Source organism: Drosophila tropicalis, unplaced genomic scaffold, assembly GCF_018151085.1.
Source record: "Drosophila tropicalis isolate 14030-0801.00 unplaced genomic scaffold, ASM1815108v1 contig_952, whole genome shotgun sequence".
Classification (NCBI taxonomy): domain Eukaryota; kingdom Metazoa; phylum Arthropoda; class Insecta; order Diptera; family Drosophilidae; genus Drosophila; species Drosophila tropicalis.
This window is the reverse complement of record NW_027173453.1, coordinates 707,064-762,360: the sequence shown is the minus strand read 5'-3', so window position 1 is coordinate 762,360 and position 55,297 is coordinate 707,064. Positions and strand designations below refer to the sequence as shown.

General features: G+C 40.7%; 5 protein-coding genes and 1 long non-coding RNA gene across 13 annotated transcripts; 3 read left to right on the top strand and 3 right to left on the bottom strand.

Moving 5' to 3' along the window:
• Window positions 1-1,453: 1,453 nt before the first annotated feature.
• LOC137586216 (protein pygopus-like) lies at window positions 1,454-10,928 on the bottom strand. 8 transcript variants are annotated; one of them, XM_068302211.1, is made up of 8 exons: window positions 10,783-10,928; window positions 5,401-5,482; window positions 4,951-5,331; window positions 4,328-4,899; window positions 4,171-4,260; window positions 3,964-4,108; window positions 3,389-3,903; window positions 3,216-3,324 (listed from the first exon to the last, which is right to left on the bottom strand). In XM_068302211.1, the coding sequence occupies exons 2-7, from the start codon at window positions 5,474-5,476 to the stop codon at window positions 3,518-3,520; spliced, it is 1,650 nt and encodes a 549-aa protein (XP_068158312.1). In that variant the 5' UTR covers window positions 5,477-5,482; window positions 10,783-10,928; the 3' UTR covers window positions 3,216-3,324; window positions 3,389-3,517. The 8 variants fall into 8 exon arrangements, with proteins under 8 accessions (XP_068158320.1, XP_068158319.1, XP_068158312.1 ...); XM_068302212.1 differs by having other exon boundaries at window positions 3,389-3,900; XM_068302215.1 differs by having other exon boundaries at window positions 3,976-4,108.
• A 19,996-nt stretch (window positions 10,929-30,924) lies between these two features.
• On the top strand, window positions 30,925-33,068 carry LOC137586215 (calnexin-like). Its single transcript, XM_068302210.1, has 2 exons — window positions 30,925-31,494; window positions 31,558-33,068. Exons 1-2 carry the CDS (start codon window positions 31,024-31,026, stop codon window positions 32,830-32,832), a joined length of 1,746 nt encoding a protein of 581 aa, XP_068158311.1. The 5' UTR covers window positions 30,925-31,023; the 3' UTR covers window positions 32,833-33,068.
• Window positions 33,069-33,140: 72 nt separating this feature from the next.
• LOC137586269 (uncharacterized) lies at window positions 33,141-34,235 on the bottom strand. Its single transcript, XM_068302285.1, has one exon. It carries the CDS (start codon window positions 34,233-34,235, stop codon window positions 33,141-33,143), a length of 1,095 nt encoding a protein of 364 aa, XP_068158386.1.
• Window positions 34,236-40,841: 6,606 nt separating this feature from the next.
• On the top strand, window positions 40,842-41,888 carry LOC137586268 (uncharacterized). Its single transcript, XM_068302284.1, has one exon. It carries the CDS (start codon window positions 40,842-40,844, stop codon window positions 41,886-41,888), a length of 1,047 nt encoding a protein of 348 aa, XP_068158385.1.
• A 6,961-nt stretch (window positions 41,889-48,849) lies between these two features.
• Window positions 48,850-51,258, bottom strand: LOC137586267 (uncharacterized). Its single transcript, XM_068302283.1, has 3 exons — window positions 49,879-51,258; window positions 48,955-49,797; window positions 48,850-48,900 (listed from the first exon to the last, which is right to left on the bottom strand). The coding sequence occupies exons 1-2, from the start codon at window positions 51,256-51,258 to the stop codon at window positions 49,696-49,698; spliced, it is 1,482 nt and encodes a 493-aa protein (XP_068158384.1). The 3' UTR covers window positions 48,850-48,900; window positions 48,955-49,695.
• Window positions 51,259-52,308: 1,050 nt separating this feature from the next.
• LOC137586258 (uncharacterized) lies at window positions 52,309-52,781 on the top strand. The gene is made up of 2 exons (XR_011033735.1): window positions 52,309-52,415; window positions 52,466-52,781. It is a non-coding gene; the product is annotated as an uncharacterized lncRNA (long non-coding RNA).
• The last annotated feature ends 2,516 nt before the right edge of the window (window positions 52,782-55,297 follow it).

The window sequence follows — 55,297 nt, the reverse complement described above, 5'->3', positions numbered from 1 at the left end:
CTTAAATTTACTATAAATTTAATGCAAATTTGTAGAATCAAATAACAGACCTGATTGAAATCACTATTCACTGATAGATCTAACTTACAATTAGATTCCCCTTTAAAACATAGAACAAACCAAAATCTAACAAAAACATTTGAATATTTCCGATTGTAAATAGTTTTGCAATTTTAATGTATTGTTTTTTTGTGTTTCGAATCGTGGGAACGGCAAGGAATGTTAATAACAATTTAAATTGCAACAAGAACAAATGCAATAGGACATAAATTTATATACGATAATTTATAAAGCGAAAACAAAACGAATATTTTGTCTATGCTCCTGTAGGGAAGCGCCAGATAAGAGTAATTAACGCCTATTTGAAAACTGTCCGAAATCAGGGGTGGGTGGGGTCCGAGGTTTGGGCTTAGCGGAGGGCAAGTGATGTTGGATGGACGACAATAATTATTATTGACTTATTGGCCATAATGGCATTTCGCCTGCATTTGGGGAGAAATCAAGGGTGTGTGTGAGAGAGAGAGAGAGGGAGAATGTCGGCGGTGAGAGAAAGAGTGGAAAAAATGGTGAACGTAAACGTATTTTGCATAAAATTTGCATTGACAACAGTTGAAAGCAATTGAAACAATAATTTCGTCATTAAATCCTCCATCCAACCGGGGCCAGCTTGGCCCAGGCGACCATCGAATGGCCACCTGCTGTGCGCGAATTGAAAACGTGCTTATCGTCCTGGCATCAGCAAAGGATACGCGGGCCAACGACGACTGTTGCGGAAGCGAGCAGGGGGAATTGGGATTGCATTTTTCATTGCCATTTGCCATTGCAATTGTTTAATGCGTTTAATTACATTTGTTCGGCACTGGCACTTAATGTTTTTATAATTAATAGAATCAATATTGATATTGGCCTGACAGAGCTGCCGAGGACCTCCAGGACCCCAGCAGGATGCACCACGACCAATAATGCGTAACTCGCCGCAGTTGTGGTTAATTGTAGATTAAAAATGTAGCCAAATGCGGTTAGCACAATCCGGATGCAGCGAGGCGTTAAATTTCTGGTAAAACTACAAATGAAAAATAAATAAACCAGGAACAAAAGGACAACAAAACAAACAGCAACTCCCCACCAACATATTCTGGCCAGTATTCCTAGCTCTTGAGGCTCTCTCCGTTCATGGGGTATGATAGAGATTTTGTGATTCGGCCCACATAATTTCATTCGCTAGATTAGAAATGGTTTCGAAAGTTATGTCCCAATTCAATCACATAAAATTTCTAAACATTTCGGCTTTAACTAGAACATTTAAGTGGAGTAGAGGACTTTTAACACATCCACAATGAGGTATACTGAAAAGTTTGCATAATTCGTAAATTTTATGCATGTGCATTTTAAATTTGTCTGCCTTGTAAATACAGTTTTGTTTGTTTTATTTTTTTGCTCCCGTTTGTATTTTTCCTTTTTTTTCATATTTGCATTTTACTTTAGGTTGCATTTTAATTACATTTGTAGAAAATGCAACTGGCACACATGGGAGCAAGCAAGCGTAAGCATGCATGAGAAATGTACCAAGACCCCGGACCCGCCCACACTTCACCCATCTTCACCGTGTGCACCCCGAGCCAAAAAGGGTCCTTTAAAATGCAAGCAGCGTAAAAGATTAGCCCGATTAGTTCAGCTTGAAGGCTTTTAACTTTTGCGCATTGCCAGAGTTCAAAGGGTTCACCGCTGTCCTTCTCTCTCCCCCGTCCACCGAATGCTTGTACCACTTGAGAATTCCAAGGCCCAACTGCGCGAAAGTGTAGCATACTTTTAACGGCGTTTCCTCGCTTCGCGCTGAGAATAACGAAATTGCTAATCAAAAGCCGAAACAACAAGAAAATAAGAATTGTTTTTTGTGATAGCTTCACGGGAGCCGTGTCCATGTTTAATTGAGAGTACAAGATGCCATTTCAAACCAGTGTGCAGGTGATTAAAATTATTTTGCACGCTTTCCAATGTGTTCGTGCTAAGATTGTGTGTCCGGTATTTCTGTACATGTTAGGCATTGTGAAAGGTACATGTGATTACCTTTTGGAATACAATTTGAATGAATCATTGGGTTCAATTGTTAAATCAGTTGAGTCTTGCTTGGTTCTCAGTGTTCCTGGAAGGTATTCTTGGTACTTGCTTTTCCAAATTGTTTTTGTTGTAAAATTATTTCCGTAAAATACTTATAGAAATTTTCCAATCGCAAGCAGCTTGCCTTCTACTTAAGCATTGAGGCGTACGACGGTTTAGGGTTTAATAAGGGAGAATCTTTCGATTCGAAGACATTAGCTTGAATAGGACCCTCTGAGGCAGTTGGCGGTGTTCTTAAGGGATGGCAATCCGGAATATACACATTCGAAAAGCCCCTGTCATTGCCATTGGGATTGACTGTGAGCGTACAGACGCTTTGTGGACCCTGGGGCAAGTTTTGTGGATTAGGATTAGGCATCATTTGGGGCATGCCTACGAAGTGGTTGGTCGTGCGATGTTGAGCTGGCAGAGATGATGGAGCCGACGCTTCCTGAGAGTTCACGTTGAAGATAATGGGCGGCAATGGTGACCGTTCGTGCAAAATTGGCATCATGGGGCCGGTGGGACGCGTGAATATATTGAAAGCTTCTGCATTGTTGGTAGCCTGTGGTTGATGCGGCGGCAAGGGATGTGACAGTAGTGGATGTGAAGCCTGAGCAGCTAGTTCCTGTGGTGGACCAAACTCTGACATGCTCTGACCACCCGACAATGGGATGGCAGGATTCACCATGCCTTCGAATGATGGATATGGAGCCTCCATGCTCATAGGGTTCTGCTGCTGCTGCATACGGACATAATCTAAATGGACAGTATGGGATCATTGGGAATTCTTCTTCGCCTGCTTCAAGTACTTACCGGGATCCAATGGAAAATGTTGCATCTGGAAGTAAGGATTTGCACTTGGCACTACACAGGCCACCACATGATCAAGCATTTCCGGATTACTAGCCTCGAAGGGGACATGGCGAGGTCTATAGTGTCCACGCATATCTGGCTCCTGGTCATCGATTGCTTCCGCCTCGTGAATGTCTTTTAAATCCTCACTGCTGCACTCGGTTGTGACGCTGCGACGGCGACGGTGACGACGCGGCATGGACACTTTGTGAATGGGGAAGCAACTGCCCGAACTTGAACTGCTGTTGTTGCTCGATGAGCTGTAAGCATTACCACCTGTAGCAGGAGCAGCACCACCACGTGACTGATCCGTTGTAAAACCGATACTCATATCGGTGTCCTCGCCATTGGTAGCAAGAAATGCCGCACCTTCTGCCATCGAAGATGCAGCTGCCATTATATGCTGTCTAAGATTACGAAAGCCACCCATACTCACCTCCATTAGGATGTCCATAGAGATTGTTGCTGTTGCTGCCGTTGCTGAAGTTGTCGGGGGCTTGGCTATGCTTCGCTTGTCGTCCGTGTGCGAATTGGCTATAACGATATGGCATCGGACTATAGTGGCCTACTCGAAAGCCATAGCGTGGGCCTCCCCCGCGACTACTTGGCTTCCAGATAAGTGACCAGTCATTGGACGTGGCAATTGTTGACGTGGCATTTGTTGACGTGGCGTTTGTTGACGTGGCATTTGTTGACGTTGCATGTGATGTGGCGGCATCTGTTGTGGCAGTTGATACGGCATTTGATGTGGCCCTTGATGGCGATGTCCGTTTGGATGTCCATGTGGATGAGAATACCCTTGATGATGCGGATTCCTAAGCCGTTGCGGATGTCCATGCGGATGCCCATGCGGATGCCCATGCGGATGCCCATGCGGATGCCCATGCGGATGCCCATGCGGATGCCCATGCGGATGCCCATGCGGATGCCCATGTGGATGCATGGGAACTGCTAGAAAGAAAAAGGTTTTTTTCTTTGAAATATGCAAATTTCGACTGAGTTTTAACTTGCCTATTGGCCTACCCCAAAAGCCAAATTGTGGCGGCGGTGGCGGGCATTGGCCTGCGACTTTACCGGAATCTCCAGGCATCATCCACGGTCCATTGAATGGATAAAATTCTGTTTGGGTTTCTGCATTCACAAGCTTGGGACGCAGCTGCATCATAGTGCGAGAATAATAGGCAATTAGAAGGATACTACAAACTAGCACAAACTTACATTTATCTTGGCCAAATCCTGAGGCGTCAGACTGTGCGGATGGCAAGGCGGCAAGTTCCCGCCATTGCTAGATGAAAAACGAGGGGCATCCTGCAAGAGATTAGAAGAAAAACATTAGTGTCCAGCCAATGTTCCATGTATTCCATGCATCACTTACAGCCGGCATAAACAAACTCGGATGCAGAGGCGGTGTCTGGAGTATGGCTGTCGTATAGGTAGCCATTTGGACTGGCGTCATCCGGGCGAAAGGCCCTCGCAATAGTGGAAGCATCATTTCGTTGGCCCGTATCATGAGGTTCCTCAATGTGCCCATAAACTCATTGCGCGAGACGCCACAGTCATCCAATTGTTTGGCAAACTCATCGAACGATGGAAAATCCGCCGAATCTGGACACGCACTGGAGTTGGAAGCGACTCGAGTATATGGATTAGAACTCAAACTCGGACTTAGATTATTATTGATAGCAGAGAAGCTGGGACCGTGCGGCGTTGCGAAAAGACGAGGCGTCGAAGAGCTTTTGGTTGACAATACTGGCTTGGTGGCATATGAGTAGGGTGACCATTCAGCGGTCGATGATGGTGTCGCTCCAGCTGTACGCGGTGGTACAACTACTTCTATTCTCGATGCTTCGATTTCTGGTACCGGCTCAGATCCTTGTGCCCAATTTTCAAAGTCTCGCCAATTTGGTGGGCTTGCCTGATACTGAGATGGGCCTTTGTTGGAACCTGCTGAAATGTATGGACTAGAGAATCATCAGAATCACTGAAGAAAACTCTTACCACGGTCTTTGCTCCCTGTGCCCGGCGTCTTCATGCACAATCCAAACGTATTACAATTTTCCTCCATTGATTCATTATCCGTTTCTTCTCCCTCGCATAGATATGCAGCATTTAGATGCTGCTGCGCTTTCGAAAGGTCATACCATGCTGCGGTGTCGGATCTGTGTCCTTCAAGATTATTCGGTACCTCTGAGTTTGTCTGTGCATCTGTGGAACTCGATTGAGCTGCCTGCTTTGAACTCATGGGATAAAACACCGGCGCAAATGGGGACATCCGTTGTCCACTGCTATTTCCATTCGAGCCCGAAAAGTTCAAGGATCTGTCAGTGGACAAATCCACGCCTGTTTCCATATTACTACCGTCTTCGCCCGAATCACAAGCTGAGAGGGAGAAACAGAGATAAAGGATTGGGGATGCAACTCAGGATGCTGATCCCGGGGCAAACTCACATGTACTTGGTGTAGGTCCAGCCGAGATTAAACAAGCCCAGTGCGGTGAGGAGGAACCAATCGCAGGATCATTCATTACTACCTACAATAAATATTGTTACGATTTTCACGCAAGGAAATGAAACTCAAAATCTTTCCGACTTTCCAAAACACGCCTCTTTTAATAGAAAGTTCAAATACATGAAATTCAAAATGTTCAACACTAAAATTGTTTTTGGTGACCCCGACGAGATGTTCGTATTGAAGACTTGTATTGCAAACCCCCCTCCTCATCCTCTTTCATCACCGGCAATCGTCTACATCTGCTGTATTCAGGTGTAAGATGTAGAAAGAAGTTTTGGCTTACATTTTTTTTTTTTTTTTGCTAACCATTTTAATGGGCAAAGTTTTTTTTTCGTTTTCTCATTCTGCGGCTGTGGCTGGGTGCATAAAGAGTGAAGTGAAGAAAGGCGTTTTATGTACGTGAATTGTGGAGTAACTTCAGGAAAGACTTCACTCACGTAGAAACTGCCGAGTTTTTGGCGAGGCTGTTAAAATGATTAATGATGTGTGTGTGGCATGTACGTTAACGCCCCAACACACCACACCACACACACACACGCACATACAGAGTTACCTCGACAGATGTTGTCATAAATAAAAAACAAAAGTAACTGAGTAACCCACACACAAAGTAGGAAAAATGAAGATGCTCAAATGTTGATGTAAGCAAACACAGAAACTGGCGAAAGTTATTTATGCGGATCTATGTACTATGTAATAAGGATGTGCGGTAGGTGGGGTTGTGGGGTGGTGGGGTGTGTATCAAGACACATTAATGTCAAATCAGCCGCATAAATTGCGTAAAACGCTCAATTTATTAAACGAAGCGTGGCAAGCGCTCGCTCCTTGATTTGAGGGGGTTAATAAATGTCGCAATCACTGCGGGAGAAGATCCTTCAACGCCTACCACTACCACTACTGGCTCTGCCTGTCTATCGCCCACTGTATGCAACATATTCATGGCATATTTAAGTGTTGATGCCAAATCCAGAATTGTGAATCCTTTCTCCTCGCCTCGGTGGTTTATTATGCGCCATGTACGGTATGGAGAGAGCAGCAATTGTTCGAAAAATGGCCAAATGGGATTGCCAATTGCCATCAATCGATTTGGATTTTGTGTGTGTGTGGGTGTTGTGCACACTGGGGCCTAACCTTTTTGTATTCTACCAATTTCCGTTGCAGGGAAACTTTAATCAAATTAAGTAAGTCTAAATATTTTGATATTCCCTTTAAAACCAAATATCTAATCCGCCTTAGCCAGGTAGACAGCATATTGGGACAAGTCTCTCGAATGTACAAATCACAATTATCGTACATTGATCCCAGTGTGCGCTGTCGCATAGTGACAAAAGCAATCACAACTCAGTGCAGAGATTGAGAACGAGGACGCAGAATTGTGGGGAGTGTGGGGGGTGGGGGTGTGGGGCCAGGCGGCTGTGGCGAAGGCTCATAAAAATTGTAAAACATTCAAGTCGTTCTTTACATCTTTTCACAAACCGAATTTCCACATTCTCTTACACAAGGAGTTAAACCATCTAATTGTAAGTGGTTTTCCAGTGTTGGAAAATGGAATCGAATCGATGGACTGTCGTCCCTTAGAGACAAGCACACTGCTCGTCTAGCGGTTGCTGAAGGGATCTCTTTTGCTCGACTTCATCGGGATTTGGTCATGAAAACTTGAGACCTATTTTGACGTGGCTCACTCTCTCTCTCTCTCTCTCCCCTCTTCTAGGCAGGGTATTAGCCATTCGCTCTGACCAAGCCCCAGTTGAACTCCAACACACATACACACGCATCCTGATATTCATACTTTGCTTATTTCGCGTTTTGTTTTGCAATTGCACAGTAGACGACGTGCAGGGCTGACTTTCTCCCAGCAAATGTGTGGGTGTGAATATGTGTGTATGCAAGGTGTCAAGGGTGCTGTCTGTCCTGTACCAGGCAATCTTGTCTCCCTCCCCCCACACACACACACACACAGACACACTCACATCTATTCTCAACCAGAGCCAGAGTTTTTCGTGCTCACACGAACATGAGCGCTCGTTAAACGGATGAGTTAAAAGTCAAAAGCCCTAAAGGATTTTATTTGAATTGCGGTCTGCGCCATCGTTCGACGTTTGCCCTTGTCCTCCGCGCCGCCTCCACCTCCGCTACCCTTTCCCCCCACTGCTGAACCCTTCTCTTCACTGTACCATGTTTTATTTAAAGTTTATCTTTGGCTGCCCTTTTTTGTTTTTTTTGCTGCCTTCACTTCTTCACGCTAATTTCGCGCCAAGGCTGAGACGCAAAGGCAGCAGCAGAAGGGAAAAAGGGAAAATGAAACGAAACGAAAGGAAAGCAAAATATGCGCAAAATAAAATGTGGAAAAATATTTTGGCTTAGGATGGAAAACAAAAGGGTTTCCTCCTTTGCTTTTCCTTCTTGTCGCATTTGGTTTGGTTTTTTTTTTTTTTGTTAGCCCGACGCGTCGTCGGCACGTTCCAATTTCAAAGCCGTGTTGAAAAATATTTGAAATAATTGTAAAAATGTTTTCACAGCAGCAGCAAAAGATAAAGGCTAAAGGCTTTTTTTCTGTCTTGGCACCAAAAAATATGAAATTTACCAACGTATCCCGAAGAGGACGGGGCGTATGTACATTCGAGATGGATATCAGGGAAAGTCCTTCACAATGCTGTGCACGTTCACACACACGCACACACAGACACACTCACTGCACTTACACACACGTCCATGAAGACTCTCTAGAAAGCAGAGCAAAACCCAATTAGGCAGAAAACCCAAGTACAAAATGTTACTACTATAATTCTAAAGTTGAATTGCCCTAATCAATTGCAAAAGAAATATTTTGGACAGGATTTCCAATGCGTTGAAATAAAAGTAATTTTAGTTAAATGAAATGATTAAATAAAACAAATATTAATCTAATTGTAAGTATAAAACAAATAAAACAAATTGAAGTAGGAAAAGGCAAGCGATGCGACTTTAGTTTATTCTTCATGAATTCTCACACCTCTCTCCACAGAAAGCCCCCTAATGTATGCTGCAAATATTTTGTTTTAAGTTCATTCGTATAATATTCCCAGTTGCCAATCAAAGTCAAAGAGTTGCGAAAAACATTTGCCCAGAGAAGAAGAGACAACAACAATAATTCACATGTGGCAAGCTAATAAATTTTCCAAATAAATGAAACTCCGACCAAGCGCATCAAAGGATAACTTTTGCGCTCTACTTAATAGACATACGTATCAGGAAATGTGAGGGTGGAGCGGGGGGGTATGACATTAACCTGGCCAAATAATCACGTCTACACGAGAAACAAGCGACATAAACTTTAACAAACAATTTTCGGGATATAGCTGAGGTACGGGGATGATACACAGAGCTAAAGAGGAGCAATATGAGTGAGGGATTGGGGGGGGATAGAAACAGAAAGAGATACCACAGAGAAATATTTGGGAAAATCTCTAGGATATTTGCTGGTCATGAAATGATGATGTTGAAGCTGTTGTTGATGCTGATGATGCTGTTGATGGTGATGATGATGATGACGAGGCTTATGATAAGAAACCAACAAATAGAAATGAATGTCAATGGATAATCAAAATAAATGCCTGTGGGCAAACCAAGAGATTGGTCAGCACAAGATTACGGCAAGGAGAGAAGAGATAGAAGGCATGACAAATGCTTAAGCTTTGCAGGCAGCATGACAATGTGAACATGGATTGGCTGGCCGACGAAAACATTTTTGAGTAAATTGAAATTTATCCAAGCTACAGCGACAAACTGGTGACCCCGACGGTCAAAGAAGAAGCTCCTCAAATCGATTGATTTCGTTTTTGTCCATCGGACAATCGATAAACAAGCAATTAGCGAGTTGTAATGCGAATGTTTGGTATCCTTTTTTTTGTAACTTTAAAAGGTGACTTTTTTTGGCTTGCTCAACAATTCCCCAGTTGGTCTGACTTTGCATCGTTTACGGATCCCTTCCCTACTCTCCCATGAGTGTGGCCCTCAACGAAAATCTCATCTTGTTTGTGGTGGTTGCTGGGCCATAAATTCATTTAACATCGCTTGCACATGCAAATGTCCAGAAATGTCCTAATGAGAAAGGACAAAGAGCAATATAGGAGGTAGAGGGTGACTGGCGTTGGGCATTGGGCGTCGGGCGTCGGGCATCGGGCGTAGAGAGCAAAATGAGTCCTTAAAGATTAATTAATCTTTTGGTGCCACATGCGGCACCGCACAACAGTTGGCCCTCGGCCGTTCAGGACACGCATTCGGGCTAACCGGCTGGCCGGGCGGAAGCGCGGGGAGAGCGGGCTGACCAGTGGCCTGCATCCTTTTTGGGTGGCCAAGCTAATGACACAAAACGCCAAAAAGGATGCGTGGTTGCGAGAATGCGGGGCTTATCTTTTGCTTTTGAAGAAATAATTAATGACCTCGTTTTTGCCACTGCGACCAGGACATGGCCGCCAGGACACGGTCAGTCCAGTGTCCTCCTTGCCGTGGCCATTAAAAATCGTTTATTTCGATTTGATTTAATCCAAAATAGATTGCCCCTTGTCCAGAGCCAATTTATGCACTCAAATTGCACAGGCAGTACGCAAAAACAGGAAGCAACCGGAACGAACGAAGCGACGAACGAAAGCTGGCCATTTATAAATTTCCATTGGTTAATCCTTATTTTCGCATTAAGCGTATCCTGGGACTCAACATAGCTCGACTCGACTCGACTCGCCTCGACTCGACCCGACCCGACCATGCAAATGTTGCATTGTCCTGTTGCAGCCAGGATACCATGACGCCTCACACCGATGTCGATTCCATTGCCAATGCCGACGCACTCCCCCTTGAGGCAATTAAACTAATCGCACGCAGGGCTTAAAACGCGATTTGTGGCGTCGATTGCCAACCGAATTTATTTTCAAACCCATCCCCTGACCATTTTTGTGATTTTAGCGGTTTTTGCGGCTATTCGGGCCGCCAAATGCCAGAGCCACTTCTAATGCAAATGTTTAGTTACAGCGGTTTTAGGATTCCAGACAGACAGACAACCGAGCACAGAGGGACACGCGGGAATCCTCGGAATCACCTGATTGGTATTGCACATTTGGGGATGATTTCTGCAATTGTGTTTTCCCCCTTTTTTTCGCTCTTTAATTTCAATAAAATAGATAAGATATCAAATGAGCCAAAGAAGTAAGGAAACGCTTCGATATGTTTTCAATATTTTACCACAACCCAAATGGGTTATTCGAATATATTTCCGATATTTATAGGACATACATATGTATGTACCTATTTGATACTATTATCAAGAGGCTTGTATTAACTCACCGGGATCCTTTTACGTACTTCAAGGGAAATTTTTACTGCTTACAGGAATTTCAAAAGAAAAAAAGATTGTAAAAACTATAAATTATTTTGTATGAACTATATATGTAGTATTGTTTCAAAGCTGTACCGAATCTAAAATGAAAACTAATCTGAAAATATTGCTTCAACTAAACTACTAAACTTGACAGCCAAAAGCAATGTTGACTATGTTTCCAAAAATACATTATAACGATTCCTTTCGAACAATATACCAGCTTACTCTGATTTGTAGTGTTTTTGGAGCACTTGAGTCAAATTTCAATAGTTTTTAATAGCGCGATTCATTTTGAGGCCGATTTACCGACAAGGCATCAAATCTCATATAATTTTTGAATGAAAAACGTTATTGGTATTAACTAAGATGAAATTGACTGAGTCGGGCTTTGTATAAAAGTCCCAATACCCACAAATAGAGACATGTTTTTACAACTTAACCTTTTAGCACAAAACCTCATTGAACAAATGTTACAATGAGTTTCTTTTTAACACGTCAACTGGATCACATTTTAGCTTGCTCTCCCTTCACATTCAAGAAGTTAAACACTTACAATGTTCGCCATCTTAATAGGTGCACCTAAAAAACTAGAAACTTGAAGCAATAGTAGCAAAACATGAAATTGGACTTGGAAATCGGACTATATACTTACATACATATATGGGCAAATCCAATGTTGCGAATGTCACCTTATAAGGTTTGTTTATGTAGCCTTCGAGTCAGAGTCTTCTTTCGGATGAAACTTCACGCTTTGCCTAAATAAATATACGCTATGTAGACGTCTATAAAAAAGAAAAAGGACGTCAATTTGAGGTAAACATGTACATATTTCCTTAAATGTTTAGCTACTCCAACATTGTATTTATCCCGCAGTACTTGCCATAATGATGGTGGCTACGGTCGTTACGATATGCAGCGAAAAGTGGTTCGACTTCTCACCTGGTGCATTTTCAACATGAGCTAGTTTTGAGATATTTTTATATGCATCCACACGGTAAAAGTAGAGGAAGCTTTATAAAATATAATATACAAAAATTTTGTCTTTGGTTTAAAGTTTCTCGGATATGGCCATATGACCGTTGACCTACCTAGACATCTGTAAGTAACATCTGTAAGCGAATGAACGGCCTACAATCTTAGCATAGCGAATAACGAAAGTATTGATCAAAGTCACCGATTGTTCCTATGGGAGCTATATGGTATAGTCACCCAATCTTGATCAAATTTGCCACTGTCGTCTCTAGATACTTTCTTCTATGCTTTACACACTTTTAACCAAAATGAATATACCCTTTTTGCAAGGGTATAATAAACAAATAGTGAGAAATTAAAACTTAAACCGAGTCCACATAGCAAAGATGAGACTCCACAAACAAATTCAATTTGCCCGTTCGGTGTTATAAGGTCGGTGATGCTATATGAGCTTAAATATCCCAATTTGATAGGGTATCGAAATTCAACTAGTCCATAGCGTGTATTATCCTTAAGCTTTTAAAAGTTATAATCTGTTAGGATCTACAATAGTTTGTTTTACTTCCAAGTAGACTCCACTCCATACAACGTTTGGGTTAAGGGACATTTTATCGGTAAACTTGTTTATTTTTATTTCTATCAGATTATCTTCTGACTTCGAAATATCTACCGCAGTAAATTCTATAATTTAAACATGAATTCTGTGGATATATAAATTGATGCAAAGATTAAGAGTATTTTTTTTATTGTAGCACATTTGTTTTGTTTTTTGAAAAGTCAACAAAGTTAAAAGGAAATGCACAGAGAATGAAACAAAAATAAAATATTTTTTCAAGTGATTAATGACTGGTAACAAAGTCCTGCGGCCTCTTCAATCCAATGAATGGAGCCAATTCCCGGGATGCTCTTTATGCTTGAGAGTCAAAGGAAGATTCAAACGAATCCGTCAAATTTAATTGCGCACGTGACGCCGCCAAGAGGACAAAGGACAGGAGGCCTCCTCCTGTGAAGGCCGGCACGGGGACCCCTTCCCAGCCGCAGGGTGGGCAAGATGCTGCTCTGTGGATGCTCCGGAGAGTCACGTGACACATTTGACAGCCGGCGAATGAAGAAAATCCGTAACAATTGCGTTTTGCGGCTAATAACTTCAAAACTTGGACGGCAGTACAAGGATATTTCGCTCTAGCCAGGATTTTTGATTTGATTTTTCGCAAATTTCATTAAGTAAGATAAATGGTGAACGATTAACAACAAGAATAACAGCGAAGAAACAACAAAGTATTTATGCAAAAATTCGTTATGCCATTTGGTTGGCTAGGTAGAGACAACACGAAAAGGTTTCGGAATTATGAATACCCTTCAAATCAGCTAGGCCTACATCGTTTTGTGGTGCGTTTGCTCCATTGAAGATATGTATTTCAGATCAGATCAGATCAGAGAGTCTCGTAAAGTGAACGGCATCTCCAGAAATTCGGAACTTCCCTTTTAGATTGTATCAGATGAATATTATTTCAACAGAAGCTCGAATATTTGACCTCCTTGACCTGATGAACTGATGATGCTTTACTGGTTAATTGGCTCCATGTTATCCGAGTTTCGCATTACCTCGAATAAACGAGGATTTCAATTGTAATGAATGAATGAAATTATTGAACTTAAGTATCTGTTCATACACTTCAGAGGGACCATTCCTTTTGTATCGATTTCAAAGATATTTCAAATACTTGCAGAGTATTCATTCGTCCATCATACTCCGTGTAACACCCCTGGGAGTCGCTGCCTTCTCTCCCATGTCTTCTGGCGCTTCGTTCATTCATTGCTCATGATAAATTGCCTGAAATTATTTCTCAACTGTGCCTCCGACTCTCCCTTCCAAAAGTCATATATCTCGGGCTGCGATATCTTGCGGTATCTGATAAAATGGGCATACTTAAAAGTTAATTGTGGCGCGCACGAAAAAAAATTTAAAATAAAAACAGAAAAGAAAAGCGAAGATGAAAAGTTTCTCAAACGAATTCAAAATTTATTCAAATTTCGTACAAAATAGCGACATGTTGTAATTCTCTTAGCTTTAGATTCTTGTTCGGTTACTTGTTGTTTATCTTTTAGAATGATGGATAAACGAGGAAGTGGGGAAAGCGAGGAGGATGGCGGATGACGGGCGGAGAAGCTGGGGGTGAAAATGGTTGGCTATTTTTTTGCATTAACTTTAAGACTTATCTGTCGACTCGTGATGAATTTTTGCCAGTGAGCCCAAATCCGTAACGCGAATTGCGACAGCTGTTCCACGATGTTGATGTCCTGGCAAATTGGTCATTAACTGCACAGTGGAGAGAAGGAGAAGGATGTGGAGTGCAGAGTGCAGAGTGCAGAGTGACGGCTGAAGAGTGCCGACATGCAGTAGTCAGAGGACATTTTAATTTGGTCTGTCAACGACAGGCAAACACACAGTCAGCCAGACGGCAGCCAAAATCGTGGTCAGAGTGGGCAAAACTGAGTTGCCCTAAAAGTGACACCTGAAACTCTTCTCCTATGTCCCAATAGCAATCCTTCTTCTCCATCTCCCCGTGCCGCCGATGCTTTCGTTGCTACATCTCTTGGTGGTCATCATTGGTCGCTCTCTCTCTCTCTCTCTCTCTCTCTGTCCCACTCTCTATGTCCTGGCATGTGGCAGGGACATGTTGCTGATTTCTAATTTCACGGTGCCGTTGTGTGAAAATAAACACCGTCACATGAGCTGGAATCAAAATCAAATGGAAAATCGAAAGCCCGCAGAAAAACGCAGCTAATGAAGCCGAAGCGCTTAGCGAAGGGGAATCCCCCTTTCATCGGACAGTCGATATTCAACTCTTAAAACCCTAATGGAAGCTTATGTTGGACTTTGCATAGAAATTCGTACCTATACATACATACATATGTATGTGTTCTCCAGCTAACTGCTTAAAACTGTAAACTAAGAAGAATATTGTGACCCATTTCAAAATTTATCACTAATTTTTATGTATTTATCTAAGAAAATTATTAAATTTACTGCATATAAGGACTATGGGCATATGGGAATTTCAAGTCGACAGGATTTTGCATGGAACTTGTAAAGAATCAGTCCTGTGGGCAACATGGAATAGGCTCCTCATTAATTTATAAAAGTGCTCAGTGTAGATATTCATTTTAGAAGATTATGAATAAGTACACCATTCGGACTTAACCTAACATTTTTGTTCATTTCCCCCATGTGCCGTTTGTCGATTTGTCTCGATGGGCAAACAACTTCATTCAAGCCTTTTCCCACAATGCCCACAAATTACCGCTAAGCAAACAAACCGCAAACTACCGTTATGGGTCCTCATTGAAACGGAATGAGAAAGTCAATTCGAGTTAAGGAAATGCTGAAATGAGAGAGAGACCAATAGAGGGAGAAAGAGGAGCGGGGTGCCAGTTTGTCAGGTGGCGAAATTAGCGTCAAGCAAAAATATACACAAAACGAGCAGCACAGCGAGAGAAACTACAAGAAAGAGCAGGTAGAGAGAGGGAGAGAGTGAGTGATAAGAAGGGAGATGGCAGCTCGAAGATGCCCAGCAACTTGCTAAATCACCAAAAATCCGCATCTTTTAGCATCTTAACGGCCAATTTAGCGCATAAGAACAAAGGCGAAACGCACAAGGCAAGAAGACAAAAGGCAGGAGACAAGAGAAGACAATAATAAGAGATAATAAAACAAACGTAAAGTAGAAGGACCAAAGTATTTTCGCTAGCCAAGAGCTAAATAAAAACACTTTTGGGAACAATAGACAACATCGCATTCCTCTTCCTCCCCCTGCCAGTCCTCCTAGTTACCCCAAGCAGCAGCCCATCAAGACGCCACTGGCTCAAACTTTTTGGTTTGCCACCTTCCAGGAGCTTGATGGGGGAAAAATAGAGAGCGAGACAGAGAGAGCGGGGAGGGATGGAACACAGAGGAAACGAAAAGATAGGCGTGGCCGTTGCTTGGTAGGCGTTTGTCATTCTTTTGTAATTTAGACCCAGACCCTCAAGCTATCTCTCGCTTCATTATCCTAGCCCACAGAGAACCAACTCCAACGACCACATCGCCGCCCCCACAGAACCCCCTCCCCATAAGGAAGTGGTGCCCAAGTCTCCTTGTTTGATTTCGCGTACCGCAACGCACAATTACACCAGGAAAAACTGTTTTCCAAATACTTAAACCCAAGCAGCTGTCGAAATTTTCCATCCAATGTTTTACTCGACAGGATATGTATCATCACTTTATATTTTATAGAATCCAAATAAAAACTGACAAAGATATAGCGCTTCAACTGATCGGTTCGGTTCTGACGAACGGCATTTTTTATTTCTTTGCTCAGATGATCTTGCAAACAAGCATCGTGCTCACCTCAAACCCATTTTTTTCATATAACCTATGCAGATGAACTGCCACGGATTCAAAATTCTACCAAGTGACCCATTTTGTTAAAGACACAAAGCAAATATTATTATATCTAAATGAGAACACTTACTTTAGACGAAAATGTCAACGAACGTGAGAGATGCCCGAATGATACAAAAATCCATTTCAGTTAACAACATTCAAGACCAAATGAATTAATTTGAATGACTTTGGAAAACGACTTAAAAGTGAATGAGTGTGCTGACATAGAACTCACAATCAGTCGCACAACATTCAAACGAAACAAAACGAATTGATTTGAATCCCAATTCTGATTTTAGTATTTAGTATTTAATTGTATTGTATATCTTTGAACTATTTGTGATTACTATATGCTTAAAATAGTGTGGTCGGTGGCTCAGTGGGGACATACTCATTTTCAGACTACAATATTGTTTTTTATTTTTCCAACAAATGAAGTAATATCAAAGGGTAGATCCATCGTCTATATGATAGATTAGCCTTATTTATGTTTTCTCAGTTCGGACCAATTAGGAAATCCTTGCGAATTAGATTTTCCAAGATTTGTCCCAAAATGTGCAAAATGTGTTTTGGTGTAGAGTTCTACTTGTCTAAACCACATTTATGTAAACTACATTTATGTAAAGTCATCAAAAATTAAAAAAAAAAAGGCAAATTAAAACACCTTTTAAAGGGGGGGGAGAAAATTTACTAAGCCGACTTATACTCCAAGCGGGGGGTTGAAACAAGGACTTGTTGATCTCAGGCAGAACCTCCATCCATTGGAGCACCGAGCTACGATTTCATATACATATGTATATGTAAGTCACCAAAGCTATAATTTGAAACGCGATTTCAAAGAAATATATTCAATAGTGCTCCGAAAAATTTTACCCTGCCTCAAACGACGGCGTATTTTACAATATATCCGAAATTCATGAAAATCGGTGATTCGCATTCCTGAACATCCCTAGGTAAGTGAGGAACACTTATATTCCGATCTCACGAATCCGTCCGATTTCACTTTTATTTAATTTGTGTGTATATCTGTAAATAAGTTTCTTATTTTTGGGTATTCTATGCGTCTTTGCATATCGATTCGAATCAAAAGCATTGTACAAATTAGAATTACAAATTTTTGAAAACTTAAAAAATGTAAACTGTTAACAGGGCTCGTAAATTCAACTTTGTTTTTGTTATTGTTACAGACTGGAAGACGTCAGAAACTATAAGGCAGCCAAATATAATTAATGTCGAAACGTTTATTAGGAACGCGGTATGAGGGACTTAGCAAGTTTTACAAGAAATAATTTAGTGTCGCCACAACGAGTATTGTAAAGCGCCCTCTGTACCTCGAGTTTTTTTATTTACCATTGAACCAGACTGGCGCCTCTGATGAGCGTCTTGACTAAATGACTGATAGATGGCGCCATCTAGTCTCACTCCTAAGGGTGCGAGTAATAGTTCTAAGGGTGCGAGTAATAGTCCTAAGGGTGCGAGTAATAGTCCTAAGGGTGCGAGTAATAGTGCTAAGGGTGCGAGTAATAATGCTAAGGGTGCGAGTAATAATGCTAAGGGTGCGAGTAAACAGTCCTAAGGGTGCGAGTAATAGTCCTAAGGGTGCGAGTAATAGTCCTAAGGGTGCAAGTAAATTTAAATAAATAATTTTAATCTGTATCAGTTAATGTTTCTTTTTGCTTCATTTCATTTACAATTAGATTTGTCAGTGGAATCCCAATTGAATGCTAAGTCTTTACGATTTTTTTTTAGTTCATTCATAAATATATAGTTTTTGAAAAGCAGATCGAGTATCCATAAAGTGTTTTTTTTTTTTTTTTTTATGTTTATTCTACTACTGTAAAGAAGAAAATGATTTTATTTGATTATTTCTATATCTCTTTAACTAATTTATTAAAAACCTAAAAAAAAATACAAATTATATTCCAGATAACAAAAAAATGTTATTATGACTCGCTGTCATTTGAACTCTACATTCTTGCTTACGACGCAAATGCTCTAGCCATTGAACCACATGGCACGGCGAGGCCGCGGCTGGTGAATGAGCATTTTGTAAGCGCAGCAAGCAAAGTTTATGTTGTGTGTTTCGAAGTGTTTGGCTGAGGGGTATGCTGTGGCGCAACGCGTTGAGCGATCCGTTATAATTGGGGTATCATGGGGGAGCCCAGAGAGAGAGTTTCGAATCCTCTCACTGCCGCCCACACGGATCCAAGCGTCTCCTCCTCTTTCTGTGTTCTCTATATTTCCTTTCCTGTTTGTTCTGTGTGTAGGAAAAAGACAAAAGACCCCTAAACCGCCACGCGCCGTTTGTTCATTCGATAGCAAATGAGTGTGCCATATATACAAACTATATGTACGTTCAGGGGAGATAAATTAGTCTTGGGATAGGAAGCTGAGTCAATCGACTGAATTAAATATTCTAGATGCTCAGTGCCAATTCCTTGAAGGCACAATATTTTACTTCATTTTTTAACCCTCTTTTTTACAAAAATATTATGTAGGATGGAGAGAATGCCCACAAATTTGTTGGCCAAATACTTTTTTATTCAAGAAATTTTATTTTTTTTATTAAAATTTATATGTAAGTAAAATATGTATGTACAAGCCAAAGCGATGTGAGAAAGTGTTTTTAAGGATGTATCCTTTTCATATTTTTTTATTTAGCGATAAACAATAAACAGTTAGATTTAGAATCACATTATGGCCAAATTTTCTTGTTGGTAAATTTAAAAGGACCTCCAGTTCATTACAGCTCGATTTCGAGGCGAACAATTTAATTTAATTTGCATTAATGAATTAGTTGTTTTTATTAACCAACATGAAAGAAGTCAATAGTGTTAGTTGTTTAATTTCTAAAATGCTTTTTGAAAGATGAGAACAAAAAATGATCCTTATAATAAATCCAAAAAGATCGCGTTTACAGTTTTTTGATATCTTGAATAGTTTAAAGCTAAAACGGGTTCAAATATTTTTAATACTTCTGCATGGAATGGAGCTGTAGCTCAAATACCAAATTTCATCACGATAGCTCTTAAGATGGCGGCGTGAAGTTGATTTGCACAGACGGACGGACGGACAGGCGGACATGGCTATATCGACTCAGCTTCTCATGGTGATCAAGAATATATATACTTTATGGGGTCGGAAACGTCTCCTTCTGTGCGTTACAAACATCTGACCAGTTTTATAATACCCTCTGCAAGGGTCTAAATATTACGTAGATTTAAAAAATAAATCTTAATCAATAATCAACCTGACATTTTTTTCCATCGTACATTTTTTTTATTTCATATTTGATAAAATTAAATATAAACAGGTCAATTATAAATTATAATAAATGATTTTGAAGAAGGTATTTATTTTTTAAACTAATTTGTGTTTCTACGTAAAGGAGTATTATTTTATTCTTGTCTTTGCAAAACAAATCTCTTTTGCTTTGCACAAATACTTAATTTTAAGCTAAAAATTTTAAAGAAGCTAACTTCAGATGATAAATGATACGATATAGTAAGCGATATACGAAAAATCGGCGTAGTTGGTAAGTTGGAGTACTTCCGTAAAGAAGTAAGAAGAAAATACTTGTTAAGCTTCGGATATAAGTACGAACATTTCAGAGGCCACTCACACGACTCGTAGACTCCGTCCCGTACTTAGAATTTTGAATATTTTTTGCCTAAATCAGAAATATCAAGCTTTGTGTGGGGACTTATGATATTTTTCCATTTTGGCCTTGTTAAGCCTATAAAAGGTGCAAAGTTCGTTCAAATTTCCTTAATTTATTTTCCTTCATTATAGTTTTACCCAAAAAATTAAATTTTTACACTTTTAGGTAATTTGAATGAAAACCCAGCAACATTTTGGTTGTTCTTTTGGTGGATCCCGTGGTTGACATTTCTGCGAAAACGGCCACACATAGAAATCAAAGTCCCCTTTTGGTCTTGAATGTGTTTTTTTTAATCCGACAACTTGAAACCGAAATTTCCTGAATAAATAAACAGATATCCTTTTATTTTTGGCATTTGAATTGGAACGAGGAAAGTTGCTATTTGCATAGAATGGAAGCAAAACCACAGACAGTTGTTCATTGAGGCAAAAACACGATTCGTTCAAGGCAAACAAAAGGATACGCCGGGAAGGACATTCGCCAAAAACCGCTGTGAGGCGCCTGCTCCTGCGCCTGTGCGCTGCGAACAAGAATCGAGGAATGTGAATTGCGAATGAGAAGGAGAAAAAAAAAAAACAATAAGCAAAACAATAAATCAAAATATGAAATAATAATAGTGGCCCAAGAAACTTGGAACAGATCCTTTGGAACAGCTGTAAGTCAACAAGAGGCGGCGAATGAAATTCGAGAGGCAGCAGCAACGGCAGAAACGGCAGAAACGGCAGCATCTTGCGGTCTCACATTTTGGCAAACGGTTTTCCTTACTCTCTATCTCCGGATCCTTCCTCGCTCCCTCCCTCTCTTCCCGTTCTCAGCCTCTTTCTCCCTCTCTCACCTTCCTGACTATAAATCTTAATACGTCATAATTCGTTATAATTTCCAAAAAAAAAAAAAGTAAAACCACAAGTAGTTCGCGCCAGGAGTCTTGCAGGAGAACCCGCTGCGATCAACGGAAATGCAGAGAGGTGAAAGGAAAGGAACATGATGTTGGTCTAGAAATGCAACGTCTCGGGTGTACCCTGTGCTCTGCGAATGACTGAGCACAAGGATATTGGGTCCTGTACTCCAAGAAACTTTATTTGACTGCAACTTTCAAATTGCATCCAAAAGGGGAGTGGCGAGGTGGGTTCGCTTGCTTTCTCTCTTCTTCTCAGCCCCTTTTGTTCGCGGTCTCGGCGAGTCGCTTAATCCCACAAATTATTACCCTAATAGCCTCATATTGTCGCGGCTTAGCAGCATCGTTTGTCATTTTCCTCTGTCGCTTTTCACTTTCCACCTTCGAATCGTGCGAGCATTGAAAACAAAACCAAAAAAAATTATCGAAAAGTAAACACAAAATATGAATTTTACGTTTTTTGTGTGCTCTATTTGTTTAATTTATTAAGGCTTTTGTTTGCTTTCCGAAAAACGAAAATGAAATACGAGAGGAAAAAAAGTCAGCTGCGTGCTTTGTGGTGGCAAAGATGACCTTTGACCTCGCGCCTTTGCGGTCAGCAGCTTAGGCTAAACGGAGGTCCAGCAGCTAAGCGATTTGGCGGTCGGCTGTTGGCGGTTGGCGGTTTCGATGCTTTGTGGTGGTTGTCGACAGCAGCTTTTGGTCGTCCTTGTGGTTGTGGTCGCGGTCCTTCCTTTATTTACTTAGGTTACATGGCGAGTAGCCGACCTCACTTTTTATACTCTCTGAATAAATAATAAAATACAAAATAGAATTGCATCAAACAAAGTGTCACAGCGAGCTAACTCTTCAGAGGGTGAGGCACGTGTCCATCGTAATGCGTGGATGATGCATTTGGAACTGAAGCATGCGACACCTCCATTCATTTGAAAACGAACTTCAATTTAAATTAAGCGAAATAAAAATGTACTTTTAGAAAGAAACATTAGAAAAGACCTTAATGAAACCGTTAAATCAAATGATTGGCTTTATTCAAAATCATATTTACCTCTGCTCAGACCCTCCTAATGTGATGCCTGCTTATTAAGTACAATTCTTAAAGTACTTGTTATGTAAAATAAATCTTTGCGGAAGTAATTAAACTAGTGCAACTATCAACACTGTGCAACAAACTCTAGATCGTTGAAATCAAACCGCACCTAAAGTAACCCAATTTGGGTTTTTTAAAGTTAGCTCGTATTTTCTTTTTTATGGCGAGTTGAAATTCTTCATTTTGAAGTTATTTTCCAGTTTGTCATGTGAGCTAAATACATATAATAAATCCACTTCGTGAACGTTCTATAACCCAAAATATTACTTTTATACCGTTTCTTGTAATGGTTTTGAAAATATTTTTCGTTTTGCAACTATTTCATTGGGAATTATAATATAGATCCACAGCCTTTTGGCGGCAAGAGTCTCATAAATCTCCCAATTTCTCTGAAAAACAAAAATAGAATTTACAAAAATCAATTCAAATTCACATTGTCTTTAAAGTGTTAGAAATTAATGCTTTAAAATGAAAATATGTATGATCACAATTTCTTTTTTTCAGGTAATTATCAGGTAACTAGACAAGTGAAATAACCATTTGCTGCTTAGTAAGCATATGCTATCTCGCTCACTCCTACAAGCATGTGTGCACTTTAGCGCCGCCACCGAACAACGGCCAAGTTGGGCCTTTTGGTTGACATGGCGCTAAGATGATTTTCGTCCGATTAACATCGATTATAGTTAAAAAATTAAAATATAATTCAGGAGGCAGGCGAAAGTAGGCGTGGCAAAAGTTTTAAATTATTTCGGCACATGCTAAACAAATCTGCATACGAAAATAAATGTCTTGAGCCATTCTATTTTATCACAAAATCTGCTTTGTAAGAACTGCGACGGCGACTGGGGGCGTGGCACAAACTTGATCTCTTGGTGTTCATACAAACTGGCATGGCTAGACCGAATCAGGTCCTGGTATGTCCAGTGACAAATAGACAAAAGTCAGAAATTGAAATCTTCCAGTTATTAGAACCAATTTCAGAACGATTTTTATAGTCTTTGACGTCACGCAGACGAATTTCGAGGAATGGAGAAAGAAGTGTTAAGATAAGTTAAGCTAAAATTTAGCATCGTGTGCCCTGATTCAAATGTATTCAAATCAAGTGACAAACTCCTTCAAGTAGCATTGAGTCGATCACATCCTTTTTGAACAAAAAGAAAAAGTATTCGGTTGATTAATTATGATTTTTGTCTGAGTTTAGTTAGTAATCTGAAAATACAAATAAATATTGGAGTAAAACACATGCAAGGGTCCGCCCATTTGGTTTAAAACGTCCTCTAAGAAGGATATTTATGCATTTAACGTAAGCCCTTGAACTGAACTACATATCAGACGTAATCTGATCCCTAAGCAACTCTTCTTTAGAGTGGGATAGGACCTTTATGGCGAGGTAGCAAATATATGTACATACATATGTAAGTAAATGAACATTTACGAAAATTCTTTAAATTTACATTTACAAAATGCTTTTCAATGCACTTTTTGGCAACTTCAGATCAGATATAAGATTTCGTTAATTTTGAAAGATCTGGGGCTAATTGCAACAGAAAGAAAAAGGAAATGAACAAAATGATTGTGATATACAATTGCCATTTTGTCTAAATCGTATTTAAGGTAGTTAACTTTATATTGAAATTTGATTTGAATATGAAAAGGACCAAGGACTGATTCATATTCATAATCATATTAATAATTTCACTAAGCTGAACCCTTAACCTTTGGGCACAACCGTCAACCAACCTCCACCCCCCATACCCCTTGAGCGTATAGCCTAGAAGAGAGTTGGATTATAATTTGATATTTTGTAGAGGAAAGTATTAGCATTTAAATTGCCTCATTAGCTATGTACAGTAAGAGACAGGGAGAGAGAGAGAGAGAGAGAGAGAGAATGAAAGAGCAGAGCCATGGGTTTTCCCTTTTTTTGACGGTTGGAAGCTTCTATTCTCAGTCAGTCTATAATTTTGTTAATCAAAACAAAAACAGCAACACATTATGAAAGGTGTACCTACATATGAACCAGGCAACCGATCCCCCAGACGTCATCCGTCGTCGTCGATGTTACGCCCATCCGGACACGTCAGAGTCGATAATTTAGAAATTAAATGTAGCTCACAGGGAAATGCCACAAGAAGAAAAACACAAATCAAATCTAATCAAGCACAAGAAAGACGCCAGCAGAGAGAAAGCGGTGAAAGAAAGTGAGGCAGACTAGCAAAGGACTTTCCCAAGGCAACCCCTTGCCGCCGAGAGTTCACCCCTCGACACAAAAAAATAAAGTAAAAAAAACCAAGGTCCTAGTCTAGTTTTTTTTCCTTGTCATTGTTGTTGTTGTTGCAAACTGCAATTACATTTAATTTTTTTCTTTTTTTCATTTTTTACGTATTTCGCTTTCATTTCTGTTGTGGACCTTTTTGCTCACGCCATCGGACATGTTTTTGGGGTGTCCTTTGGCTCTGGCTGCTCTGGGTGTCAAGGATCTGTCCATTGTTGGTCTTGTTGTCGTTGTTCTGTCGGTATGTCGAAGAGCCTTGTAATTATTTAGTTTAGGCTTTCTCTCACTCACTTTCATTCTGTCTTTCTCCCTCACTCTCTCTCTCTCGCTCGCTGCTGCTTCAATGGATTGGAAACTTTCGATTTTCATGGTTTCTTTTTTTGTTTGGCAAATTAAAGAAAAATAATTGAGGAACAGATCCTTTTTCGTTTAGATTCCCGATTTGATCAGCTTCTAATCCTTGCAAGGCAACAACTGAGGCAATCCACAGAGGCTCTCAACCAACCGATAGGTCGAGTCAGGCCAACATCCTTGCCGAATTAACGCGGGAAAATCGAACCAACTAAAGAGACTAACTGAAACAAAGACCCGAGACTTCCAGGAAGTGAATTGAACTTCATAATTGGAGACGTGTCTACAGTAACCAGAAGTCGGCGAACCAAATGCTTCATCATGTGAAAAATGTGAAATGGGAGAAATAGAGATCAATCCTTTTTCGACTAAAATTGTCAATTATGGTTTACTATATCATGTTCTTTTCATTTTTGGGCCGTAATGTCTACACCACTTACCCGATATTGATGACCTATGCTTCAACACCTCATTACTTGAGATACATTTTAGATATCTATTCTGTGTTGAAAAAGACACTCGATTTAGAATATTCACCTGGTATACAGAAATATTTGAATTGAAACAAATTTCACCGTCGATTTCCTCCACTTAAGGTTGTTGTAGACACGTCTTCAATTCTTCATTTCCTTTTGTAGGCTAATATCATATAAACCAGAGAACCAGAGGGCCGACACCTTCAAGTATACCCTTGCAAGTTTCTTGTTACTCTTCCCTTCCCTATAGCCTATCAAAGAATAAATCGTTTTATCTAAAAAGTCGAATGTTTGCCAAAGAACGAACGATTATAGACGATTTTTTAAGTCATTCTATTTTGATCAATTTTGACAGTCATTATGGATGTATCAAGCGTGTATTGAGAAACGTCAATGTTTTGTGGCTTTGCCATTTGTATGGGAGCTATATGATATAGAAGTCTGATCCGGCTGAATCCGAGATATATGTACAAACTGTGCAGTATATACAAGGACGGATGGACGGGGCTATATGAACTCGTCTCGTTGTGCTGATCCAGAATATACATATATCCTTTATATGGTCGGAGATGCTTCCTTCTATGCGTTATACACTTCTGACCAAAATTAATATACCCTTTTTGCAAGTTATCAGAATATATATAGTTATACGATATTAGAAACAGTAGAAAATCTCCAAATCTCTAAAAAGTCCATTCCCGATCAATATTTGTTGTCTAACAACAAGTAGAAGCTTCAAGAGACGCATAAGGATAATATAGGATATAAAATTTATCTTTCTTCAGTGTGTGAAAGAGAAAGACAACAGCAAGTTTCCGTTGAAAGAGTCCTGGAAAGGGGCAGCTGTTAGGGTTCTCACTATGCCAAGTCAATTAGTTTAATCAAGACGAAATTCAAGTGTCCCACTTGGGTATAGGAACATACATATATACAAAATATATCACACGATCGTCGAGGTTTTCTGCAGCATCATGTACACAAAATTTGCATTTTTAATTGAAAATGAATAAAAATAAGAAACGAAGGCGGAAAAAATCAAATTTTACCGAAAAATGTCAACGAATTTATTTGAGTGAAAGACGTAGATATTGAAAAAGTTGACGGAACCAAACGATTTCTGGGACCCTGCGGGCGGTCAGGGCACCGAAAAGGAGAAGGGTTAAAATGCAAATGAAAGGGAAACCGAGTCGGACTGAGTAGTCACAAAGGAAGAGGGAGAGGGAGAGGGAGAGGGAAAAGAAGACGAAGGCGAAATCATTGCAATTCAGAAACAGGACATGTCCAACCCCTTGAGGATTCAGGATCTTGAGAGTCTTGCGAGAAACTGGTATGCAAAACAAATTAATTTCTTCGTTCATTCCTTTTTTTTTTAATTTTTGTTGATGTTTTTTTTTTAAAATTGAAATTGAAGGAAGCCAAGGAGCAAGATTGAAAACGTTTCTGAGTTGAACGTGGCGTTCAATCGCAGGCAAGTGATGTCCATTTAGTGTCCAGCGGTTTTCCTGGCATATGATTTATGGGCCGGAAAAACAAAAACAAACATGAGCGAAGCAAAACAAAAGGGTTGGAAAAACGCGCGTGCCGCCGGACGAACCCGCCTCTCCTCTTCCTGTTGTTGTTCTGCCTGTTGGTCAGCAAAGGGAAAACGCTGTAAAATGGATTTCCCTCAAAATCGATTCATTTTCTTGGCATTTGCTTACCCATTCACCCTGTAAAATGAGTGTGGGGTGTATTGATGATCCTTTATCTTTGCAGCTTGACTAGAATATGGGAACGGATGGTCCCTTGCTAGTCTTGAGTGCAGGGTATCGCCAAGGCTGCTCCCCTCACTTCTAGTCGGGCGTTTGTCGTTTGATGAGGGTCAATAGGAGTTGTCGGCAACTGCATTTCCGACTGCTCCTGCTGCTGCTGCTGCATCATTCGGACCAGCAGGTTGCTACCTTTGGGGCTAAGTGGCAGCCACGCGCCTTTTATGTAAATTAAACTGGACTCCACTCCATGAGCTGCAGGTGGCTGGCCATAAAAATTGGTTATCAATGACAAACAACGAAAAAAACGAAGAACAGGTGTTTGATAGATGCTAAACAGTGGAAAAGCAAAGACTAAAAGGATGGAGAATTGATATATTGCCTGCATGCACTCTCCTCTCGATCTCCTTCCTTACCCAGCTAATTAAAATGAAAAATCACCGTGTCATATTGCCTGGGCAAACATTTTCCATTCTCATTTCCATTGCGTTAGTTTACATTTGCCGGATGAAGTTGAAAAACCTCTTCTGGTTCTTGGGCAAATGTTGGGCCAATGAGCAATTGAAATGGGACACACGCACAGTGGGGCGAAACAGGGCAAGCCTATAGTGAAAACTTTTATGTCATTTCAATTAATTAAGTGGCGTTGTGCGAAATATGTATATCAAGAATTGAAATTCAATTTGATTTCAATGATTTTGTAATCAAATTGTGATATTCGAACCACTGTGCGCTCTTTGATCAGGCGTTTTTAAGAGACGTAAGAAAAATAGAAGGCAAACGCAATAACAAGGAACAGGAATAGGAACAGGAATGGGAATAGGAATGGGAATGGGATATGGCGATTCGGGATCCTTGGGACAGGCAGCAGCAGCAACAACATGGTGAGGCAAAGACAATTTATGCGTCAGTTGCAGCGAAGCGGAAAACTGGTTCGAAACTTTAACACATTCGACACACCAGCCAGGGAAGCGAAGGCACCGAAAGTAGATTGGATGGATGTTAGGGTATGTTAGGAACAGGACAACGAGGACTTGAGGCAGTCAACTGAAATTCGACAACGCAAGACGACATTTGGTAGAGAAACGAACCGATAGTTCAACAGAGAAACGAATATTCACAGCATTCAATAACTTGCTAAACCATTCTTTGGGCTTATTTAAGCCACATTTGCTTGGGTTTTTCTAGAACATTGGCTTACCTCTTCCTTTCTGCTTATGTTAATTCATTCATCGGACAAAGCAAAGGTGAAAAAACAGCTGGAATTCATCTAGATTATCCTTAAGCAAAAGGCATTTTCAGGATTATGTTGGACAAGAAAACAAAACAGAAACAGAAACAAAAACAGGGATCGAACCTATAAACAAGCTGACAAACAAATTGGAGCAATGACAGGGCAAACGAAAGGTAAAAAGAAAAACATTTGCACCTGTAAGATACTCTGACCCTCTGTCCCTCTCTCCCCATCTCTCTCTTGCTCCTTCTATTGATTGTTTATCGAATGTGCCGGAGTAGAGCAACATTTAAAACCTAATGAAGACAGGTGCCACAGGATCTCCAAAAAGGAGAACCGACATAAGAACTCACTTTGGAAAAGGAACAACTAAAAACAGAACATCTTTGCCAATATCAGGACTAAGCGAATCATATAGAAATTAATATTACAAACATTTTCCAAAACGAAACGAATTTGCAAGTTTTCCTATGTTTACTTTGTTCATTCTAGGCCCAGGCAGCTGGAAATTATACAATTTTTATGACTTTTGGTCAATAAACTAAACAATTCACAATATACTGACACACACACACACACACACACACACACACACAGATATTAAGGCACGCGATATCTTTAATGACTATTTGTTGGGATTTTTGTGGCCTCATAAAATGGGAAAAAAGGTAATGAGAGCAAAGTTTGTTTTTTGGTTTCCCTAAAAAAAGTCATAAAACTATTGCAATTTTTACGATCCATTTTGCGGGCTAAGCTAAATTTGGGGTGAGGCATTGTGATAATGAAAATCTCAAGTAATTTTAAATTGTAAATGGTCACAATAAAGGAAAGTGATATAAAATTGATTCAAGTACTTTGATTCGGGTCCAGGCTGTTGATCTTTATTTGCATGTTCAATCTGCCAAACCTTTGCCCCGACGACCGCCTCGAGAGAGATAAGAAATTGTTTTTAATTACCACGACCTCCGTTCCTAACCTTTCCTTTCACTTTCACTATCACTTTCACCTCTCTTTTTCCTTTTGTTGGTCCACAAATCGCCATAAATGTATCTATTAGTTCTACATTTGAGACTTTGAGCCTTTTTATGGCTATTGTTTGAGTTGAAAGTTTGTTTCGAGCAAACAACATTTGCATACAGAATCCTGATAAATAAATCAACCCTCTCTGCGGTCTGACCTCTGAAGACACACGCACAGACAGACAGACACAAACCCTTTGCTGGAAATGGAGGCCCAAAACCGAAAAGTGGAGCAAATTCAAACGGGATCGGCAATTCCGAATTTGGAATCAGGATATTTTCAATGCATTTTGGCGGGCAAAACCAGCAAAGGCAAGATGTGTCCCAAAAAAAAAAAAAGGAATGCTCACACGTCACTTTGATTAATCGTCGTCAAGGATCAAAGACACATACACACACACACGCGCACAGGAGAGAAAGAGAGGGAGATGAAAAAGTCTCTATAGGTAGCTGAGCTTGCCTTTCTCCTGTCTTGAAATCAGAGCCTTTGACAAATACAAATATGTTTTTATGAAATGGAAATGGTCCTCCTTGCTCCTGTTCTCGTCCTTACACTTATCGTCACTCAAGTCACATAGGGATTAGTTCATTAGTCGTTCCCCCTCTCTCACTCTATCACTCTCTCCCTCGGTCTCTCTTACTTTTGCTCCATTTATTGACAGTTGCGATTCCGATTCCGACATTGATTGAGTTGTACTTTGTGTCTTAAGGCACTTTTGATCATTATCGATTTGCTTATCATTTCCAGGACTCCAGCTGCTAGGGGGATTTGACACTTACGTGTATGTGTTTCATTACGTCCATTTGGAAACTGGCAAAGAGAAATCTGAAATTATTGAAATGTTACTTTTGCACTCTTACCACGGCGAGAACCCTCGTGCCAAATGTTGCATAAAATTCACATTCACATTCACATCCGGGCTGGGCACTTAACCCATTTGTAACCAATTTACAGACGATCCAAATGCGGAGGTGCTGCAAGCCACTTGAGAACTTCTTTTGCGCTGGATCACGTGCCGCAACATCTGTTGCTCTCGAAAACCCAAAAGATCCCTTTTTCCATTTATTTCTGTTTTCTCTCTCTCTCTTCTCGCTCCTCTCTGTTTTGCGCAGTTTTGGCGCAAAGTCCTGAAAAAGGTGTTGGCGGCTACCGCCGACGCCTACGCCAACGCCAACGCCAACGCAGGATCACAACTACTTAGAGAAGTCCTTGTGGAAGTGGAAGTCTTATGTGACATTTGCCGCGTGTGTGTGTGTGTGTGTGTGTGAGGCAATGCTCTGATTCCGAGCAGCTGCTTTCAGCTCAATTGAGCGAGAGCAGAATGCTTTGTGCCTCGAGACAATGCCAAAAAGACGTCGAAGGATCTTTCGTTGGGCATTTACTTAAAGGCATTTAATAGACATTTAAAAAAAATACACACAAAACAACAAGCAAAACCCAGTGGCCCATTTGGTACTGATCCTTTGGCAACTGCCAGCTGCCAGTTTTCCATATTCCATATTCCAAATGCCTCCTTCCGTGGACACTTTTGCATAATTTAGTCATGGAACGTTGATTAACACAGGTTGAGGTTGATATTGAGGTGGCCTAACAAGGATCTGTTACAAAACCGCATTCAACATATAATTTTTTCTTCCTTTTTTTCGTATGGCATGTAAATTTATGCAAATTTTTGTCCGTTTTGTCCTGAAAACGAACATTGTTTGCCATTTGGTCAAGAGTTCACAGGTGCGTGATAAATGCCTTATAAAGGATATGCAGGATATTAACTAGACAACAACAAAAATGGGCACATAATTGTTACTAGGCTACCAACTGGTGTGCTGACTCATTGAAGTGCCAGGGAGCCCACAGAACCTACGGAAGCTAGGGAGTCCGTCTAGCAAACTAGTAGGCCTTGACTTCAACTACAAATCTTAGGTCGTTGGCCCTAGATTACGATTGTTCAGTATTCCGAACTTCGTTGTGTAAAGCAAACGTTCAATCAAGCAACAACGAACAGAGAGAAAAAAAAAAAAAAAAAGAAAAACAAGTGCAAAGATTTCATTGAAAATTAGTAAAAATGAACATCCTTTGGGCCGTGATGACGATGGTGATGGCCACTGCCGTCAACGCCGCTGAGAAATCCCCCACCGTGGCTAGTGGCGATAAGGAGTTGAAATACAAGAGTCCACCAATCGATGGGAAAACCTCTCATTTCGCCGATCACTTTGATAATGTGGAAGAGTCACGCAAAAACTGGATACTCTCGCAGGCAAAGAAGGATGACCTTGATGAGGAAATAGCAAAATACGATGGCATCTGGAACTGGGAGTCGCCAGCGAGCATCATCTTTAATGGGGACAAGGGACTAGTGCTTAAGTCGAAGGCCAGACACGCCGCCATTGCAGCTCCATTGTTCAAGGAGTTTGATTTCAAGGCAAATAAGCCGCTGGTGGTACAGTACGAGGTCACAATGCAGGATGGCCAGGAGTGCGGTGGCTCCTATCTGAAATTGCTGTCCACCGGCCAGGACACGGCCGATCTTACCAAGGTAAGCAGCCGATGTGTGTGTATCTAACTACATATAATGGATTTCATTTAATTTTTGGGTTAGTTTAATGACAAGACACCATACACGATTATGTTTGGACCGGACAAGTGTGGCAGCTCCAAGAAAATCCATTTCATATTTCGTCACGTCAATCCCCTGAATGGCAGCATCACTGAGAAGCATTGCACGAAACCAAAGGAGCATGTGGATGACATATTTACCGACAAGTTGCCCCATTTGTATCAGTTGATTGTTTATCCTGATAATAATTTCGAGGTGCGCATCGATCACGGTGTGATTAAGGAAGGATCCTTGCTAGGGGACTTCCAGCCACCGGTTAATCCTCCATCGGACGTTGATGATCCCACCGATCGCATGCCCGACAACTGGGATGAACGCGAAAAGATCCCAGATCCCTTGGCCAAAAAACCGGATGATTGGGATGAAGACGCTCCAGCCGAAGTGGTCGATGAATCGGCTCGAATGCCCGACAATTGGCTCCAGCAAGAGCCCACGTTGATCTCGGATCCGACAGCCAAGAAACCTGATGACTGGGATGCCGCAATTGATGGCGAATGGGAGGCTCCGCTAGTGGAGAATCCTGTTTGCGAGACTGCTTCCGGCTGTGGCCCATGGAAAGCTCCCTTAATTGCCAATCCCGCTTACAAGGGCAAATGGCATGCCCCCATGATTGCGAACCCGAATTTTCAAGGCATTTGGACACCGCGTAAGATACCGAACCCTGACTTTTTCGAGGATCTAAAGCCGTTCCAAACCATGGCACCAATTAGCGCTGTGGGTCTGGAACTTTGGTCCATGTCCCCCGATATACTCTTCGACAATCTAATCATAACGGATGACATTGAGGTGGCCCGTGAGTTTGCTGCCCAGAGTTTTGACACCAAGCGACGCATTTTAAGTGGCAATACAAGTTCGATTCTCGAACAGATTATGGATCCCGCCACGACCCATCGCCTGGGTTGGATTGTTGTCACACTGACCATACTCCTCGTGATCACTGTCGGTGGCTACCTCCGATTTGGCAAAGCCAAAAAGACAAAACTCCCCATAGAAAAGACCACAACAGCATATGTTGCCCAAGCTAAGAAGGATGATAACGAAATTTACCCTGACACGGAACAGAATGTAAACACCGAGAACATCCAGTCGACGTTCCTTGAGGAGACCATTACCCCCATACCGGAAGATGAACCGTCTGTAAGCAATAGCCCACAGAACCCCGAATCCAGTTCCCGTCTCAATCTCGACATAAAAGCGGAAATTGCTGCAAGGACCCATGCAAGAATCCTACGCAAGCGTGCGGTTCGCAAGGATTAGTCTCAGGATTCCCCCATTCATTCTAGTTAAATTCAATGTGATCATGAGACACCCTCTCATAAGTTTTTCGGCATATTTTCCACATTTTTCCACCAATTTGGTTTTCAACTTTATTACTCGTAAAAGAAACAAAATTTTGTTTAATCTTCTATCCACAAAAAAAAAAAATACAATGTAATGATAGTGTATGCAAGGCAAATCCTGAGCTTTCAGCCAACAAATAAATGAGCAAAAAAAAAAAAGGTATATATCTTATGGGAAAACCTATTTAACAGCCAACAAATCCAATCCGAACCGATTTGATCAAATCACTTGTCTACGAATAGATCCTCGCTGAAGGAGAAATTCAAGCGCCGCTTGGTATTTAGACTCTTCTCCTCCAACTCTTCCCTCAGCCCCTCGTCCTTCTCTTCGTGATCCACGTAATCATCTGCAACATTGAACTGACGGATATCAATCTCGAACTCGCAGTCACTGGTGGAGTTGTGACCACTGTCGGGACTGATGTGACGCCGCACAATCTGTTTCTGCTTCTGCTTCTCCTTCTGGGTGGAACGAGATGCGGCGCTCAGGAACTTTTGGGCGGAGTGTCGAACGCTGGATGAGATTTTTGTGGCTATTTTCCGTTTACGTCGCACCACCCGCTGACGACGCAACAGCAATTGCTGGCCGCGGATCTTCGAGCGGGAGTGGGTGGTGGGTATGTGGGAGGGAGAACCGATGATTTCACGTTCTTCAAAGTGGGCTGTGGGCCAATTCTCGCACAGATCACTGGCTGGATCAAAGGCAGGACGATAGGTGGACGAGTGAGTGGACGAGTATCTGTGATTGGGTGGTTTTCGAGTGCTCTCCAAAATGGCATCAATCATTCGCTCCAAGGTAACATCACCCATTTGCCTCGAACTCAAGGCGTTTGTGGTGTTTGCCTCTGGCAACAACTGCTCTGGCTGCTCCTGTTCCTGCTGCTGCTGCTGCTCATCCAAATATCTTGGCTTGTCAAAGTAACTATCGGGCACACATAGTCCTCGCAGAGCCAGCAGGGGACCTGGCACCGTGATGCCACAAGTTGTCCTTGTCGTTCCTGTGCCTGTTCCTGTCGCTGTCGCCTGTGAGGGTGAGTATTCCGCCTCAAAAGTGGGCAACGTGGAGGCATAGACGCAGTTCAATGGTCGAAAGGGAGTTGTCCTTGTCTGCTTGAATGCTGGCAATGGTGTTGAAGTCGTCAGTTGATTCTCCTTACCCAGCGATTTTCGTTTCATTTTCAACTGTTTGCGCAAGGCGTGGAATTCTTTATACTCGGCTGATGAGGTGGTTGCTGAGCCCGTTACCTGGCTAGCTTTTGCTACGTTGTCCTCGGCAGCCAGATACGAGGGTCTCGGTTGCTGGTAGGCCCACTTGAGCATCTGCAACAAAGAACAAGCAAAAAGTAGGTAGATAAGTAAACGAAAAGAAAGAAGATCCAGCTAGTTAGCTTTTTGTAGCAAGTTTATCAAGTTTTTCTGCAAGGATTCAAGAATAAAATTCGCCAAGAGGAACGAACAAAGGACGACAAGCGTGTCGCAGAGTCGGGTCGAGGACGCGCCAAAAGCTCAGCTGCCGCCGATCTTTACCTAAATCATGGATGAATGGACGGAAATTGGGCGATTCTTTTCAAAAAAATACGAAAAAAACCAAACTGAAATGGTGGGACTTTGATAGTCGCTTTTTCCCACTACTCTCATTCCCATTCCCATTTCTGATTACCATTTGGCTGGCCATTTGGTTCCCTCAAGTGCCTTTTGCCAGCCCGATGAGAGGCCTCTTCAAAAACTGAACTCGATAACTGAATACCAGAAAAACCAAAAATTATAAACGAGTGAGAGGAGGCACGAGCACAAATTTATGAAATTTTTATGGGGTGTTTTAAAAAAAAAACTTAATGCAAAAGCTGCTTAAGCCAGCAATTAGCAATGCAAAATATGCCTCGAAAAAAAATCGTTTGAGTCGTCAAAGTTTCTATACCCTTTCCGCAATCCTTGCAGTTTACTAGGATAACAAATAATTTGTATCGATCGTTTATTAGTTCATTTGAAATCGATTCTTAGGGGGAATCGCATTATTTGGAATATTCCAAAAGTTTTCCACAGAATTTCATCACTTGAACATAAATTTTTATCATCTAGAAAGACATTCACTCAGAATCTGAATTTCAGATCGATTTAGAATAGTTTATTGTATTGATAGGTCCATGGACTAGGGTATAAAACTTCGTTGGGTTAAAAACGTAGGCAAAATTGTTCAAATATGGCACTTTTTAGAATTTTCACTTGGTTTTACCTTTGCTTTTGGTTTTTAAATTAAACAAGTTTCACATACAAAAAAAATAAACAAAACAAAAACGAATCTGTTAGTAGGATCGACCTCGGAGTAACTCGTGTGGCACGTCCTGTCGCGGACTCAGACGCAATGTGACTGATTTTCCAGTGGCATGCAACATTGCGTGCTCACCTCTGTTGGTTCCGTGTAGCTTAAGGATCAAGGGTGGGTCTTCCAACCTCTCTCTCTCTCTCTCTCTCTCTCTCTCCGATGAGAGGAATTGAACATTGAGAGTTGCTGGGAACGAGTCTTTCAATCGAAAAGAAGAGCAACTGCAAAGGTATTTATTTCCATGCCCCAGCGGCAGGCAACCCTTTTGCATAGATAATGTCATAAAATTCCTTCTTTTTCCCCTCAAGTTAATTTCACATAGATTGGACTCTTGTGTTGTCAGGTTCAAATTACTTGCAATTGCCTAATGTTTGGACAATTTTTCGAAAATATTCAGATTACAAATTGCATTTAAATGAATCATAAAGAACCTGAATAAGGGTTAAAATACAAAAATCACAGATCTCATGGGAGAGCTGAAGATACGAGTGTTATTTATCAACCTGAGAAGTTTACATGGAATGAGATAAACTATATATCGTGACCTTGAACGACTTTTGAGTTCTATAAAAAGCTATGAATATAAATTTTGAATACTTCAACGATTTAATTGGAAAGTTGTATCTCTTTTGCATGTAAATCTCCCATCCCACAAAGCCTTTTCATAACTCTTATTGACAGGATACCAATTTCTTGTCTCACCTTAACCCAAATCAATCAAAAACGTAATGCCTTGGGCCCAACTTTGAGTCGAGGAGGAAGAAGATGAAGAAGAGGGAAATGAAAATTCTAAATTATGACCCATAATTCAGAACCATGTTTCCTTGTTGCCACTAATTTCTGCGCGCTAGAAAACGCACGCCCCGATGGTGTACCTGGAGAGAGAGGAGCACACGGCAATCACAACTAATCCCGTACAGCTGTCCAGTGTGAGTCCTGTGCGATGTCTTGGGATGGGATGTGTGGGGTTCTTTGCTGGCGCTATCAGTGAAAGAAAGCGGCGTGTGATTTAAGATTACTGTTTATTCTTATTCGGAATGCCGTATACCTACTTTCTACACACACACACACACACAGAAGGCGCACTTTATCTTGATGTCCTTGCCGATGCACGTCTTTCCCTACGCACACACACACACACACACACACATGTGTGTTTACCTTGTGGAGGGGAAGAGGGTGAAGACCAAAGGAAGTAAAGAGCAACAAAATAACAAACGCTTCAAACAAAATGAAAAGAAAGAATTAAAAGAAGAAGAAAAAACGGTGGCAAATCTAAGCGTGAAATATCCATGTCCTGCCAATTTTTATCCATCTTCCCATTTTCGATCTATGAAAAATTGCACAATTGTTGGGCAATTTATTAGACGAACGAACGAACGCAACCAAGGCGCGGGAATCCCCTTCGTTTGCCCTAATTTATCTTCCTTTGTCACCCGTCCCAGTCTCCCCGTCTCTGTTTCACAGTGTCTTACATAGTGTCTGCCAATGGGCAGGGGCGTTGATAGTGACCAATGCGTAAAATTGTCTCAGATTTCACTAAGAGCCGCATAGCTCGAGCTATAGGCAGCTGCATCTTCTCGTGATCCTCCTTCTCCTGCTCATTGATTTATTCTCATCGATTCCTTTCGTCCTTAAGATTTATTGTGTTCTATTTGGTCATTTCGTTTTTTCTTTTTTAGGACAGCTGAAGAAGGTTTTTAGGACACAGAGGAGAGAGGTTTGAGAACTTAAGTAAATGCAAATTTGGTGGACAATTTTCCCATTAAACGTAAAAATGGAACAAATTTGTACTGTCATGTTTCAAAAGGAGTTTCCTTGCCATTAACTATAGCTGAGGACTTTTGAGTTCTTACAAGAATGTAAATTAAATCCATCAGGAAACTTTGACTGTTGAGTCAAAACACATAAATTCTGCTAGTCCTTCGCAAATTGTTCAATCTAAACACTTGCCAAATGTAATGCCATGTCTTAACGATGATCCTTTAGAACTTCTTAAATGTATTAACGATTAGGGACCACAAATTCACTTTCAACCAACATATTTACACTACGATCGCAGAAGCCAAGGGTGGTTTAATGAAAAAATTGGTGAAAAGAAGTTCTTTTTACCTCACTTCTCCGTTGTATCTTAGACTAAAGATGTTCCAATCGCGTTTAAGCTGGGATTGCAGTGTGAAGTTGCCTTCGTGTCCTCGTAGATCAACCCTTTCTTCCTCAATTAAGCGTATCCACAAGCTTTTAAATAGCAAAGGTAGATCGCCTGAATTCTTGACTCAGGTTACTCTAACGATGTCATGTAGACGTTCCAGAATCTAGATACATATAAAATTAAGGTCCTCTGCTCTGCTTCCAAACTCCTACACCTTGTAAACTGTTCAGAGTCTTCTCCTCCGGTACTGAAGACTTCCATCCTTTCCTATAGGTCTGAGGTTGGATTTTTGGAATCCTTGATATGACACTTGGCAATATCGGATCAACACATGACTAAGTAGTTAAAAATTATAACCAAATAAATCGGAAAACCATTTGGCACTACTAATATGCACCCTTTTCGTATATTTTTTATTGCTCAAAAACAAATTAGGTTGTTATTTAATAAACATTTCTCCAAGCTGCGAGATATTACACGATTTAAAATACAAAGCCTTTGGAGCGGGCTCTTCAGGAAATATAATTATCGACTCTTTAGAAAACACATTAGAATATATGCCTTCCTTTGTAAAACTGAAAGTTTTTGCCACATATCCCTAAAATACACCAAAATACTATATTCCCAACTAAAGGAAACCCCAGATTTGACTTTAAACACTTTTGTTGTTTAGATTAGGAATTCATACTTTTAAAATTTTCCGGGATTTTCAGAGTTTATTGTTAGCTCAGTTCTATGTGGTTTTGGTCCAAACGTAAGGGATACGAGCTGGTAGTAGTAGTGGACAGATTATTCGGAATCTAGTTCACATTCCCACAACGTTTATCTTATCAAAATCGCAACAGCTGGCCACTGAAATGAGCTGGAGATCCATAAGATTTGTCATGCAATGGAACCTACAGACGAGTGGAGAGTTTTTTCTTCTACTTTCTTGCAACATGGAGTTTGGGTGTCCGTTATGTAACCTTAGGCCAGCTGTTGTGCCTTGCCGCATCTTCAACTGCTTCCTCCACCAATGCCACAAAACATAATTTTCAATTACCTTTCTCGCAGCGTGTGGCTCCTTTCACCTTTCCTTAGTTTCTATGGATTTCGCCAAGAAAAGGACAACACTCACACACACAGACACACAGGGAGAAACAGAGACAGGGAAAAGGATAGACAGAGAGGTTCTAGCAGAATGAAAGGAACGTCCATTATACAATTTGGCTTATTGTTTATGGTCTATGATGGAATGAACCTATGTGTCTGTGTCTATGTCTGTGTCTGGAGGGGTAAGAGAAAAAAAGAAAAAAATGTTGTGGAAAATTGTGCAATTGTTTTGCAATTTATTGGTTGGGTCCAAACTCAAGACACTTCCTTTGCGGAAGTTAAGAGAAAAATTCAGAAACATAAAGATATGGAGGAAAGAGAGGAATGTTTCTATCCTTCTCCCCCTTTTACGAATCGAAATTTATGTTAGTTGCTTTGGCACTTTCTCTGTTCAGCTGTCTTTTTCTTGCTTGATATTAAGTTAATTTATTTGACACTTTTCACATGAAGTGGACCAATTTGGAGCAGAATTTCCGGACCACCACTTTATGAAACACTTGCCGAAATGTGAATTTTCGCAACTGACAAGTTCATTACGAGGAAAGAATATCCGAATAGGTCGACCACCCAACTCATCGGGGTCTTCAAATCAATGGGAAATTCACAAATCAATAAACGAATGTGTGAGGTAAAAGAAATATTGTGTTTTCCCTTTCAGATTTTCTATCTCATAAAAGTCTCAAAGAGTAGAACCGGATCTCGCCGATTTCGGCCAAGTGAAGCAACTGTTTTCAATTCAATAAGATCAAAATGAATGAATGTATATAAATTTCCTTTTACATCCTGCATGGCTAACATATGCCATCCCGCTCTCTCTCTCTCTCTCTCTCTTAGAAGTACACTAGCGCCGCCACCAGACACCTCCGCCTTGAGGTCCTGTTTAATCTGATTAGTTAAACAATTTAAGGGGTCAGTTTGCAAATCTGCACAAAACTTAAGATTAACCAAAAGAAGAGGACAACTTCTGCCATCATATAGTTTCTATATGTATAAATGATTTTTATAGAATTAAATAGAATCATACAGTTTAAACATCGTAAATCTGTTTAGTTTGTTGATCAAACCAAAAGTGTAAGTGACCAGAAGTTTTTTGGTTTTGACCAATTGGAGCAATTGCTCCTCTGGACGCCAATCGATACAGTAGTTCTATCTTGATATATAAAGAGTTTACTTATAAACCATATTATGTTTTGTTAATCTACATCTATTTTCGACTAAACGTTGCTATTAAATACAGATGTCTATTTGAAACATACTAATCTATTCGTGTACTCATAGATGAGCCTTGCGTCATTATAAATGTTGGATCAAGTCGTGTCGATCCGGGACCGAGGTAAAGTAAGTTTCTATATTGCAAGTTATCAGAAGCAATATGGAAGATTGAGTTATTCTAGAAACATTTGACACCACTTTCACTTCTAATGGTTTAGTCTATCATTGAGCCCAATTTAACAGTGAAACCAATCCTAGAATGATTTATCAGATGTACGACTAAATAAGTCCAACAACAAGTACGTCAATTAATGCGCCTCAATGTGCTACTAACTTGGCAGTTGACATTCTTTTCGTTCAGTTAAGGAATTCCACTGATCCCACAGCGAGGCAACGAGGTCGAAAGGATTTTCAGCTTAGGTGTGTTCAATCGGGTGGTTGAATGAAGTTGCAACCACTCTGGCCGTGCTCTCCTCCTCTCTCTCTTCGCCGCTCTCTCTCTCATTTGGTTTTGGTCTTCTCAGGGCAACAGGCAACGTGTTTAAAGTGGTTGAACAGTTCCAAACCAGAGGTCAGTCTCGAAACGAAAGCCGGTCGATGAGCACACAGAACTCAAGTCACTTTCTTGGCCTGTTGAAAAGAAAATTTTAAATATTTTAAAGATATATATTTCGAAAGTTTTGTATATGCAGCATTTGTGGATATATAACCGACGTATATAATCCCATATTTGTACGAGTTTTTGCCATTTTTGTTACTGTGGTGTTCGCCCAAGGTAATACAAACTTACCCAAATCGTGAAACCTAATTAAGCATATGAAAAATGAGTAGGCAAAAAGGGGTTCAACTCCTCTGCCCACCCATGGCGAGGTTAATTGCATGAAAAAGTGTTGTGAATTTTGTAAAGAAATAAGCCAAAAAACACCATCAATCTATATACATGAATTCATATACGAAATTCGTACACTTTTCGCGCCAAAAAACTCACCCGGCAAGTTTTGCCCCCACCTCACCTACATACATATGTACATACATATACATATGTATTCGGAGAGGAATCAAAAAGCCAACCAGAACGCCAAAACTAAATTCTTTTCTCTTTCTCATTCCTCCGTTTTCGCTTACTCCCTCGCAGATCGAATCGAAGATGCTTAAATGGGCCATAAACCAGCCGAGACACTCGTATCTATCTGGCGAGGAGGAGAGGCTAAGGGTCGACGAGGAAGAAGTTGCCACGACAACGACGACAACTTCGATGGACTATAAGGAATTTCATGCCTTGCGCCGAAAACTGAAACGCAAATCGCTGACCACATCCACACCTTTGCCTGCCGCCTCCTTGCCACCATCGTTGCGTCGTACTCTGATTAAGGATTCAATGTCACCATTGGAAGTAAATACTCCAACTCCTTTACGTCCATCCAACAAGTGTGTCTATGCCTCCACGTTGCCCACTTTTGAGGCGGAATACTCACCCTCACAGGCGACAGCAACAGGAACGACAAGGACAACTTGTGGCATCACGGTGCCAGGTCCCCTGCTGGCTCTGCGAGGACTATGTGTGCCCGATAGTTACTTTGACAAGCCAAGATATTTGGATGAGCAGCAGCAGCAGCAGGAACAGGAGCAGCCAGAGCAGTTGTTGCCAGAGGCAAACACCACAAACGCCTTGAGTTCGAGGCAAATGGGTGATGTTACCTTGGAGCGAATGATTGATGCCATTTTGGAGAGCACTCGAAAACCACCCAATCACAGATACTCGTCCACTCACTCGTCCACCTATCGTCCTGCCTTTGATCCAGCCAGTGATCTGTGCGAGAATTGGCCCACAGCCCACTTTGAAGAACGTGAAATCATCGGTTCTCCCTCCCACCTACCCACCACCCACTCCCGCTCGAAGATCCGCGGCCAGCAATTGCTGTTGCGTCGTCAGCGGGTGGTGCGACGTAAACGGAAAATAGCCACAAAAATTTCATCCAGCGTTCGACACTCCGCACAAAAGTTCCTGAGCGCCGCATCTCGTTCCACCCAGAAGGAGAAGCAGAAGCAGAAACAGATTGTGCGGCGTCACATCAGTCCCGACAGTGGTCACAATTCCGAGTTGGAGGACCTCGAGGCCCCATGCCATTTGGAAGCCTTGTTTGCTAGAGATGTTACCAAGCGGCGCTTGAGGTTTCAGCTAGAAGAGCAATAAGAACTGAACATTATTTTTAAGAATTCAATTTTTTTTACCCCAACACTTTTTGTATTTTTTTTTTTTTTTTTGGAATAAATTTATATACATATATTAGTCGTTAAAGCAGTGAGTTTGTCTGGATATTTTTGATAATTATGAAAATTTATTTTGGAATGAAATGAAACCACAAACCAGCAGAAGTTTGTGTGTGTGTGTTAAACACCTCTTGAAGCTCAACGAAGCGTAGCCATAAACGGAGCGGGTCACGTCTTCAAACGGGAAGGAAGGAATTCGGCCAAGTGGCTTTTGTTTTTTTCTCACCGAGCCCATTGGGTTTAATGGGCGTTTTTATGCTTTGATAGCTACCCAAGACCAAGACCACGATCAAGACCAAGTGCAAGGTACATATCATGTGGGCTCCAGACATAAGGGTATTTAATAAACATATTTTGCGGTTAAAAAACAAATGAATAGACTAGGTAGAGAGAGAGAGAGGAAATGTGGATGGTCATATTGTTGATTGGATCATCTGTTTCTAGGGAACTGCTTGAGCCACCTAAAGATAGTCCCAAGTTCAGATTTCATTATAAAGCAACATAGCGTAACGAAAAAGTCAACTATCCATTTCACTTTCAATCAAAATGATATTACATGACCGGATTTGGGCCGTAACTGATCTAGAGCCAAAAACAGAACAAAAAGAAGAAACAAAACAATAAGAAATGAGAAATAAAAGGAAGAAGCTCATTAGCCCTGTAGGCAGGAGAGTCATGAACCAAATAATAATAATAATAATAATGGGTGACAAAACCAAAACACATCAAGTACAACAATTCATATGTATATGATGTTAACCTTTTCTCTTTTATATGTATGTCTGTCTGTCCGTCTGTCTAAATGTGCTGTGTGCCCGCGGGAAAGCTGTCTAATGGTCAGACCAGACGCCTGACCATTTTTACTATCCAAGACAGAAGACGAAGGAAGGAAGGAAGGGCGGACGAACGGACGGACGGACGACCGGAGGGAGGTAAAGAAAGGTTTGACAGACGGGGCGGAAAATGAAAAACCTGCATACAACATTTCACAACTTTTGATTTCCCATTTTTCAGGTTTGACCTTATGAGTGACCGAGCAGATCCCTTTTCGGATGTCCATCATTATGGATCATATGGTAGTAATAAAAAAAACACACACACACACACAGACACACATAAAATGAAAATATTTCACATTGTCTGGTGCGGATCGACTGTCACAACATATAAACTTTAACGCTCTACTGAGCATTATCATGGGAAACATATGGACATATCATATATGTATCCATATCCTTGTGAAAAGTGTTAACGGTTTAGTTAGCCCTTCTATACCTCCCTCCATCTCCATCTCTATCTCGCTCTCTGCCTCTCTCTCTCTCTTTCTCAAGATTAAGAATTTGGAAAGGGTTGAGGGACAAATGTTATGACAGCTCATTTAACGCAATTTAATGATATGCATACCTACGACCATCACCGACCAGTTCCCCAATCTTCTCTTTCCATTTAGTCTAGTTCAATGCACTGGCTAATGAGAAGTTTTCCCATCTTTGAGAAATCTGCAGGAGGTCAAGTGATTTTTTAGTAGTTACCTACTTAATCAAGCGACAAAACATTTGAAAGGAAACATCTCCAGCGATCTCTAGTGGCCGTTTTCAACCCTACGACATACGAAAGAAGAGAGGGCTCCATTAAAAATATCAAAATCAATTGTGAATCGAAGACAAGTTAATAGACTGTGATAATCTAAACTCGAGAACTTTATAATAGACAGAGAAAGACATTCTCTTTGTGTTGTTCTCTCACTCTCCATCAATTTTAAATGGCACACTTTTCATTTTGTCGCCATTGTGTTTAATGGAAAATTTGCGGAAAATGAGTATGTCCGGGCTCGAACGATACATGGGAGTGCCGCCTCTAGTGGAGGGACAGGCGTTCTCTAATTGCAAATTAAACGTTCTGTCGAGTGCAGAAAATGCATTCGGGTGGGGGGTTCGAGTTGTTGAGGCTATTGAGTTTTTCCACAAAATGCACCCGCTTGTTTTCCAGTGACAAAATTTCGTATGAAAGGTAACTACTATCTATCTGTATGGGGTTGGCAGGCTGGCCACGACTTGTGTGCACCTTTCGACCCGCACAATTTTGCCGCCGTCCGCCCGCTTCAAATGTCGCGCTGCTGCTGGCCAGCCGCGTGCCTCTTGCGCTTATCCGGTCCGAGGATCGGCAAAGAGACCGAGCGAACGAGAGAAACAGTTGCAAAAATTGCAACTGGCGTAGTTCCTGGTTCCTGCTGCATGTCCTGCATGTGTCAGGAAGTCAAACGTCAGTTGTGAATGTGTCAACATGTGCAAAAACAGAACAAAAAAACAGAAAAAGTGAAAACGCCTCGTCTCACTCCAGTCAGTTAGTCAGCCAGTCGCTTGAACAGTTATCCTGCGGGTCCTTGTCCCCTTAAACACGCCTTACTCCTCTCTCTCTCTCCCTTCCTTTTCTCTTTCCCTATATTTATATGTATTGCCATACTCTAATATCCTACAAAACATTTGAAAACTCACCTGTTGGCTTTATTTTGCTCCTTGTCCTTGACTCGTACTTGGTCATTTTCTTCCTTTCTGGTTTCGTGGTTCAATTATGTACTATATAGTATGTTATTTCTTTCTCCAAGCAGGTGGAAAGGTCACGCCATCTGAATATGACCTTCTTTCGAAAAACTTGACCCTGAACTGTGGCCACAGCTGAAAATCATTGAAAGTTCTGTTTGTCTTCTGGAAAAACAATAAGAAAATCATCAATTTGCAGATATTTTCTAGAAAACCCTTACCTGATGGATTGACGTTATCATCGTTTTGGCCAGCTGTTTTCAAGAAAAAAGAAATTATATGCAAGAAATCGAAGCGAGATTTCTTTCTATTTAAGGTAAATGTTGGTTCAACATAACAGATCTGTTCCCAATTTAAACACACTACAAGTATAAACGAAATCTACGAAATATGTAAATGAAGTTAATAAAATAATAGATGAATTAACTTTGTGTTAATATTAAATGTTGTGAAACATGAACCTCATGAGAAATGTCCAAGAAACGAAGCTTTTCTTTGTTTGAATTAGGATAGACATGGTCGTTCGAGTGATGAGAAGGACTAGGATATGACAATGTAATCCGTTCCTCCTGAGTCCGCTGTGTCTGAAGTACATTCCAGAAGCTCTTTAGTTTGATCCAGGCGAACAGACATGGCTAATGAACTCGTCCCACTGTGCTAGTAAAAAATATATATACATATATACATAGGTATATACTTTATAAGATCGCAGAGCAAATGTCGAATGCATTAGTACAAGTTTAATTATGGTTAAACTGTTTTAAACTTCAAGTTAACTTAAGCTGAGAGTCTAAAGTCTTAAGAAATTATTGAGTTCTGTTATCGCTTCCGAATCGTTTTTAAACGTTAAATGGTAATGCATCGACTAGATATAAATCAATTTCAAAATGAATACAGAAGAAGATAAATTTTATAGTAGTAGATATATATTACTTAATTATTAGTCACGGTAAATCTTGTTGTTGTTGTTTTCCTTCCTGCTAATCTTTAAGTACTTATCAAGTTGCCGCACAGCAGCAGCAAACAACAGAGCACATGGGTTCCATTTCTTGCCTGGACTAATTAAGTGACGAAAGGATTAACAACGCCTACAGAGTAGGAGATTTATGTTACTCAAGATCCCTCTCTAGTCCCTACCTGCCTACCTGCTCATTAGACACCTGAGGTGAGAAAGTCCCAGTCCCAGAGTACCATCAGGTTCATTGAGCGTGTGCCAATCCTGAATGAGCGAAATCCTTCTTCCCATTCATAGATACATACTGTATATTCGGGTTTTGCCTATCTCTGTTGATCTTTAATTTTCTATTAGCCCTTAGAAAAACTCATTTGGCTTAGGTATTCTTTCGTATCTGGCTTAAATCATCTATATTTTGCAATGCAAAGGTGCCGCAAATCCTTTCGTTAGGCCAGGACAATATTGCACAATAAGAGGACCGAAAATTGTATCCTTTTGCAGCCGTGCGGGTGGTTTTTTCTTACTCTTTTGCATATTTATTTGCATATTGCACATATATAGATTTGCATCAGTCTTAAGAATTGTAAAAATGAATGGGATTGCATTAGATTTATTTTGTCCGACAACTGATGCCAGATGTCCTTTGACAAACGACACAAAAGCAGACCGAAAAACGACAAAAGGATCTATGGAAATATATGGAATCAATGGGAAACTATGTGAAACAAATCTCTTCTAAGACTAAACCTAATTGTTGTAATATTAAGAAGTTTCCAGCATCTAAAAGTTGAAAAATATTTCTATACCTTTAAAGTCTGTTAGAATAGTTAGTTAAGACATGTTATGATTAATATTAGTATCAGTACTACATACCTAATGTCAAATATTAAATCTAATGAAAAAAGTAAAAACAACTAGTTTAGTCTAATAATAATACTTGCCAACTGACTTGGAATAACGTAGCTAATCTGGCAATCTTAAGGGTCGTCTAAAATACAGGCAGCAGCAAAATAGATTAGAATTGAGACTAGCTCAAGAGCTAGAAACTGATATTACAGAACTCACTCATGCTTATGTAAATTGAAAATTTAATGAAGATCGCTGCGTTTTTTTTTTTTTATTTTTGTATTTTTGTGTTCTGTCAGCTGTGTGTTTGTTTGTCGAGATGGACACGTGGCCACGTGGTCAGTTTGCTTTTCGGAACCTCAATTTTTGGGCGGCCATCAAACGGGCGACTAAGTCAACTAATTGGCCCCTCCGTTTTTACTCCTCAGGGAGTTTAGGGACTTATCGTAATTGGATCTTGCTTTCAGCTACTGTTTCCTTTTTTGACTATGTCATGTCACATGTTATATAACATGGGACACAGGGAAAGGGAAAGGAACAGAGACGGGGACAGACCAAATGAGTTAAAAAAGAAGGACTCACGCGTATCGATAACTTCAGCCCCTGAAGAAAGTCAAGTTTTTGGAACCCTTTATTATTAAGTTTTTCCATTTTGAACAATTTATTGCTCAATTGATATTTGCTTAGACTGCCAATAAGATCAATAATTCATAAATGCCAAGAAGCCAGAGGAAATATCAAATGTCCCAAGGAGACGGAAAAAAAACAAAATTTGCATAAAATGACATTTGCATATGTCTCAAACATTATGGATCTGGGTGAACGACAAAAAAAAAAAAATGGTTTGGGTCTGAGTCTGGGTCTGATCTTTGCCAGCTGCCTAGCTGACTTGACGGTAGCCGGCAAGGCAAGGTAAGGCATGGCAAGCAGAGGAGAGGAAAGGTGAGAGGAAAAGGTGTGAGTGCATGTAATGAGTAAGAAAATGAAAAAATCAACTGGGGGATGTAGGATACTATATACGAGTACATGTATTTATACCTGAAAAGTCGGTGGCACATTGGTTGTTTGTGTTTTTGTAGTGTTTTGATATGTAAGTTGATATATGATATTTGATTTCTTTCCATTTCTCCTTCCCCCCGAGGGGGTGACCGATTTGCCCAATTTCCAGCTGCCTTTTCACACAAGTATGCAAAATAGTACTAACTTAGTCTGTCTCTTTCTCTCGCCCTCTCTCTCTCTCTCTCTCTCTCTCTCTCTCTCTGTCTCGAGCATTTTCCTTTACTAAACAAGAAACAGACAGAGATCGAGATATATGTGTATATCTGTGTGTATATACATATGTAGAGAGTTTAAAATCACTAAAGCATGACACACGCGAAAATTTGAAATACCTGTAACCCTTCAGAGCCTTCAACATGGACTCACCCCATAGTCTAACACCCGGACGTAGTGTAAACTAAAAAAAACCATGTGACCTTTTTCTGAAGTGCAATTTATAGTTTCCCTTTGTAAAATTTGTTTGCCAAATCATTGGTTCGATCTCTTACCCCTTCTTTTCCAGAGACTTTTCTTTTCTTCTTTAAGGGCCAATGCGGAAAATTGCAAATGATTCAATTCTAATCCTTTCGCACCATTTGAACTCCTTCTAGCAAGGAAGAAGGTCCTTTAGTTAGTTGACAAAACCAAAGTTCTCGCAAGTTCACTAACGTTTCGTAAAATTGTTTTAATTGACAAATGGAAGACCTTCTTTGGAAGGGTATAGATTAGTTCGGTATACATATGCAAATCTCATCATCCTTTCCTTTTCTTTTTGCACGCTTTTCTGTCTCAGCTCTCTCTTTCTCTCTCTCTCTCGTTTTCTTCAAGTGTTATTATTTCTCTCACGGCTTTGCCGCAAAATCCTTGAAAGATCATAGAATCGGAAAATGGGTGGGGGGTGGTCGGGTAAAGAGGGGAATGATTCTGTCACTAGCAGAGAGTGAGAGTTACCCTTCTATTCCCGGCTCTATCCATCTATCCGTCTGTCTGTCAAGTGATCCGCACTTAATGAAGTAGCAAAAGACGATTGTTATAATAATATTTTCAATGACATGACACACAAGACAGGGTAGTGCGAAAAAATGCAAGGGAACAAAGGGAATCCTCTGAAGACTTCTTCCCATTTTGGCCCATAGATTTGCATTAATGATATGCGGCCAACTGAGATGAGATCGGCAACATTTGTAGCCATTTTTTGCTCTACAAAGGGTTTGTCACCCCAAGAAAATAACATTAAATGGAAATGGTTCATGAACTCATTTATCTTAGGTGTTGCCTAAGCGGAAAAGGAAGAAGCGAAATCCTGGGAATATGGCAGACGATTTAAAATTAGGCATATATCATAAATAACAGATATTAAATAGTATTCAACTCTTTATTAGTATGTTAGTTTGTAGATGTACATAGATACAGCAGATTATTGTTAGCAGTCAACGGTTTTAGTTGTAATAACTTACTTTAGCTTTTAGGTTTAGATTTAAAGGATTGGAATTACTTTTGTGGCATTGCTCCAAGGATTTTCTCATGCTAGTTTTCCTCCCTTGTCCATCTTAAACCTGTAAAATAGATGTTAATCGACTGAAAGCCCATTTTTCGACTCATTAACGCACCTGTTTTAGCTTCTTTTGAATAGCATCGTTCAGTACTCTGAACTTTCGCTATAGGTAAACGACATTGGACCTTCTGATGATGTTGACGATGCTATTGATGATGATGATGATGGTGATCTGGCTAAACGGCCACCCATGGCTTGGCAATCGGATTGGGTATCTGCACCTGACTTAATCTTTGGTGCTGGTTTACGCCTCTTTTTCATGTTATTTCGATCTTTCTCTTCATCAAGTTTGACTGGTAATTGGTTTGATTTCGGCTTTTTCTTTTTCAAATTTTTCCGACGAACTTGACAGATGGACTGAGGAGCAACAGTTTCCGTATCGACACTTGGTTCACCATTATTATCATCGGTCTTGTCGGTTGCCGAATCCATATCAATAGTTCCCAATATATCGAACATATTTGATGTATATGCCTCTAGTCGCACATTCTTGTTTTTGGGGCTATCTTCCTTTTTGCAATTAATTTTGATCTGCTTAGGCGGAGTGACAAGGGGTTTCTTTGTGGGTGATGTCCTAGTCGATTGTGTGTTAGGAACATTGGCTTTGTTTTGCTTGTCCTCCCTGGAATCAGGGTTGGTGTTTTGCTTGCGGATTTTCTTAATATGTGGCTTCTCCCCAGAATTAAAAGATTCGCCCTTCTGCAGAGTACGCTGACCTCTCATTGATCTTGGTTTGAAGGATGTTGTAACATTGTGATCAGCTGATTCAATTGTTTGTGGTAGTTTACGCACGGTCCTACATTTGTTGGGCGAGCGAGTGCCCAAAAGGTGGCCAGTAGGCTATATTGGCTACAAATGCTTCACTTTCTTTGGGAATGCTCGGCAACGGGGCTTGGATCTAAAATAAAGATTAAAAAAAATTTAGATTAGATTTTTTTGAAATGCTTGTTGAAATGTGACAAGTTTCTTTCTTATTTACCATGAGACCATCTTCCCCTGGTGGGTTCCATTCCATCGGCGACTCTGATTTGTTGTTGATTGTTGGAACAAATTCTTTAAAGCCTGATGGCTTAAGAAACTCAATTGGAGTTGGTAATAATGGAGGACGGTGCTCCCTTATTGTGTCGTTTCTCAATAATACGGGAGTCATTTCGAATCTTGGTGAGGGGAACACCTGAATTTCTCGATCACATGTCTCCACTTTTTGCTGGTCACGACTGATTGGAGTGGTACTTGCCATCGTCGTCGTTGTTGTTGTTGTTGTTCCAGTTGTTGCAGTGGACGTTTTAGCTTGAAACGGTACTTCGATATTTACCTCATTTGATACCCTTGGCGTATCCGTTGGATTAGTAGTTGTAGTTTGAATCACAAGAGATCCCGATGACGATGACGCAGTATCGAGAGTTTTACTCGGATCCCGATTTTCAATTTTTAGAAGCATCATTGAATTTTTCTCGGCTGAACCCGTCTCAATAATGACTTCATCCATGGTATGGCGTTTGATTATTGCAAACTGTGTACCTGTAAGTTTAACCTCTATTTTTGTATTGGAATCATCCTGGGAATAAGCTCCTGGTACCGCCTCAACAGAGCTTTGTCCTTGGTGCTGATTTCTAATCAAATCCATCAACGCGGTGGGTATTAGTGGTGGCGGTGGTAATGTCACCACCACTGTGGTTGAAAGTGGTGCGGGTGGTGCTGGTGGTAATTCACCAGCGGGTGTGAATACTCCTGGTATATAATTGTATTTCCAATTATACCAGCAACCGTTTCGAAAAAAGCCTGGCGTATTACAAAAAAATGTCATTTCCACTCTAAGATATACATTTTTAAAGAAATTATCGAAATACATTTCCGACGAATCAGACTGATCGAAATAATCATTGATGGATGATGCAGAATCATCCCCATGCTCCTCGTTCTCTTCTTCTTCTGGCACTTGTACATCCTCCGCATCATACACCTTTTCATCCAGCTCCCCCAGCACTTCGTTGGATGGCTTCTCCTCCATCTCTGGTATTGCTGGCAGCCTATTGGGTGGTAAACCAAATGGCGGCGGCGGCATCGGCGGCGGTGGCACTGAAAGCCCAGATGGCGGTGGCGGTGGCGGTGGCGGCGGCGGTGTTACTGAAAGCACCGATGGCAGCGGCGGCAACGGTGGCGATGGCGGTGGCGGTGGCGGTGGCACTGAAAGCCCCAATGGCAGCGGCGGCATCGGTGGCAATGGCGGTTGCACTGAAAGCCCCAATGGCAGCGGCACAGTTTCGTGCACTGGAATCATCGTTGTTGGCTGCGTAACTATGGGACAAGCCTGCTGTGGCTCTTCCTTCTGCTGGTATCCTTTCTCAAAAGCTTCCATTGGTTTTTCGCTAAATTTTCGTATGTACTTACTTTGCCACTTTTACTAGCTTCACACATGCAGCGGAAAAAGAAAACTTGCAAGTCAAGGTGGACAAAAAAAAGAGTGATTGCATCTGGCAACGCTGCATAGGGACGGAGATGGCAATACAGTGTTGGCAAGTGCTTTTAAAGGGCGCGCCTGCGCAAATTTTAATGATGGAAAAAAGGATTCACGAGGTCGGCGAAACCCCTCAATCTAACAAACATATTTGCATATTAAATTGTTAGGAAAATTACCCAAATCCTTCGAAGAAAAACAACAATTTTCTAAAGAAAAGAACAAAAAATAAAAAAAAAAAGGCTTCTTCTAAGGCACTTTCTGTTTTTATACATAAATCTTTGAATTCAACAACAACCGCAAAAGACATTTGATCGTTTTAGAAATATGGGAAAAAGGGGTTAAAATGCAAATGACCTGACCGACGCGATCCCATCACCCAACCATCAACCCGGCATTCCAACGATCCGACGGATCCGCAAACGGGATGATGTCTCGGGAAAGTTTGTCAAACGTTTTGACGCTTGACGGGTGATCAGTTTTGGGTTCTGGTTTTGGTTTCCCACTCTTCTATGTATGTACATCTTGCTGCAAATTAAATTTGAATAAAATGTTAAGACTTATTGAGCGTCTGGCGCTTCTTGCCCCTGTTCGGCATTGCCTTAAGTTTGGGTTAATTGATTAGCCTGAGGCGTTAGGTAAAATTTACAAAAGAAGCACACACACACAATTAAGAAAAAACGAAGACGAAGGATTTGGAAATTTTAATTTTCAACAGTCACTGACCTGTGACTGAAAAAAAGAAAAGAAAATATAATATGGGAAACCTAATCGTTGCAATCTTCATTATGGAAAATTACACGTAAAAAAACACAAAATACACTTAGGTTTTGAAACACGATTATAATTCCACCTCTAACCCCCTTTTACAAGCTCGCCAGGGTCGATTAATATGGATATCGAAAGCATTGCCAGATTAAAGGTTCACTCACATGTGCTTTTGGCAACTCTCTAAATTGGAAAAGCAACCTGCCCAGTTCATATCATCATCTTACGGAGAACGTTCAGTCGTATTGAAAAAATGAGTTGGTTTTTAAAATTAATTTGCATGCTATCGGGTAAGTAATAAGCTACTAAACCAAACACTCTCATAATAGATTTCGCTTAGGCAATGTTCTACGTGCTTTATCGTGGCCCTGGGTGCTCTTCTCAGAAACTGTTTCAAATGTCAGAGGGTTTCCCTGTCCAATCTGCCTTACTATGCATGAACTTGTATATTCAGATGCCGACGATATTACTGAAGATGATGCATTATCCACTGAATCCGATTCCGAAGCAGACGAGTCAGTGTATGTCCCATAGGACATCCGGAACGGGACTAATTTGTCCCAAATAAATCAGATCACCGACACACACATAGACACACACATACACGGGTAAATTTAATTTTAAAATAAATTTCGCAACCCTTCGTTGTTTGAGAACCCTTTTTTTTTATTTTTTACTTCTGGTGCATTGATGTTAAACGTATTAACCCATGACCGCTTTAGCCATTGTTTATTGACTAATTTGTGGTTGCAATTTTTCGATTTTTTAGACAGATTGAGATTTATGTACATATGTGTATGCCAAATAAATCTATGTGTATCTCCCTCTCTGTCTCTCCACCAGAGAGAGAGAGACAGATTTCTTAAAACGGAACAGAAAACTGTGCGAATTTCTTTCGCTCTAAATTTTTGATGCTGTTGTTGTTTCATTTTATTTCATTTTTTTTTTTTTTTTTGGCCATGTGCAGTCACAAGGAAACGTGAGAACTCTGGAGCTTAAGTGATACCTGAAGAAGTCGGAGAAGCATCGCCGGCGACTTCACCATGATGGTCTTACCATGTCGCAAATATGTATAAAGATAGAACGAAGCAATGCTTGGGCTCTTTTGCATCGTTAATTAGATAGTCTCCTGACAGGACTTTAGAGTCAACGTGCTAACTTTTTGTTTGCTCTTCTTTGATTGCCTCTGCAATGGAGATTTCCCCAACGGACTTTCAGTAAAGGAGCAACCAATGTCAAATGATAGAAATGACGTCGTTTAGATGGAACTTATACGAACACGACTTCTGTACGAAAATCAATTAAATACAAGATAAGGAAAAAAAAACATAAAAATTTCAAAAGAAAGTCCATTATGTTGGCATGAACTTATGCAATAATGAGCCAACCCTTAAAAAATTACGAAAATGATTCCAAATTATGTTTGTTGTTTGTATCCCTGAAAACCTAATGATAAACTGTCAAAAAAGTGCTCGAACATACACACACATAGGAGACGAGAGATTCATATCTGGAAAACTAAATTGCCAAACTCCCCCGGTCAATCGCCTCACAGTCACACACAAACACACGCGTCTAACACATTAACACAAAACAGGGACCAAGACTTGGCCAGCCCTGAGTCCTGCAAGGACCTGCAGCTACTGTCGATGGCAACTTTATGACTTTTACCCTTGCAGAAAGGAGGGTATATCAAGTTTGGTCAAAAGTGTACAACGCATAGAAATAGGGATCTCCGACCACGACCATACAAAGTTTGTACATACATATATTCCTGATCAGTACGACGAGACGAATTCATATAGCCATGTCTGTCCGACCACCCGTCTGGATCGACGAGATCTCCTTCTAGACCGTAAGAGCTACAGAGCTTACATTTTGCACGTGGGCCTCTGTATACGGCTGGGTCGGATCGGATCGGATTACTACCGAAATTAAATATGTCTGTTAATGACTGTGCCAAATTCGATTGAGATCGGTTAACTTTAGCATATAGCATTCATAGGGACAATAGATGCCAAATGCGCGGCATAGCCAAATCCTAAGATTGTAAAAGGTTCTTCCACTTTGACGGCTATAGGTAAGGGTATACAAACTTCGGCGCAGTCGAAGTTAACCCCGGCCCTCTTGGTTTCTTGTTTTGTTAGTTCTGTTTAATGTTTTATTATGATTATTGGGGTTAATTTAGAGTTACTCGATGAAAATTTGTACAACTTGGTGGAAATTTGTTTCACGTTGACAGTTTTCAATTATAAAATTCGTTTTTCTGGCCCGAAAAGTTGCCACCGAGTCCTTAATGCATTTGTAGCATGTGTGTGTTGTTGGCGAAACAGGAAGTGAATGCACTTAAGATCTGTAATTTAATGACCAGCGATAGCAAAACTTGATCAATGTGAGAGATTTTCCATGCCAGAAAAATCCAATGCAAAAGTTTCTACGTTTTCATAATGAATCATATCATATCATATCAAGTAAGCAGCTGTCTGATTTGGAATGAAAGTTTTAAGACTATTCTTTTGAACTATCTTTTGTCATCTTAAGTTTGAAGCGAATGTCATTTGAGTTTCACTTCGTTCATCAGTAATCGGAGCTATTCAAATCGTCATCAACCTAACTCCCTTTATATTATCTGGATATTTGATTTATAATTTCTTTTATTTATGATTTCTCTTTCAAGAACTGCCATGGTCAAAATCTAATCTTAGGCAAATTTACAACGACTTTTGTCCCAAAAATAATATATCTATTATTATTACTCTAATGAATACCTTAATTTCCATAGATCATGTCTAAATTTTATAGCCCAGCAAGGGTCGAGGTGACACAATTATTCTGTTTATATGGTGATTTATCGCCCCGAACTCTTGCCTCCTCAGACAGCTCTATTTTGTATTTTCTCATCCCCATGGGCAAATCTTGATTGTCTCATGGTCTCCTTTTGTGTGATCTTCATCAGTGGCAAGGCTGCTGACCAAGAGCTGTTTACACCAAAGTTTAGTGTAACATACAAAACAATAAAAACATGGCAAGGGGTCAGTTGATTGGTTGGAAATTCAGCGTCTTGCATAATTTTCCATTTCACTGAACGACGAAGGACGCGCCCGCCCTAATCTGCCGTGCCGTGTTGGCCCCTTCAGGTATTCTCTTTGACCCGCCAAAAAGAAAAACAAAA

What these genes read in the sequence shown, in the direction of transcription:
- LOC137586216 (XM_068302211.1), bottom strand. Translation starts at nt 5,476, where the DNA reads ATGAATGATCCTGCGATTGGTTCCTCCTCACCGCACTGGGCTTGTTTA. An exon ending in TGGACCTACACCAAGTACAT is followed by an intron (nt 5,332 to 5,400) that starts GTGAGTTTGCCC and finishes TCTCCCTCTCAG; the next exon opens with CTTGTGATTCGGGCGAAGAC. An exon ending in CGAGTTTGTTTATGCCGGCT is followed by an intron (nt 4,261 to 4,327) that starts GTAAGTGATGCA and finishes AATCTCTTGCAG; the next exon opens with GATGCCCCTCGTTTTTCATC.
- LOC137586267 (XM_068302283.1), bottom strand. Translation starts at nt 51,258, where the DNA reads ATGGAAGCTTTTGAGAAAGGATACCAGCAGAAGGAAGAGCCACAGCAG. An exon ending in CAGGGGAAGATGGTCTCATG is followed by an intron (nt 49,798 to 49,878) that starts GTAAATAAGAAA and finishes TCTTTATTTTAG; the next exon opens with ATCCAAGCCCCGTTGCCGAG.
- LOC137586268 (XM_068302284.1), top strand. Translation starts at nt 40,842, where the DNA reads ATGCTTAAATGGGCCATAAACCAGCCGAGACACTCGTATCTATCTGGC.
- LOC137586215 (XM_068302210.1), top strand. Translation starts at nt 31,024, where the DNA reads ATGAACATCCTTTGGGCCGTGATGACGATGGTGATGGCCACTGCCGTC. An exon ending in ACACGGCCGATCTTACCAAG is followed by an intron (nt 31,495 to 31,557) that starts GTAAGCAGCCGA and finishes TTTTTGGGTTAG; the next exon opens with TTTAATGACAAGACACCATA.
- LOC137586269 (XM_068302285.1), bottom strand. Translation starts at nt 34,235, where the DNA reads ATGCTCAAGTGGGCCTACCAGCAACCGAGACCCTCGTATCTGGCTGCC.